The 61,776-nt window shown below is 40.8% G+C and overlaps 6 protein-coding genes across 7 annotated transcripts; 2 read left to right on the top strand and 4 right to left on the bottom strand.

Moving 5' to 3' along the window:
• Positions 1-1,915: 1,915 nt before the first annotated feature.
• maco1b (macoilin 1b) lies at positions 1,916-14,453 on the bottom strand. 2 transcript variants are annotated; one of them, XM_071471261.1, is made up of 11 exons: positions 14,169-14,453; positions 12,832-12,973; positions 10,729-10,855; positions 9,504-9,627; positions 8,574-8,752; positions 7,612-8,173; positions 6,061-6,219; positions 5,501-5,683; positions 5,249-5,369; positions 4,315-4,489; positions 1,916-4,194 (listed from the first exon to the last, which is right to left on the bottom strand). In XM_071471261.1, the coding sequence occupies exons 1-11, from the start codon at positions 14,246-14,248 to the stop codon at positions 3,992-3,994; spliced, it is 2,055 nt and encodes a 684-aa protein (XP_071327362.1). In that variant the 5' UTR covers positions 14,249-14,453; the 3' UTR covers positions 1,916-3,991. The 2 variants fall into 2 exon arrangements, with proteins under 2 accessions (XP_071327362.1, XP_071327363.1); XM_071471262.1 differs by having other exon boundaries at positions 7,612-8,170; positions 14,169-14,400.
• A 990-nt stretch (positions 14,454-15,443) lies between these two features.
• rhd (Rh blood group, D antigen) lies at positions 15,444-18,672 on the top strand. Its single transcript, XM_071471263.1, has 10 exons — positions 15,444-15,682; positions 16,033-16,213; positions 16,337-16,487; positions 16,617-16,764; positions 16,895-17,058; positions 17,211-17,348; positions 17,431-17,558; positions 17,641-17,720; positions 18,009-18,082; positions 18,235-18,672. The coding sequence occupies exons 1-10, from the start codon at positions 15,532-15,534 to the stop codon at positions 18,259-18,261; spliced, it is 1,242 nt and encodes a 413-aa protein (XP_071327364.1). The 5' UTR covers positions 15,444-15,531; the 3' UTR covers positions 18,262-18,672.
• Positions 18,441-21,845, bottom strand: tmem50a (transmembrane protein 50A). The gene is made up of 7 exons (XM_071471270.1): positions 21,711-21,845; positions 21,086-21,189; positions 20,704-20,816; positions 19,986-20,053; positions 19,612-19,704; positions 19,310-19,370; positions 18,441-19,222 (listed from the first exon to the last, which is right to left on the bottom strand). The coding sequence occupies exons 2-7, from the start codon at positions 21,185-21,187 to the stop codon at positions 19,177-19,179; spliced, it is 483 nt and encodes a 160-aa protein (XP_071327371.1). The 5' UTR covers positions 21,188-21,189; positions 21,711-21,845; the 3' UTR covers positions 18,441-19,176.
• A 754-nt stretch (positions 21,846-22,599) lies between these two features.
• mgst3b (microsomal glutathione S-transferase 3b) lies at positions 22,600-24,447 on the bottom strand. The gene is made up of 4 exons (XM_071471268.1): positions 24,212-24,447; positions 23,870-23,992; positions 23,505-23,577; positions 22,600-22,925 (listed from the first exon to the last, which is right to left on the bottom strand). The coding sequence occupies exons 1-4, from the start codon at positions 24,335-24,337 to the stop codon at positions 22,825-22,827; spliced, it is 423 nt and encodes a 140-aa protein (XP_071327369.1). The 5' UTR covers positions 24,338-24,447; the 3' UTR covers positions 22,600-22,824.
• A 1,033-nt stretch (positions 24,448-25,480) lies between these two features.
• On the top strand, positions 25,481-28,922 carry rsrp1 (arginine/serine-rich protein 1). Its single transcript, XM_071471266.1, has 5 exons — positions 25,481-25,620; positions 26,129-26,727; positions 26,858-27,036; positions 28,346-28,429; positions 28,562-28,922. The coding sequence occupies exons 2-5, from the start codon at positions 26,151-26,153 to the stop codon at positions 28,718-28,720; spliced, it is 999 nt and encodes a 332-aa protein (XP_071327367.1). The 5' UTR covers positions 25,481-25,620; positions 26,129-26,150; the 3' UTR covers positions 28,721-28,922.
• A 2,653-nt stretch (positions 28,923-31,575) lies between these two features.
• syf2 (SYF2 pre-mRNA-splicing factor) lies at positions 31,576-38,200 on the bottom strand. The gene is made up of 7 exons (XM_071471267.1): positions 38,069-38,200; positions 37,638-37,736; positions 37,273-37,398; positions 36,937-37,054; positions 33,962-34,052; positions 33,297-33,395; positions 31,576-32,007 (listed from the first exon to the last, which is right to left on the bottom strand). The coding sequence occupies exons 1-7, from the start codon at positions 38,084-38,086 to the stop codon at positions 31,842-31,844; spliced, it is 717 nt and encodes a 238-aa protein (XP_071327368.1). The 5' UTR covers positions 38,087-38,200; the 3' UTR covers positions 31,576-31,841.
• Between the last annotated feature and the right edge of the window lie 23,576 nt (positions 38,201-61,776).

The following is a 61,776-nucleotide window of genomic DNA, read 5'->3' as shown; positions in this document are numbered from 1 at the left end:
TATTGAAGCATGCAAGACATATCTAGACGTTAAGAGCAGCTGCATGGGAAATAGTTAGAGGTGGTGTGTTGGGGAAGAAAAATCAATGAGTTTCTGCAGGTGGAGAGAGAAAAGGAGTCCAACTAAATGGGGCCACGTGAGAGGGTTTCCCAACATTCAACAAGAGTGATCCTTCACTCTGAAGGTGAAAATACTAATGATTCATTCATATATGATGACAAACACAAGTAATCAGCCATGGGAGTACATCTACACACGCTGTGCTGCAAATTCACTATATCGTTAGTCATCATCTTAGAAAACCAATTCAGTTTTAATCTGTTTTCACTGAGTTCTTCTTTCAGAGGGACAGAGGCAGAGGCGGGGGAGGGAAAGTGTTTTTCCACCAAGAAAATTGCTTTTGGACTTTGTGTTAATTGAGCAGGTCAAGAGAAACAGGAGGGCTATACCTGGAATTTCTAATTTATGGCTTGTTCTCTTCAAACAGCTGGATTTACTGCAGATTTGTGAGGCCTAATGGCATTGCCAGTACAGCTGGGCTAAATGTCAACTGCTAGAAAAGACCTATTATAATCTGTTAATTCCACATGCTTGACTCTGCCAAATACTGCTGTGCCATACTGGAACTGTGAGAGCAATAAAATACTGAGGGTTGACTGTAAAACAAATTTATGCCTAACCTAGGCACCACCTAATGTGGAGAAAACGAGTGAGGAGCTTTACCCACATTTTTCTCGCTGCACAGGTTAATCAAGTGTATTTGGGGAAGCCTGGCATGTGACAGAGTGCTGAGCAGAGGGCTTCTTTCATGCTTTGAAATTCTGTGTCCTTGGCAGAGGAATCCTTTATCTCCCTCCAAAATTTCCCAAGTGCATTAACAGAATTATCACCAAAATCAAAATGTGTGACAGCCCATAATATGCTCCCTTTTATGGGGCCCATCACTGAAATCTCAGGCCCAGAGGTCAGCAGTGCACAGAAACCCCCTGATGGGTGATTATGTCTGAATTTGAACTGCAGACAAAGAGAAAGTGTAGAAAAATGTACTTAAATACTCCAGCATTTCCCTTCTGGTGTTATTCAAATGGTGCACACTTCCAGCTTCATTTACCTACCAACCCAGTGCTGCTAGATAGCATTGTGAAAGCACCACTGGTTACCGTGTTTTGACTAGCTGGCTGAAATGAACAAATTATTCTTACATTCCTTTTGTCCGAGCTGAATGGGATTTAATGGTCTTGAAAAGAGGGAATTAGTGGTTCTTGGCAGTTAATAACCACAGTCTCTGTGGACGGAGATTATCTTTTAGCCTGCGCCATGCAGATGGACACTGCCTCCCAGTGGCAATGGGATGGCAATACCAGAGTCGGGCAAAATGAACTGTTTTTAAGATTTTTTTTGGCTTAATGACAGATTATGTTATAATATAATCCATATTTAAGATGTTGTTTTACTTTAATTATACTAAATTTAGCAAAAGTCTTTCATTAGCACTAACTAACTCAATATAAAGGAACTCAGACAACATTAGAATAAAATGAAACTAATGGGCTGACATGAATTATGGTTCAAGGGTTCTCCAGCATTTTAGTATTGCACTTCCATAAAGTTCAGGGACTCACAAGAGGCAGTTTAAAAAATAAAAAAGAAACAATGCTCAAAATTGAAACAGAGGCCGAGATATCCTGACTTTAAGTCTTTAGTTAGGGGTTAAGCTACATTTCCCATGATGTCGATAGCATATTTTATTAGATCCCCTGGGTGCAAAGTTTACAAAGCCAGTAAACTTTACTTGATGTGTAAAAAAATCTGTGGAGTGCACCTTTAACAAAACAAACCCATAGCCAGAGCTGACAAGTTGTATTGAAATATCCAGACATGGTCTGAGTCACAGCAACAAGCAGAGACAAGTCAATTTGCAAGAAAAAAAAAAAGTTTATTCCTTGCAAACCTCACAGAGCGAGAGCGCAGCCAAGGTCAGACCTGGGGAGAAACAAAGCAGTGACTGTGGGCATAGAAAACAAAAAAACAAAACAAAAACACTTCTCTAGACTTTCAACAATCAGTTGACCAAACAACTGACTAAACTGTAATTTTCACAACTTTTTTTTTTCTCTCCAGGAACCAATGTCAGCAATCTGAGCAAAAAAAGCTTCTCCATATACAGTAGGTGAAAACCACACGCACAACAACGATCATTTCAGATGATGGTGAAACCACATCAGACTCAAGCGATTTTCTCCCTGCAGGAAAATAACAAGACCAGAAACAGGAATAAGGAAAACAGCCACTTGCCGAACAGTTGCAAATACTGTAACATTCACAAAAAGAAAACTGACTCTCTAGTCCCTTACTTTTAACTACAGTCTACTACAAGCAGGTGACCACTTTCTCTACCTGCTTAACAGAAACTTCCATTAAGCAATATTGGATTCATTAACAAATACGTCAGCCAATGTATTTGCAGTACATTCTTGAACACATTACTAGAGAAACAAGCATTCCAGTCTTGGCACATGAACTGAAGTTGAAGATTAATTAAATAAAATAATGTAACTGCTATATTCAAGTTGGCATTTCCAAAGCTTCATGTACATTGCACAGTCCATCTTACAGTTTTCCCTTTCAAACAGCACGTTTTCCACAGTGCAACTTTCAACTGGGACTCAAAGGAAGAAGGGGGGGGGGGGGGGGGGCAATAGATAAACCAAGGGATTTGGGGTTTGGGTTTAGTCAATGACTTTTAGTGTACGGATGTGACGAGCCAGAGACCTGTGTGCAGGAGACTCTGCAGTGGCTAAAATCATGTCAACATACCGACAGTAGGCAAATAGAAGTACAATTAAGTATTGGATAAATGTGATTTGTCTAATAAGGGACAAAGCTGCCCTTGACTGCACAGTGTGGAAGTCAGCCAGGAGCCCGAAAACCAAATCATGGTGCAACTATGTCCCACTGGAATGGGTGAAGTCAAACTCTTATCCATTCCAGCTTAGCCAGGTGATTTACAACTAATTCAGGGGGCCTGGGCCATTTCTCATTATCACACTCACTCTGTGTCCTCAACTCAAGGCACTGTGATCATGACAACTGACGAGAGACTGTGCAGAGTTATGAGAAGCTGTTCAGTCTTCTCTCATCGCACTTTCTTCACTTTCAGACAACAGAGCGAGGGAAACCAAACTGCTGTTTTCACTTGATGCTGAACATTTGGAGCTGCTTGGGTTTATTTTTTTCTGTTTACAACACAACATCTTTTACAACTTGTTGAAATTAATACTTTAATCCTAAAAGAGTGAACAAACAGAACCATACAATACGCTTAAAAACTATTTACCACCAAAACCCAAAGCAGCTGAGGGGACGGTTAATTCGGTGTCTGATTGTGGATTAAAAGAATAAATTAAATGTAACAGGGGCGAGTCTGTGCCAACTTTGCACTACATTCCTCCGATTGTACAGATGTTCCCAGACTACCTCGGGAGAAAAACAATCTGCCAAAAGAAATTGGGATACAAGTCAGGCTGTGTGATGAAGGAGAACTCTGTTTTCCAAATTTAGGAGGGAAAAATCAACTTAAAAAAAAAATAAATAAAGCAGCTAGTCCCCAGGACCAAAGAGCAGGTAATTGGTTGCAGGTGGTTGCAGTGGCGGTGGGAAAGGGAGAGCAACACCCTTGAGATGAAGATACATACCCGATTCTGTGAGGTTTCACTAGACACTTAAGAGAAAAAAAAACTGAGACTCCCTAGTTGACACGTGATGTCCGTTTTAAGTTTTTTTTGTCTTTTGTTTTAACTACAACAAATACAGTCACACAATACAACATCCTTCTGACCTGGCAAGGAGAGAACAAAAAAAAAAAAAACCCAAGAAAAAACAATGTTCTCAGCCGCAGACATGCCGAGCAGAGTGGGAGGTGGTGGGCCTGCAGGAAAAATAAAAATGATGGGAGTATGGATGGAGGAGAGGGAGGGGCGGGACGAAGCGTTCACTTTTTGAGTGGCTGGTAAACGGAGGCATTGGGGTCTAGGCCGGAGGGATTGGTGTCCATGAACTTGGAGGAGTAGTGGGGGGCCACGGGGGTCATGCTGCTGGTGTCGGCTGTGTAGGAGATGCTGGGCATGACGGCCATCACTTCGGCTATCTTCTGCTTCAGGTCTTTGATCTCCTGGTCCTTCTGCAGGATTTGACCTGAAAGCAGACATCAACAAGTCAGACCAACAACAGGAACTTTGAGAATGTGATTCAAACCCAGAAATTATTTGTATGCTTTCTCACACTCCAAATTTTCTGGTTGTCAATCAGACTGACCTTGTGCAATCTCCAGTTGTCTCTTGGCATCTCCCAGCGCAGAGAAGAGGTCCAGTTTGATCCTGGTCTCTGCACTCAGGCTGTTCTCCAGGTGCTGGGTCTTGTCTTGCATGGCTGACAGCGCTGACATCAGCACCTCTGTGTCTTTTTCATTCTCCTTATATTTATGAAGCTCCTGAAAGATGGAGGAGAACAGATACAACCAGGGTCAAAGTCAGGAAGTTAGTCTGCGACTGGCTGCTTTAGCGCACTGGTGTGTGAATGTTCTTTATTTGGCTGGGTAAGCAGACATGTAGGTAGCACTGTGGAAATGCTGTCTGACATAAATGAAGGCTGATAATAACTGTCTGGTTCCTCCTAGAAAAAGTACAGGTATATACAGTGCAAAAGCCTGTAGCTGACAGCTTGTTAGACTTCTGCTGTACTGCCTTATGTATGAGCACTGTTGTGGTGTGAGAGAAAAAGTAGGATAGGTAAAGAAATTATAAACATTCTGGGTGTTGCCACAAAAAAATTGAGTCTTCACCATTTTTCACACTGTATTCACTTGACTTGCACACCCAGGCTCTAGCTAGCTCTGGGACACTGACTAGATGATAGACTTGCTGTATTCTGCTATGTTACTTCTGTCTTTTGTAAAGTCAAGTTAAACTGTGGTCAACATTATTGTAAAAAGCAATTTGCATGTAAAACTGGCTACATAGGCAGCACTGCAAGAGATCCACATTTCAGGAATACAAACTTTCCTAAATCAACAATCAGCTTCTTAATAAATGGCAAGTTTCAAAGTCAACACTAAAAAGTACATGTAACTCACCAAAGACACCACTCAAAAGGCATCACACACAACCAAAACATACAAATGAAATTTTTTTTTTGAAAATCAGATTTTGATAAGAATTGTTATTAATACTTTTATTAAAAATAGGCTCACCTGTACTTTCAATTCAAGCTCTCGGATCTGGTCCTCCTTTAGCTTGATATCCATTGTTAGTTTCTTACACTCTGTTTCTAATTCAGTGATCCGCCGCCGCAATGTGTCTGTGCACTCCCCTCTGAAAAAAAAGTATGAAAAATGTAGAGAATTATATCGAACCTGATAACAAATCATACCTTGAGAGAAACAATTAACAAGTCAGGAGTAAATGGTTGAAACCTACATTTATAGCATCAGATGTGCACCTACCTAGATGCTGCTGCTAGTGCTACTGCTCTGGCTGCTGTGGCCTCCTCTAACTTCTTTCTCTTTTTTTCGTCTGCAAGCTGTTTCTCAGCGGTGGCTCGAGCCTCCTGCTCTGCTTTGAGCCTCTTCTCCAGTTGGCCCACTGCCTGTTTGTCCTTTTGCTTTGCCTGCACAGCATTATGGAGCCTACAAGTGCACAGACACACACATCACAGAACAGCACATTAACAAGTGGGAAATGAGGGGAGGCAGAATCAGTATTTCTTATCTGAGCTGTGTGTATTCGTCATTGTTTAACATGTTATAGCATTGGTTTCACCAAGCCAACCTAAATGACTGGTAATTTCATCCTTTTGAAAATGTTAAGTGCAGACAGAAAAGTCTGCACCGATCTAGAAGACATTTCCATGAAACTAGGTGGTGAATGTAAAGTGAATGTAAATGATTTCCCTGCTGATAACTGGGGTATTCAGGATGTTCATTATCATGCATTAGTATAAAACACTACAGGAGAACAGCTTTCGACAGTAACAATCCTTCAGTTGGATAGTAGCACTACTCACTTGTTCTGCAGCAGCTCGTTCTCCTGGCGCAGTTGGCCCAGCTCGGTGCGTATGGAGCGCTCAGCACTGCCCAGCGAGCCAATCTGGCTGCGCAGGTCCTGCTCCACCTGCCGGCTGGCCTGCAGGTCCGCCTTCAACTTTTTAACATCCTGCTCCAATCTGTCCAAGGTGGGAGAGCGAACAGAGGAGACGCATTGACATGCTGTTTACATGAAATGAAACATAATTTGTAGAAAATGCACAATGCCATTGCTCTAAGCACAGATGAAGTTGCATTCCAAGTAATGTTACACCTTAATATCAGTCACAGTAGAAAACAGCTGCCACAGCAAGCCATCGCCTAAGTTATTGCGGCTGCCAAGGCCAGTTCATATTTAATCAATACAGACTTAGAGATAAAGAAAAGACTAGCCTAATTCAGTGTAACCAAGAAAACTCCACATTAATGCTTCGGTGCGTTGATGTCACTCATTCACACATGACCTGAAAGTGGGTGAAGAAAGCTTCATAACCATTTTTATGTCTGACTCTGAGGAAAGAATGTCATCAGTCCTAGTCAAACGTTCAGCAGGAGAGTCTAAGATTTATGATAAAGACAAGGTGAGACCTTAAAGTGGAATCTAATGCTACAGATATTGTTATGAATTTGTGTTATTCTATCTGCTGTCACCTCAGTCACCGAGTAAAATCTACAACAAACATCCACATTGCAGAAAGTAAAGCACTGACAAAATGAAATAGAAAACACACAGGGAGGCACTAAAACGTCACTATCAAACCAACACAAAGCCTACTTTACATCTGAGATATAACATTACAAGTTTTTAAATCTACTATGTTGCACACTAAAGATTGCAAACAATAAGAGTGAGATTTCATTTTTCAACACCTTCAGACCAGGAATAGGTGGTCTTTATGACCATCTGTTTGCTTTGCGTAGTTTGTCATATCATCAATGGCCTCAGCTTGGGAGGTCAGCTGAATATGTGTGAATTTTGAGTCTTTTAAAATTGATTTTTTTTTTTTTTGCTGTATACAGCCCGATCAATTTCTGTTCCTTTGTTTGCTCGCTCCAGGTACACCAGCTGTCAAAATGTAATTGGTGTACTCCATAAAAACACTGGAGCTACTTTTGGGTGGAGCATTAAATAAACAAACCAGCATCAAGCCATTAGATAGTATAGCCAGGCTTTACTTTCCTACTGCAGAGTTATTCAGCTGTCCAACCTTTAGGTTACTGATGTAGTATATATGCATTAGGCTTTGTGTGTAGAGTGCAGCTGTACTATATGGTTGAATAAGAAATGATACCTTTAACAGGACCATGAAAAAATGTCAGCTGGACGTCCCGAGCCTCAACACATACTTTACAGCGGAAGACGTGCTTAAGTTTGATAATATTTGGTGTCACAAAGCTCAAGTTCTGGTCATCACAGTATACCATAGTTTTGTACAATATGTTCTTAATGAGCATGTGTAGGTTGTGGGTATAAAGCCTGCCACTGGGTACCTATTGGGAGACTAGTCAATGTCTGACCATGAGCTTCTTACCTAACAAGTGCTTCTGGCTTGCTCAGCTGGTTGTTGGGGATACAGTTGTCTGTGGGATCCCTGTGGGAGCCACCTGATGTCCCCTTCCCCACTGCTAACTTGTGCTTCTTCTCATTCTTCCCTGTGGAAGAGGATGATGGTGCAGAGGAGGGCACGCTGCCATTGGTAGCACTATGGCCGCGGGGTGAGGAGTTGAGGGTTGCCGCATTGCTGCTAGCATTTTTGTAGTTTTTAGAAGATGAGGAGGAGGAGGAGGAGCAGGAGGAATTGTTGTCCTCTTTGAGCAAGAGATTCTCTGTACTGCCCAGCTCTGTGGTCAGTCTCTTGTTGTTCATATGGTTCTCCATATACTCCATCTCCTGGAGTTTAGAGTCCACTGATGATGGCAGGATGCTGTTGCTGTTGTGCTGCTTTTTAGCCTCCCCGCCGCCCCTTCCCTCTTTCCCTTTTTCCCTATACTCTAGTTCTGGCAGAGGTGCCGATGTCTTTTTATTGGCTAGGGCGCCATTCTGTGACACTGGAGGTGTGTCCACTTCGGATATTCCTTTAGCTGCTGCTGCTGCTGTATGAAAAAAGAATCAAGTAAAGGGGACACTCATGAAATATATACATGGCAACTGTCATGAGACTTCATCTCAAAGAGAGCCTGGTACGTACCTGCGATATCCATCAAAAGTCTTGACTGACTGACTGATAGAAGACTGACTGGCAGATCTTTGAACTACCCATGGATGTGTCATCACTGACTCAAAGTACCAAGCTAGCTAACCAGACAAGTGACAAGATAACACTATATGTCTACTTGAAGAAATCAATTGTTATATGTCTAATCAATTAAATAATGTTATTTTATTGTTCAGATCTAGTAGACAGTGTAAGTGAACCTCAGATTTTCTGAATCTGCTGCCTCATGTGTGCTTACAGTATTTACAGTATTTTATGTGTGTAAATTTGAACCATACCTTCTTCTGCTTCTCGCTCTTGCCTCTGAAGCATCTGTTGCTCTGGAGGCAGAGCCTGCTGCAGGAGCTGCATGTAAAACTCATTCTCCTTTTGCACCTCCTTTTGCTTCCGGAGGCGCATCTTATAGCTCACGTAGCTCTTGAAGCCGAAGCCCAGCGTGACCACTGGGTAGCCAATGCTGAAGAGAGATAAAAAGTACACTCACAAGTCTGCTCTTTGGTTATAGATCAAAAATCACAAACTACTGATTCAGTCAAGGGAACACTACTGCAAAAATGGACTTAATTCTTCATTATACTATGTAAACAGCCCAACTTCAAGGCATAACACAGGTTAATACAGTGAAATCCAACTTAAAAGGTCTTAAGGACTCCTTAGATTAAAATTGCACAACCCTCTTAGCCTTACACAGTACATGAATGTACACTGTAGAGGTGCTCTTTTAAACCTATTTCAGAATTCATCATCAATGTGCAGACTGCCTGCTTATAATGTCTCTCCATAGTAGAAGACCAATAGGTGCCAATAGGCAGTTTTCTGATGGGCTAATGCTAACATGACATAATGTCAGTGGTGGATTGACACTGTCTTTGAACATAAAAAGGCTTAATTAAGTGCATTTATTGTTTTAAGTCTTTAGGGGAAACCAGCCTTAAACAAATTTATCATGAAAATGAACAAAGAAGGAAAAAAGAGGCATGTGACCCACAAAGTTAATGATGATGATGTGACATTATTAACTTTATGTAGTGTGAAGTAGTGAATGAAGCTGTTTGAAAATTTGGATTAGTTCATATAATCCTGTCCTTACTTCACATCATTCCTCTGCACCATGGTAATACATTTGCAGTCAGCGCTAAACCCAGACATGCCCTTCAATCAAAACATGCCTATCAAGGACAGTGGTTAAAACACCACTGGTGGCTCACCAGTGTGCAGCAAAGGGACGACACAAGTCCACATGGAAGTTCTTCAGGTCTTTGAATCTGATGGCTGCCTCTATGTACACAAAAAGTATCCATAGAGACACTGTGGGCAGACACACCCCTCTCTCTGAAAAAAAACCCAAAACATTCATAAGATATTGCCTAAATCATAACTTTATCTTCTTCTTCTCCTCCTCAGGCAAAAGTTCTTATGTCTTTCAGTGTTGAAACAAGGCATCTGAACTGTTCTCAATGACAGAAAAACAGTTTGGTGCAAAATGTGTATTCTTTTATCTATCCATACTAAAACTCAGGTATGGTACTGGTTTGGTAAAATTCAGTGTTCCCAGACTCGCTTTTAGACCAACACTCCTGAGTTAGGCCTAGTGCACAGTAGATGGTGTGGCAGGCACCACTCTGACTAACACAAATGATTTTTTTAGAATATGGACAATGGCAGGGTCATTAGACTGAATTAACATAGCTCTGCCTTTCTTCCTCTCTATTATGGGGCGTGCACGACCAGAACAGGTTTAACAACCTGGTCAACTTCTGCAGTGATGTCAGTGGTCAGGACACAGACATGACCCACTGTCACTTTGGCTAACGCCTTTACCACCAGGCTGTGGAGTGCTAAGAGATATTAATACGTGTGTGACATCCTATGGTTGTGAATGTCACTGGTGAGTTCAGTTGGACGGCTCAGAAAGCATCTGGGGACCACTCTGTGTTTTTCCCTCCCCCAACTGGCACTTGGATTTCAATCTGACACCTGGCCTTTGGTCAACACAGGGGGATACCACTAAATCAGAGTGACAACTAATCCGCAGAGTGCAGCTCACTTACACACACCGTGCAAAATTCTAAGAAGCAAGCCAGCTATTTGCAAATATGATAACACAATGTGCATGGGTATTGCACAACACTTTTTACACCTGTGTTTCCCAGAAGCAGTGGTCGTTCTAAGAATTAGTGTGACCTATGATTTAAAAGGATGATTTATCTTAATCATCAACTTAGTAAATAAACAGAAAGCTGTTTCCTTCCTTTCTTTTTTGTTTGCACTGTTAAACAGAACTTCTGTAGACACAAAGGTAATAGCCACAAGGCAGCTATTGTTCCTGATCTGTGTATGAGCCACTCGCAAACCATTAGTCAAATTCATAGTTCCCTTATGCAGTATTTAAACTAACAAATATCAAGACATCCAAACAGAGGAGGGCCGTACCTGTGTGCCAAACATACTGCACCCACACATATGTACTGGCAGCGAAGAATAGCCATTGCACCGGGATGAAGAGGAGGCAAATGATGTCCGAGGTAAACGCCACACACACAAAGAATACTGAGAAGGCCTGTTGATGAGAGGAGAGGTGGTTATAATAAATAAGCAACATGTGCAGTAAAGAGAAATGTAGGTTGTTTGTCTCTGTTAGTATTTCACACTCTGACAAATGAAAGTGGCAAAGCTTAAACCAGTGCCTTAAAAACGAAAATTGTTTCCACGCCTAAGCTGTTGGACGCCAGTTCATGGAAGGCTTGTTGCCATATCTTAATCATTTGTAATTAGAGTCACCTCGTGATGATCGGATGATTTAACTCCATATTTCATTGATGAAGAATTCTACCATGAATGGTTATACAAGTATTGCATTTTTGGCTCTCTCTTTCTACATCTCTGTGAGACTGAGACACACAAACACACCCCCCACACAATGCATTCAATAAGAACAAGGTGTCCAGCATCAATACTGAACTCAAGGCCAAATAAAATTAGCATAAAAAATTTAGATAACACACAGACTGAAGGCCTGCAAGCCTGATCAGACCTGTACTTTTTGTGTCATGTCAGGTGAGAGGTCTGATCCAAAGCAGCCGCAAACAAGGCAAAGGTGAAAACAACTTCTTGTTTTTGAGAGTGTAGCAGAACTCAGCTGAACTGATAGCAAACTGAAAGCAGATTTTTTTAGGGTAGCGCAACGTTCATAATCTGACATGTACACTTAGCTGCTTCCCAGATTCTCTCTCTCTTTGTTTGAGTTTCATTGTCAATGTTCTATGGGGTATTCTAGGATCCCGAACGGGCACTTGACTCTTTACTCCGCTCTACCACTTTTCTTTTGTAATTTCAGTGATGTCTGATTATGTTTACATGCACACTAAAAATGCGATTATTCAGAGAACCCAGGTAAGACATGAAATCACTTCTTTGAGTCAAAGCTCACAAACCTAAAACTTATGACTAATAAAATAATGTTGCAGCAATAAGTTGTTTGTTTTTTTCAGGTTTTGTGGTCTGAGAGACACTTTTATCTTACTGTGTGCTTGTGTCAGTATTTTAGATTTAGTCTGAGTTTGGATTTATTTACTGTGGATGCAAAGATTCGCCAATATGTGTTCTTATCATTTATTTCATTGCAGGCAATACCTTCCCTGTTCTGGTTCTATTTTTTTTTTACATCTCCTGTAGAAGCTCAGTTAAGCATAGACATACATATAAATACCTTCTTATTTATATGACATCAAAAAAATCAAATTACTGCAGAATGCAAACAGCAACCTGTTGTGCCGAGGTCTTTTGAAACTAATCATCTAAATGGGAAAATCAGACCAGGGAAATAATCCAAGTCTATAATTATAGCACGTCTCTGTACTTGCTCATGAAGCAGAAGTTTGAGCTTGTACATTCAATGTGTACAAGTTGAGTGTTGAACAGAGAAAAAAGATGGTCACGTCTCAAGCTCCCTGAGCTGCACATATGCAAATGTGCACAGGATTTGCTTATACATGTGCTATTTCTTTTATACTTTTTCATATATTTTATAACTTTTGTCTGCATCTCAGTTTCAAACCTGCCTCCCAACAGGAGCAGAATCCACCAATCATCTTGCTTGAGACCAGAGCGGTCACAATATCAGATTTTCACTCTATGATTATTGTGGCCAAAGAAATTCACAACGATATTATTGCAAATTAATGTTTAATTTAAGATTACACTACACACTTAATGGATACTGAAAAGCCAACCAGATGAGCTGATAAACAAAAGATATACAAGGACTAATCTGCCATCAAGATATGTGTGTGTAATATTAACACTATTTCAACATTTAATTTTATACACAGGTATACCGGCGTATTGTAACACCCCTACTTGACACACAGGTCCACAGAACACGTAGTTGAGATTTGAAAGGTGTGTGCACCATCTACTCTGTGGCCTTCAGTTAGCCATAAACAGCCTTCTTTGTATTGCTTTTTGTAAAGACAATACAGGTTTCTTTGGAAAAGCACAATACCCGCCAAATACAGTTAGGTAATAGCTACTCACCAGCCCCTGGTATCTAAAGGAGTCGTACACACTCCGGATGAAGAGCCAGAACGGCCAAAGGTACTCGAACCTGAACTCCAGTACAAAGTCTGCCAGTAGCACCAGTGCCCACACCACCAGGAACTTCAGGTACAGGAAGGTACTAATAATAAATAAATAAAAGAAAAACCAGAAGACACAAAATGAATGAAAATACACTACAACCTTCAAGAGTCTGTTTTTTTCCATATTGACATTGTGATTTATGTTAATAAGAATGGTGCTTATCTTCCCTCAAAAGTAAATACATGGCAAGTCATCATTAAGTAAATATACCTGAGATTCAGCTTGATTGTGAGTGTGTGTAAGGGGATGAATCAAGTGTAAGATGTATGTCTGGAGCTGCTGTTTGATAGATTATGTGCCTGTGTGCACTGCACTTGGTCTAAGCAGCTTATGTTATAAGATGCAACTGGGTGTATATATAGTACAAGTATATAGGAACTGATCTCAGTTGACATTTTTGTTGTTAGACGGCTGGTGGGGGTTTTCTTTGATCTCCAAAGCATGGCTGTTGTGTGATGGGGGCATGTGTTCAATAATTCAGGGACTGCCCCACAGCTCTAGGTCTAGATGCAACGTGCCACTAGGTCTAGTGCCCTTTAACGTTTGGTTTATCAGGTCACACAGAAGTAAGACCTGTCAGGTGTTGCTGGAGGGACAACCAAGCAACTTTAAGTCGTCCAAACTACATAGTGCAACGCAAGGTCTTCAGTAGTCGGGCAAACTGACTGTAGTCTTACCAGCTCATGTTTACAGTTAATGTTAACATGAGCATTTTATGGTATTACTGGATAAGTGAGGTGTATGTGGTGAAGTTGGCAATGAGCATACAAAGCTGCTGTGGTGCTAGCTAACAGAAGTTACATTAGCTAACAGAGAAGCGGCTAATTTTGACGTGGCTAGCAGATGACAACAGTCGTTGTGAGACTACAGATAGTAGGGGTTGTTTAATCAGTGTCCAGAAGCCACTACAACTTATTTCACACAGTAATGTTGCTATGAAAGAGACCTTGTGACATGGTTCAAAACAGGCTGTGTTGCGGCCTAGCGCTACAACTAGCTTAAAGGCTAATGTTACCTTACCCTGCAACGAAAACATACCGCTAGCATACACTACGTTATCACAGGCAGCTAGCTAGGTTCTTAAGAGTGCTAGCGGGGGCAGTTCACCAACACATCAGTGGCAATGTTAGTAAGTTTCACGTTATGCAGCTATCAAGCAGCAAGCATCTCCATTCAGTGGCCCACATTACTGTCGTGAGGAAGACCCCGTCGTCAGGCTCCACATAAGTTACCTGCCGTATATACCCTCGGTGATTCGGTTCCGTTTCAACGGCCGTCGGAGTTTGCTGCAGTCCGCATTGCGCCGCTTCATCCTCCTCCGCTTGGCTTTGGCCTTCGAGTAACCACTGTAATCTTATCCAGTTTTCTTGTGTATGCGGACAAAAATAATAAATGAAGTGCCTGTGGTATATGTCGCTGTTACTATTTTTCTCCACTGGAAACAAAGAAATAAATAAAGCACTCTATTCGGGAACCTCCTCCTTTTCTGTTAGCGCAGGCTCAATAAGCCCGAACCGCGCTGTGTTTTACGTACGAGCAGTTGTCAGACGGCTGGTACATCCAATCAATTGATCCGCCGAGGCCTCTCTATTTGACGGATACAGACATGAGCCACTTAGGTCGCACCATTGCAGCTCACTCTCGTCTCCGCAGCCAAAGGCAACAGGACAGAGCTCGGAGGCGAGGGCCGCTGTGTGTGCGAAGCGTCTCGCCGTTGAACCAATCAGATCATTGTGGACAAATCGGGCAGCGCTGATTGACCAATCATCTGATCACGGAGGCGGGGTTTATGGCACAGGCTTGTTCTTTTGGTTTATTATGGGCAGCAAATATGCAGTCCTTGGGACAAAATTCCCTTTGTGTCAGACATAGAAACATCCACTCCAACACACGGGGGTTATTTATATCAGTGGCTTTGTGTGTGTTTCATTGACTTGCCCCATGGCCTTGTATGCCATTTATTTTTTGTTCCCAGGTTAAAATGTGTGCATTGTTTATGAGCATGTGCGTGTGTTTGACTAAAAACTCTGTATTCCTGTTATCGTTGCTTATAATTATGATTTAATTTACCATGGCTAATAGTTTATATACCATTGTCTGTAGGCCCATAGGAAAGTGGCAAGATTAAAATAAAAGTAGGCGAAAGGAGAAATAGGTATTTTACAGAGGTCACGCCAAAACTGAAAAAGTGACCTCCAGCCTTTTTTAAAAAAAAAAAAAAATACACAAATAATTTATAATTGCTTTACAATCTGTCAGAATGTCCTGCGAATATTGGTGCATTTTGTTTCAGCCCTCCTTTGGGAAACAAGTCATAGAGACCTCACTTAAATATACTGTTAAACTTATGCTTTACCTAACCATACCTATATTTTTCGTGGAGGATTGGTGCGCTTTGTGGAAGTAAAAGGCGTCTTTCAATGCATATTAAAATCAAACTTCACTCATGTGGGACGAGTCAAGACAGACAGTTTCGTTCTGCTTGCCCAGCAGCTGATAAAAACGTAAATGTTGTGCTTGGGGTTGCGCCCATTTTAAGAGCGCCAGGGCCACACATGCGTCAGTTGGAGGAGAAGTGCGCGGTGAACATCTCCAATGGCTCCTCGGTACGCACCAAGTCTGCGCTACCGTCTGGCACCCTTGCTGCTTCTCCTGCAGCTAGGGTTCATTATTATATTTGCTTTTTTCGCTGAGATCCAAAGCAAAGCAGACGTAGATGGAGAACCCGTCAGCAACATTTACCCAGGTGAGTGGCGAATTGGAAAGGAGGGAGGGTGTGAGGTAGACTTTTCATATTTCATTTGAATAACCCATTAAGAAAAACATATTTGAATAGGTATATAAGTATCTTAAAGAGCTAAACAAAATGACATGTAATAATTCAGGAGTGTAGGGAGGGGCTGCAGTTAGTACTGTTGGGCATTGATAAGCTCCTACAGTTGCTGATTCTTTTGGAGCGAATGAATTGGGTTGTCCTCTAAAAACTGAGCTATCAACTGAAATACACCAGAAGTGACTGTGGCCTATTGTCTAGGACTGTATTGTGATTCAGATATGTGACAGTTTTTACAGTCTCCTACTTCCCCTCTCTTGCAGAGTTCCAGGATGTGAATGCGATGGCGATCCTAGGTTTTGGCTTCTTATGCACTTTCCTGGTGCGGTATAGCTTCAGTGCCTCTGCGTTCAACCTCCTTGTGGCAGTCATAGCCACTCAATTGGCACTCATACTCAATGGTATAGAGTACCATCGTGGAAAGATCATGCTAGATTTGAGAAGGTAGGATATCACAATTTAGAGTTACTTCCATGAGTGATGTCATTTAATTCTGTTGGTCCATCAAGCTGTAGGATATTTTACGGTCCAAGTTTAGAAGTCGCTGCTTGTAATGTTTTTATACAGCTTGGTAGAAGCTGAAATGTGCACAGCCTCTGTCCTCATTTCCATTGGAGCTGTGCTGGGGAAGACCAACCCTGTTCAACTCATCCTCATCTCCCTGCTAGAGGTGTCAGGGTTTATCTTGAATAAATGGGTCCTTCAGATTCTGCTGAAGGTAAGCAACATTTGAGAAGATCTTCAGGCCAAGCATGTTCACATCATACAGTATACAGTGCCTACTGGGTACATAGGGTTTTCCTGATTTTGTTGGTAATGTGCTGATGATAACGTTTCCTGACTGTAGGGCCATCTGATGGACAGAATCATGGCCCTTCACATCTTTGGAGCTTTCTTTGGATTCATGCTGACCTGGATCCTGTATCGGAAAGGTTCGGAGCAGCGATTTGAAAAGGAGAAATTTGACAAGAAAACGGGATTATTCTCCATGTTGGGTGAGTAACATTCTGTTTTTTGTAGAATGGTGCAGCGAGTGGGATGGTTATCCTTCAATTGGAGATTTAGATTAAAATCCTGTATAAGCAAGTACAATTAAAATCCTGTTCAATGTTCTCTGTTCTCCAGGGACTATGTTTCTCTGGATGTTTTGGCCCAGTTTTAACTCAGTCCTTGTGGACGATGGGAGGAAGCTAGGGGCCATGTACAGCACCTACCTGGCCCTGGCTGTCAGTGCTGTAACAGCAGCTGCTGTGTCTGTGCTTTCCAGTCCCAAGGGAAAACTCAACCTGGTATGATCTGACACTTGATACCTTAACACAGAATTACGCTACTTCACGCATCACTGTAAGATGGACTGAAAGGGCTGGTGACTGTCTGGGGACCATGAGATCCACCCCAAAAATCACATCAATTAGTCATTATGTCTTCACTCCTCTAACAGATCCATATGCAGTCATGCATCCTTGCTGGCGGTGTTGCTGTTGGGGTCTCCACGTCAGTGATTCATCAGCCATGGGAAGCCATGACAATTGGATTTGCAGCAGCTGTTGTATCAACCATTGGGCACCGTTACCTTAAGGTTTTGATCACCACATGGGACGTTTTTGCCTTTGATTTAATAATGTATACATCAGAATCCCTGATAACCTCATATTTTCCAGATGCACATGCTGCTTGCATTTCAGTGCCATGACACCTGTGCTGTTCTCAGTACACATGGACTCCCTGGTCTACTGGGGTGGCTAGCACATCTCCTCCTGCAGATTAAAGACTGTGATGATCACACAATGTAAGAATGTAACAGTCATATGATGGGCATTGCAGCACACGAACACACAAAAGGTGTGACACCTTGTGTCCTTCATTTGCAGGGCAATCCAGTTTGCTGTATTTCACATTTGTAGTCTCCTCATCACCATCACTTTAAGTCTGTCTATGGGAACCATTACAGGTACGTTTTCACATTCAACAGCCTTGCACAATCATATGAGGACTGGAAAAACAACATGAAGAGGTTCATTATGCGCTGTCCTGTAGAAAACGAATGTAACAAAAAGTGCTGCCGCTACATAAATACATTTTTCAATATATTCTCAGTATTTTAGTGAAATTCACTTGAAGTTGCCTCCTGTACAGCATCCAACAACACACAGGGTGACTCCACAGGTGGCCTGTATATCAGTACTGTTTATATTTACCATCTGTTTTTCTAATGAGTTTTACATGTCATTGTTAAAAGGACTTCTACTCAAGGTGAACTTGTGGAGACCAACCCAAGACAAGAAATGTTTTGATGATCAGGCTTTCTGGGAGGTATGCAATCTACATTATAATCCTCTTTCTACACTAAAAAGTGGTTACAGTGACACTGAACAGTATTGCACTTGGCCTTATTTTGTGTTATGCTACACCTTACACAGGCAAAATCATGACTGCCCTCAATACAATGTTTTCATATTTTGCAGTTTCCCCATCTTGCAGCGCTCAAGTAAGACAATGGAGAAAACAGCAGAGGAAGTCTGGACTCTTGGAGGTCCAAACAATTTTCAGCATAAATTCATGTCAGTGTAAATAATTTGATACAATTATCCTTATTTTTAATGCATAGTAGTTATTAGAATTTTTTATGTGTGCTAGGATGGGACAAAAAATAAGTTTAAGTGGAGAAGCATGAATGGAAGTTTCATTTATTGTTCAGTATGATTATGTTTCATGCTGCCAAGGTTGTCAGAAAATGACCTCATGGTTCTGATATTACACAAGCAAAATGGATAAGTGTAGCAGTCAAATACAAATCTCCAGTACACAAACAGCATATTACAGTTGTGAAACCTTTGTTGACTTCACATCAGCAGTGTGAGCTCATTAACCCTCAACAATAAATCTGGATGATGGCAAAGTTACAGAGCTGACAGAGTGTAATTTCAGGAGAAATACAAACAACCCCATATGGTTACATTCAGTACATGTGTATGTGTGCAGTATTTTTCAACTTTCTTAATATATTTTGTACCATAATAATATACGTAATTTCCAGTCAAACAGTTTAAATTTATTGATGTCACAGAAGTCAGTATACCCAAAGAAACGTGGACAGTTCAGGGAAGTACATCTCCTAAAATACACATTTTGTTATACACAATTTGTAAACCATTCCAAGTCCATGGCTACACAGTCTGTCTGAGTGCAAACCGACACATTTGAAGATGTGCCTCATTTGAAAATAGTCAAACTTTCAAGAACTCTATTAAAATTTGTGCTTAGTTATGATTTAGCCATTATAAAGCAAATGACATAAATTAAACATGTTAAATTTAATGCTAAAAAAAAGTTGATATACATAAAGCGAATAACCAGAAAAGTATAAAGCAAGCTGTATAACAGTGGACATCAAGACACACAGTCCATTACTGCCACAGATCCTCTGTACGTCCAAACTTGAAGACCAAACCTCTGCAACAAAATACAGGAAGACAGTATGAGGATGTGAAGGGTAAACATGGGTTGAAAGAAAGATACAGCTGAGGAATACTGACTTACCCAAAGAAAATGAATGCGTTTTGGAAGAAAATGGCAATACCGGGGTACACAAAAGGCCTCTCTGCAAAAGAGACAACAGGTTTACAGAGGATATACTATGAGGCAGCGTGTATCGTTTTTGCAGATGTATGTATATTCAGTTACTGCATCATACTGCCTTCTATATAATCTTTTCTCCCTCTTTTCAAAACCCACTTCTGAATTGCTTAATACTGTAAAATGAGTCTCAATGTCACACCCCAAACTCATTACAAAGTAGTCAGTGCAAGTTGTGATGTGCTAAGTAGACAAACAGGACTTACGAGGCACTACGAATCCTCCAAACAGAATCCACATGGAGGCAATGAGAGAACCAAAAGCCAGCATGAAGCCAATGAAGAGCCACACTCGTGCGCCTGCAAACAGAGATAAGACAGGGTGGAATACTGGGTGGCTCAACCTTGCGCGTTTTTTTGGGTTTGTGTTTTCCTGCATGTATGCTGTAACAGTAATACAAGGGAACAGTCTGAAATTAGAGCATAAATACTATAGAAACCACATGTGACAGCATCAAAAATATTTCGCTGGCTAGAGAAGAAACCATCATCACAAATGGGAAATGGATCAAATTGAATGTGCATGGGGAAATGTGCTCATAATACAGAGTACTTCATCATGTATTTTCTGTCATACACACCTGTCTGTCCCATGCAGCCTTCACTGTAGCTGTCTCCTCTCACTTGGCCATTAGAAACTGCATTTATCCTAAAATGATTAAATCAGAGAAAAAACAATTACAGACATATCAGAAGCTACTTAATAAGTTATTTTTTACCAGATTGCTTATGTTGAATGACAGCCGTTAGATTGAAAGAATTTCTGGCGATAAGAAGGTCTCAGCTCCAAAACTAAAGAATCTATTAAGTTGAAAGAAATATAATCTTGTTAAAGAGTCTACTTTCTTTGTGTGTCTGAAGCTTTCAGCCACATCTAATGGCCTTCCTTGGTAGATGTAGTTGTTCTATTGTCATGGAGATGGTTTTGTGGCTCTCATGTGACCTAAGTATGGAATTTCAGTCACGTGATAGCAGCTGCATGTGGAAACAGATCAAAAACATTTGCAGCACTGACTGGAAAAGGGCTAAAGCCAGCAACCAGGAGTCAGTGGATGGAAACTGAAAAACTTACTGTGGTCACTCCCATCTAACAGCAGAGACCATTTTTGAACAGGGACAAGCGTAACAATCTCCCCCCATATACAACCATCTCAGCGACAACTGAGCAAATCCATCTGCTGTGGGGAGGCATAAAGAAGGGGATACAAACTCCAGGAACACAAAGTGGGTGGGCCATTCTACCAACCTGAAGGAGCCAACACTTCCTGTGACAAAAACAGTCTGCAAAGCCTGTCTTACATGAGAAAGGCCACTGTAGCGATGACTCCACATGTGTGATAGGCATGATGAAACTGGTCTTGATCAGGATATTTCACAGCTGCATCGATGATGATCCACCAACCTGTGAAGAACTGCAACGACAACATCCATAGTTGGCCTGAGGAGTTCATTAACTTTTGTTCATTTATTTGCTGACATGTGAACCTTTAATGAGAATGTGTAATAAATGTTTTTGCTGACCATTTACAAACAGGGATCCACAATTCTGCAAAGTGTGCATACACTAATCATTAAAAGCTAGAGGCAAATACAGATCAGTAACACGAATCTCAAAATAGCCCAGATTACCCCTCTGGAGCTAAAGTCTGTATGCCCTAACTGAGAAGATCAGTGAGAATACCAGCACTCCAGCAGCTACAGATGCGATGGTGTTTCTCCTCTCTCCCCAGTCCACATTGCACTCGCAGTCTCCGCACCGGATTCCGTCCAGAAAGCCTGACATGACTGTGGGAGAGGGCGTTAGGTGTAAACATCAAAAACTCTAGAGAAATACTTCGTCAGCTCGACAACAAAAGTGCTCATGGTATGCAATAGCTAGTACATAACAGCTAGTCAACTTCCACACAGAGTGATATCTGAAACATAAAAAAATAATTTTTGTGCGCAATAGCTGTGCAGTACGGATGATGCTTCACCCCACAGCAAGCACCAACAAATCTGTAACTCCACGATCACACACTGAAGCAGGCGCTTTCTCACACCTACTCGACAACAAGGCGGTCGACGTATCAAACTTAAAAGCTGCAAAAAACGGACGGTGTCTTCATACGGTAGATAAAAACACGTCTGTTTCGATTCTTTTGTTCACCGCTTTGGCACTAGCAAACATTTCCTTGAAGTGTTCTTGTTGCTACAAAGGCGTTTAAAATGATATCACAACTGAAACGACAACGGTTGTACCAAGCAAAAATACACAAACAGACGACATTATTTGGCGGTAGTGACATTTTCAAAGGAATTCTTACCTTTTATTTTCGGTTTTTGATGTTAGCCTCTTGGATAAAGCCGACTTTGCTTCCGAAAGAGCTCGGTCACGCACATGCGCAGTTCATCCACACCCATTTGATGAGGGAACCTCTGAGACGTTGCTGATAATGGTGCCTTCAGGTGTTGTTGGAAAAACCGTGATTATTTTTGTAGGAAGTTATTCATTATTAATCGACTTAAATATGACAAATGTATGACGTATGCTATAAAAAACTATTTCAACTAAGTACTTCCACCTCGCAAAAAGTTCAAAATAAAATTGATTAACTATAAAACATGTTGTATCCGCATTTTTTGGAGTTTGTTATGATATTACTGTTTAATATATATGCTTATCACACACACAATATTGATGCTAAACATACCAAACTATACAGAGCAGACATTGATACGTGCTGCCTTAAAGATCATACTGACATTTACATACATTGCAAAAAACGAATGGGAGTGAAAAGAAATGTTATACAAGAGATCTATGTGTATTTTTGTCTCTTGCATGTAGGCCTATTTGCATTTGAATGTTTAATCTGTGGTTCAGCGATGTGGGTGCAGAGCAGCTAAATACATGTTTAAAAACATGTTTATTGAAACAAATGGAGATTTCACAATTTGGTTTCTTTAGAGGAAATAACTTTCTAGGCACAGTCAATATAACATTTTCTTACATCTATTATTGTCTGTTACGATGACCTGCAGACCGCCTTGGAGCCATTTATTGTATGCTTCATCTAATGGGAGATTTGTGCTAAATTAGCGTATTATGTGTGAGTCACATGGGTTCCTTATGCCTTCTGCTAAACCTTTTATTATTCACATACAACAATGCTTTCAACTGTGGACTAACAAGATGACATTTGAGGCAGTAGCATCAGTTAGCATGTTCTTTATTGTTAATGATTACATGGAGTAAACATTCACAACAAATACTGGAATAAAAAAATATCAAGTGTATAGTTAGTGGTCCATAAAAATATGATTTGCATCACAACTTGAAATAAGCATTTAAAGAATTGTACAGGTACTTTATTGATACATTTGAAAATGTCATGCGAACTTGTAAGTCAGATGGGCAACTCGAAGATGGCAATTGTCTTAAAAGACACCAAGCAATTGCAAGGCTACAGCTATGGACAGAATGATGACTCCAAAGTATCCAATGTAGCCATAGGCACCATTCAACCTCTTAGCTGGATCTGGAATAAAACATAAATCGGGACAATGCAGATTTTCATCAAATCAGAATTACCCGAAACAAATAACTACTATTTAGTAGTGGAATGATTACTAAATTTGTTGGTAGGGTTGGTAGGTAGCTTCATAACCTTTTGCTCATATTCTATCCTCTGTCAATGATTAATTAAACTAGGCGAGGAACAATCCCTGTACTGTGACCTGTCAGACACCTGGACAGCAGCCTCTACACTTTTAATGCTACAATTTTATAAACGTTATTTGTAGGAAATTCAAATGAATTGCTGCAGTGATAAGAAATTTGATTAATTATGTCCTTATCATTGCAAAGCATAGAAACCAAAACCAAATATTCTTTGCATTTTAATCACTAAGGGCCCCCAAACTCATATAGCCTTTGACCCATGTACGATTAAAGTCAACACTAACAGATAAATAATATTAGGGAACTATATTTTAATTTCACCATGTCAACCTGTAAAATTTATTTGATACATAAAAAGAATGGCTGGATTGACTTTAGGTGCCTTTTACCCTCCATTACACCCTTCCACATTACATTAGGATAATGTCGGTCTTACCTCCTGTGTAGTACCCCCAGGCATAGGAAAATCTGCTGGTCACCCAAATAGCCCCCAGCACCGATGCTGTTAACTGAGATTACAAACAGAGAATCAATACAATGGGAAGATACAAGGGCTTTTTAGTTTGAGGGAAATGTGCTTAATCACTGTGACTTGACTGCTGGGCTTGACTTGTTATCTGGAGAATTCATGCCAAAGATCATTTGATTTCGCTCCTGTCATGCATGCGACATAACGTGTGCTGCAAGTTTTTGTATCAAGGTCAATGCTCAGACAGTGCAAGTTGTGAAATGTTTTACACTTAAAATCACACGTATAATTGTTACTAGACAGGATTATAGTAAAGTAAAAATTATACAAACCGGATAGACAAGAGCTGCAATGGTCTGGAAAACAAGCCACTGAGGGTACACCTCCAGGGTGTTCTGGTGTGCTCTCTGGATACAGTTGAACACTTGCTCCTTGTCGCTGTACATAGTGGGATACTGCGGAGATCAGACATGCGACAAATCAGCAAGAGACAATCGGAAAACGTTTACAAATACTCCACACATTTTGGTCCCGTTTCAAAAATGTATGTATTCAACGAAAATACATACAATTTAAAAGAAGGAGACGACGAATTAATTCAAAACAGAAAAAAGTCCACACAACAGCACAGATCCATCGTCAAGGTAACCATCTTTTAGTCAAACCTCACTTACCTTAACATCGTACTTCTTCCTGGCACCCCCAACCTTGACCGCTAAATACCCCAGCATAATCCAACTGTAGAGATAAGTAAATATGACATATCCAAAGCTGGACGGTAGCACGGTGAGAATATCCATCTCTTCTGGGTGTTTAAGCAGTTTTTCAGGAGTCAAGCCACAGGAACACGACGGCGCGCCAACCAACCGATGGACAACTTCACAGCCAAGTGAGCGGTTGAAAGCGACCGAGTAAACAGGGCCAAGGTAACAGAAAATATCGCGAGATTTCATGCCAATGTAATTTTTAAAGAACAATACCACCATTTTTTTTTTTACATTAACGTTTAGGTTGCATGATCAATTTTATTGATAATAATAACAGTAAACATAACAATAATAATAAAACATTGAACACATTTTATTGTTTTATCATACAGGCAACAGAGTTATATGGAAATGCCAGAAATACCATGAAATCATATCTATACACGTTTTTTTTTTTTTTTTTTTTACTTTTATTGGTTTTCATTGCATTTTTAAAACCCAGACTAAGACTATGTTGGTTAACAAAGCCTGCTGAATGCTGTGTTTATGACCCTTACGAAAGTCGGAAATTACAAGCTCCTACTCGTAAAAAAAATATTTTAACACATGAACATGTCAATTTTTTTGCTCGGAAAGTCGAGCCAACCATGCCCGAGTACTGCCATTTGCCTCTTGGATTTTGAATCTTGCGCGTTTATAATATATATATGTAATATGTGTCATTTATTGACTTACTTTAAACCGTCACCCTCAAAAAAAAATGCCGTATACATGTTCTTGTTACGTGCAAACACTCAAACCCTACAGGATTTGTGTTCAAATACGTGTATTTTTACCTGCTGATCTGTCAGCTGTAATAAAAGATTTGATTGTTTTGAACAATTTCGAGTCTAAACAGGCTTCTACTAATCCCCAATTCATGCACACAATACATTGTTATAAAGGCACATGTGACAATTTGACTTTCGGAGAATACATATTGTGAACGTTTATAAGTATGAACTTTCGCCCAGAAGGAATGGACAACTTATATTTGTATATTTGTACCAAAGTGAGCCATGAAAACAGTGAACCGTTGAAAAGAGTCCGATCGCTCAGAGCAGCAGAGGAACACATGACTGGAATTTTCCACCGGCTGCTTAAAGCCCGTCGCTCCGCCCGCCCCGTCTCCATTTGAGCGACGACCACCGAGGCTCCGACTTCGACGAAGAGACAACTCCCGCGTCTTCGGAAATATTTGGCTACAAACCAACAATTTTGAGCACTGTTTAGCTGTTTTCATTTCACCACCATTCCGCGATTTTTGAAGGCAACTATCCTGACATACCTCGTTTGTTTCGACATTATCAGAACAAAGGCTCGCGACAGTCGACCTGGTAAGCAATGCAAAGCTAACGTTAGCATAACTTTCTTTTGTAAAATCTAGAGTTAGATGTAAACTGTTGAAATCGACCGTCGTGATTATAAACGTGTTGTTCGTCTAATTGCAAGAATGATTTCAGAATATATTCTAAACATAGGTTAAGGAAACAGATATATTAAGTACTTTGTAATAACAGACGTTAGCTCAAGCTAGTCATGCTAGCCTTAGCTTGCGTCATACTGGAAATTTCCAGTACTCTCTGGTCAGCCGTTGCACTCACACAGCGTTAGTTTGCTCGCTAGGGGCGGCACTGAGATAACCACGGTTATGCAACAACAACCATAGGCTTACACAATCCCTGTGGCTGCTATCGTGAAGGCAGTCATCTAAAACAAAGTGACGCACGTTAATTTCTATTTTGACTACAAGGTCAAATGTGTTGCCTCATTCAAGCATTACTGATTGTTGTAAAAAGCTAATCTTGGTAAATAGTGATGCAGATGTTTTTTGTCTCATTTCAGCCCGTGGCAGAAAACAAAAATAATGGCCAAGGGAGAACACTCTCACTCTGAAATGGCCCACGCTCGTCAGAGTGATGGCATCAACGTAGTCTTTGACCAGAGCAGCCCTGCCTCATCTCGCTCCTGCTCCCGCTCCCGAAGCAGCTGCAGAAGCAGGCGCTCTTCTGACTCCAGCTGCTACAGGGGGCGCAATAGCCACAGGGGGCGTTACAGGTCTTCATCATCATCATCTTCTTCATCAACATCATCTACATCTAGCAGCAGGTCTTCTTCTCGCCCCAGGTCTCGTTCTCACCCTCGCTGCCACAGGCGTTCCTCCCGTTGTGGCTGTGACAATCATCATCGCAGATATGGCCATGGCCGCCTCCGCCGATCCCCACCACGCCGTTACAGGGCCCACTCTCGTTCCTACAGCCGCTCGCCCTTGCCAGACAGGTACTCAGGTCGTACACGCTACAGGTCCCGCTCCAGATCTTCCAGTCGTTGGAACAGGCACAGGAGGGCTGGGGGCCACTTGAGAGACAGGTTTTCCAAATCCCCAGCCAGAGGACACAGGAGCCGCTCAAGGTCCAGATCTTCAGGCCATTTGAGTTTGGATGGTAAGTTGATTAAAAAATGGTGAAATCATTATTCAGTGTATTTGTATTTGTTGCCCAGAGAGGGAGACTTTAAAGATGGAAAATGATACATTTGCAACTGATTAAATCTTCTTCCTAATCTCCTCCACAGATAAAAGAGAACTCCTTGAAGCTGCAAAGGCTAATGCTATGAAGATCCTAGGAGTGGAGAAGCTTGAACTTCCTCAGAGTGTGAAACCAATCCTGTCAGATCAGTCAGAGGAGTCCACACACATGTCACCAGAACCAGAGACACGGGTGAGACAAGATCCTGAAAAGACTCTGTCACAGGTGGGTGTCTGAAAGTGAATGTAAGCTCATACTGAACACATCACACACAAAAGATGAGGCTTTGTCACAGATTTCAACTGAAGGCCTAGAGGTATTTTTTTCCCCTCTTAGACAAGATGTAAATACAAGGTAAGGGGTGTTGAACCTTAGGGACAACTAATAGTTTTTCATACCACTTGTGCATAACTGCACTGACCATCAATTAACTTTTTACCTATTGGGCAATGGACTCATAGGTGTTTGGCTGTTCCTTAAGATTTAAAAAAAAAAATAAAAGCTGCTATTAGCTGTCACATCTTTTTAATATCAAAGTGGCAAAAAACACGCAGTATATCAAGCACAGTGTAACGTTGACACACATCTGTTGATAAGATCGAGGTCTGTGTTGTGTTGAATTTCCTGTCTTGTGTTAACCTTTGGACCCCTGAGGGAACACACATACTCTCTGTATTTATTCCTGTCTTCATAGATAACATGACAGTGGTCTCCTTCATTCTTCGGCACCTGGGATTAAAAGGCTGTCATGTGACTTGGGTGACGACAATATGTGTTTGCGTGAAAGGTTGACTGATAATCCTTGTGATAATGTTATGTCTTGTATAGACACAAGATCGCAATTAAACTAACACATATGTAGATTAGCTCTCATTTAGACCTGATATACACAGTCCATTCAAATGCTAATCACGCACATAGATAACTGGACCATTCACAAGCCATTCACATATTGTATTACACTGACAATACTTCATATAGCAAGGAAGTAGAATTTTGACATACAAATGTATTTATGCTTGCAGTTGAAATGGGTCATTGTTATTTAGCAGAATCCTCCACTCGCTGATGGAGCGCAGGCGTGTGGACTGCGTTATAGTGACTATTCCTGTCAAGAGAACTTTAAACAGACGAAGAACTCCTCTCCGTATGCCAAAGATAAGTTGGTACACGAGGCGTTGCTGAGGGGCTGGGAAACCAACATCTCCATCATTCTGCCACTCTAGACAGAGAAGACATCCTTTTTACTTTATATTTTGTTTGCATTATTTTTTTATCTTTACTTTTAGTTTCAAGGTCTTTCCTTGAAGCATTCATTTAGTGGTTGAACCTAGTCTTTGAAAGCAGGGGGGTGGGGGTGGTGGGTGTGCATGAGAGCTGCAGTTTGTTGAAGCTAATACTTAAATAATTATTAATGCAACAGAAGTGCTTTACAATATTAGTAATAAAACTTCACAAACTGTAAAAGCTCACGCTACCACTAGTTTTACACTCACATCTAACTAGATCCATCTTTCTTGTCTTTTTGAAACAGAGCAGTGAGACAGAGATGGAGCCTGATGACATGTCCAACCTAAAGATGTCCCCAAAAAGGAAAATTATCTCTTTCAGCATTAATGTAAGTGGCTTATATTGTGTTCTGCCTGTTTTTCTTAAACAGTTTTTTTTTAAGCCAGACTAAAAACTGTACCCTGAATGTGTTATGATGTGTTCTGATGGCTTTCTGTCTCTTGTTATCTTGTCCCTTTAGAATTCTGTGGCCAAACCAACAGTGGCAGCTCCATCCTGCGCTAAGGTAACTCCTAGAGTGGACAGCTATGAAAGCAGGAAGCCCTACGGCCACTGGGTCCCAGTCAAATCACGGCAATCCTCCAGAGCACGCAAACACACGCTCACCAAGTCACACTAGTGTGGCTGAGTACATGGACACTGTAAATACTGTAAATATTTTGTACATACGTTCATTTCATGGTTGGCGTTTTCTTGCAGATGTTAAAGAATTAAGTGGGGAGACGTGAAGAATTCGTTTCAGGTGGGATTATTTTTTTCCCTTCGTTGTGTACTTGTGCTGTTTATAGATGGAATAAAGATGTTTATTTGATTTTAAAAAAGTACCGCTTGTTTGTCAATTTTTGTAACCAGCCATAAATCACACATCTGCATATAATGACTCCATTTCAAGCCTGCAAAAAGTTTTGTGTTGAGGGAAAGATTTTAGTTTGAAGTGGCTCATCCGGAAAGGGGTATTCAGAATTTCCAGACTGTCAATGATACTTTAATTTGGTGATCAATAATGTGAAGCTTTATTGTTTATATGGGACTAGACAGTAAAAAGTATCAAGTAATGGATTCAGATATTCCAGTAGGATATACATGCATTGTTAACTAAGGGTTCATGTGTACACAATGATGTGCAACTGAATCTATGTAAGACAAGGGTATCTCCACACTTGGACTAGTACCAGAGTAAAGTAATGTATTGCTTAATAAGCCAAAATGCCTGAAAATAACTAGGCACAATAGTGTGTGTAAAAAAAAAAAAAAAAAAAGGGCAACTAGGAAGCACATATGCCTTATTACAAAAAGATGAAGGGTGTGCCCTGTTTTCAAAGCGTTTGTGTGAGGATGGAAACATGGAAAATAGATACAAGTGAGTTGCATTTTCTATAATGACCACATGGTGTCAGTATTATACTTTTTTTTTCATCTGTGCATCACATGGTTATTAGGTGTATAATTTTCATTGAGAGACTTTCAGAAGTCTGAATGAAGTCATTGAATCAGTCTGTTCTCCAGTTTGTTAGGGGATTATAATCTGAATGAAGTAAAACTGTGCCCAAAAGCACATAATACCAATGTATCAACATCTGTGTCAATACAGAGGTGTTCTCAAAACATTTATAATGCCTTTGAATCATTCCTTATGATTGGCAAAAAAAACCAGGCCTTTTTTACAGAGACGCAGCTTAGGTGTAAATGACGACATTAATGATGTGTGACTTTCATGGAGCCGTATCAGTTTCATGCTGCATGTCGGTTCACTATCACACTGTCAAGTGACGGTTGAATAGAACAGTCATTGTTTATGTTATAAACACCTAGTAACACCTGTGCTTTTCCTACGATGACAAGTCAAAATGTCTCGTGAAAAAGACCTGTAATAATTTATCAATCACTGCTCAGGAGTCACAGCCACAATCAGAACTCTTTTTTTTCTGCCGATGGGATGATCACCAACCATCTATCACCATCAACTGTCTGCTAATGCAGCATTTGAACATGTTGCTTCTAGGGCAGCTTGATATAATCTGCTGTTGTGGCTGCTGTGCTACTTACCCTAAAGCTTGTGTATTTACCTTGACAAGTTCTTGGCATATGTTAAAATAAAGGTGAATTATTTAGAGGGTTATTTGTCTATTGGAGAATATTACTGTCTATTCAGTAAGTGATACATTTTAATCCTTCCAAGATTTTTCACACTGATATTAGGATACAAAATGTGTTGTAATAAAAGGGTAAAGTCAAACTGTTTTGAATTTGTGTTACTGCCAGACTGTGTGTCTCCTGCTGTAAACTGGCCTGTTCACTCTGATTAATTGCTTTAATATGTGATAAGCAGGCAAAACATAACACAGTGAGTCTTAGTGGAATTGGAGCAGAAGGTACGAGAACAAAAGTACTGTTTATCTAATATACTTCAATGGTATAGTCTCTCTCTCTCTCTCTCTCTCTCACACACACACACACACATACACACACACACACACACAGGTGACCCTTAGTTTTACCAGGCAAAGCAGACAAGACAGGCTTGTCTTGTTATTACTGTATGACTCATAGTTTCATTGTGAATATGTATGCTTCATTTTTTTTCTTACAGATTCTTTTAAAGTAAGAACTGATGCCACTTAGTCACTTGCAGGCTTTTGTGTCTATGGAAAAACTCATACTGTTGTTTATTCAGTAATTTTCTTATGTTTACGTGGAACACTTAAACTGGCAGTTGGCCTTAAGAGAGTCAAAGTTGTCATATTATTTGTGAGACACAACATTGGATTTATGCACTTCTGTTTCTTACAAAATTCCCAGCCAACATCCTCAGGTGAATCAGATAAGATGACAAAATACCACAATCATAAACCTGAACACTTATTCCACTCCCCAAGTGATATCAGACTTAAATATCAAAGGCATCATCTGGAGACCTCTCCTACCTTTCATCGGCTAAACACAAACAATGTCATGGCATCTTTGCACACCAACCTTTAGGGGGAATCCCATAAATTTACTCTGTCGAGTTCATGAAGAGAGGTGACTGATGCAGGTAATATATAACTGATTCAACTGATTTGTTTGTGTATGGAAAGTCATAGCGACACTCACTGTTTGCCCTGTAGAGGGTGCAATGCACCACATTCAGACAGAGGACTTGAGAAATGGGACACTTGCATGGGAACCTGTTTTCATGTCTTTTATCTCCTCTCCAGTCACAAGGCTTTCCTGCTCATGCCACAGCTCGGGGCAAGTTGGTTAAACTAAGATCCGGATGATAATGAATAAATTCAATTGCTCAATTGTTGGTCCTTATCTCTACGTGCACCTACACTAAACCATTCTTTTTGGCTGGCATCTTCTGCAGCTCAACGTGCCCTGAGGTTTGATGGTAGTTAATGGTAGTTCATTCTCACGCTCACAACATCTCTGTCATGAGACCACACACAGTAAAACCCACAGAAAAACCAATAAGTGTGCAAGATAACAGGATAATTGGAAGTGGTTTATTTAAAAATAAGGATAAGAACACTCTGTTTTAACTTCTAATACTGTACAAAGAAACACCACGCATTATTACAGAAAACTGAATTACCTTTCAACTCAAAATAAAGGAACTGCCTTATAATACACAGTCTGTTATAGCATTTTAAGGAACATGTCATCTTTGTATGTAGCAAGTACAGAGAAGAAAAAGTTGCACCAAAGACTCTGGAAAACTGAAGCAGTCAACATGTCCACTGAGGTGACTGGACCCACTAGACAGCCGTGCCTCTCTCCAAGTTTTGTTTGATCTCTGCTGTGTATTTGCCGTAGAAACGCTCCGCCTTCTTGTTGAACTTGGCATTCCTCTCGTTGATGTAGTCGATGTCTGCGTCGTCGTTGTAGGCCCTGCGTCGGCTGTACTTGGCCCGCTTCTCAATCCTGACAATTTGCAAATAAAAGCAGCTGAGGGAGGATTTCATAAACCAGTACGGCCACTATCCATGGCATATCCATTAACGGTAATTGGCTACAGGCAATAATTTGGCAGTGTGCATTTAAATTTGGCAAGGAGAGTGGCAATGGAAAACCTAACACACACACACACACATACATACATACTCAGAGGAAAATACTGTCAATTTGTGAGCTCCTAGTCTTGATTCACTGTGTCTTCAAAGCATTGTTGTGCGTCATACCCTGGCAACTGGATCCTTGTCTAATGCCCCACAGTCACATCTCTAACACAAGCCTTAGACTGTCTCAAATATAGAACAGCTCAGGGAAAGACCAGGGTAATCTAACGTGAAAGGAACTTCTGTAGCAAAGACAAAAACAAGGAACCAGTGGAAGAACAAAACTGTCTGAGGTAGCAGTCAGTTAAATGTGAGGGACACCAAAGGTACTGTTTGATCTGTGTGTTGTGATTCTTATGTGGTTTTCATAAAGGTTTGAGAACCATCTACCCACATCCACTTCCCAAAATACTTAGCATGGTTACTTGTGGTAACCATGGGGCCATTTGTTTGACATAAGGTTACATACATAATCTGCTATGGTCTGACCCAGAGCCTGAGATACACTCTGTTTAAAATGGTTCAGATAATAATGAACTGCCTCTATCAGCTGCTTGCATCAGGATTTCCACTCTGGGGCTGATTTATGTGGTCCAGATAGGCCCTGGTTCACACAAAACAACCCCCTCATCCAAATTGGCAAAGGCACTGCAAACTCACTCTTTCCACACATAATTTATCACAACTGAGATAATATCATATTTCCAGACCTATCTCCACACTACGTTTGTGGTGTTCCAGTGCCAGAAATAAAAGGTCTGACTGAACCCACTGTCATTCTGAGATGCATGAAAAAAAAAAAAACATCTTGGTTTGTTTTAAATGCTTGAGCCAATCATAATAAGCAAGGTTGGCGTAAACATTGCTGAGCTCACAAAGCGTTTCTTAAATAAAGTCATGGAAGGATGCAATTCTATTGAGGAGGATTTTACAAATGACTAATGACATGTCATATGTACACATTATTTTGTCAAAGTTTCCCATCATTAGCGTTTAGCTTGTTAGTCTGATACAGTGCCTCACGGGTAACGTCCACAGACAACAGAAATTAAAAAAAAAAAAAACGGTGAGCATATAGGTTTATCTTATTGGTCTGCCCAGTGAGTCAGGCCAATGCTTAACACACAGACTGAGACAAAGATAAAAGTGACCTACTGTTTCTCAACATCTTCCACCATGCGGTCAATTCCCTCCTTTGTGGGGACATGCGTCCCGTGGATCAGGCTGTTGGATGTGGGGTAAAAGTCCTCACCACTGTGGAGCACCAATAAATGGAATTAGATTTACATAACCACAGATAATCAACATTTTAACATACTTAAACGGACTTTTCTATTCCATCATTGTGATTATCAGAGAAGATGCTGTGACTTCAGGGTAAAATGTGCTGGTGCATCATTCACGGATCTACATGTGGCAGTCTTTGAGGGTGAAAAACCTGCAGGCATTGAACTAATCGTTTATGCCTTTCGTGATCACTTTCACTTCATTAAATTATTTCGGGAGTGTGCAGATAAGTCAACACTAACCCCAGGGCAGATAAGGGGGTACAGTAGTTAACATATAGAAAATGCTTTGTGCACATGGGATGCATGAATGCTAAGATGATTATGCCATACAAATTTCACAGTTATGGTTGTAATAGCAGAGATGCCCTAAAGATTTATTTTATGGCCCTGTTAGAAGCACAGTACAAATTCTTTTAATGCCAGAGAACAATTCTTCCCATGTTGACTTCTGTGTCTTTCTGGGTAAAGTATTAAAAGACACAAATACAATATCATCACAGCAGAGGAAGAAGGGACAGAGACTCAACTCACCATTCCTCACGTTGTCTCTCATAACTTTCGAAGTCTGGTCTGATCTGTTTGGTGAGCCTCTGGTACTGTCGTAATTGGGCTTCAGCATAACCTGCAGTCCATTTTGTTGGACAGAGAGGAAAAAAACTGACTGAGTTATAATTACCAGAACAAACAGCGAGCAGGCATGAGGCTCAGCAACACAACCTGCGGCTGGTTAAGGAGGGATGAAGAGGGAATTCTCTTCCTCCCTTCCTCCCTTGAAGACCCTCTGGTGATAATTTTCTCCCCAGAGGTTTTAATTCAGAGGAGGTTTTGATGCAACAGATGGCAGCCATATTTAGGAGAGACAGTCTTTTTCAGTAGATTAAATTGGGAGCAATTTGAGAAGATTAATATCCCAAGGGGTCCTTACATGCGACTGGAATTGTGCCATGCACTACTGCTGTGTAGGACTTTGATTTTAATTAAATCCTTAATTTAAACAGGTAGTCTCATTGAGATTGGGGGTTCTTTCTCAAGAGAGACATGTGCATAAAAATAAACATGTACAGTTCACACACAGACACATAGATTATATAGACAATCATAATAAGCTAAGAAGTGTGATTGTTAATATAGTACAACCTTTCAAAATTTTTCAGTGAAATAAGAGAATATAGCTTCATTCATTTGCAGCATAGTTTTGAACCAAGATTTCCAAGTTCGGTGTGAACAAGAGATACAGCTCATGTTGAAACGTCCCGTGACCTGACATTGTATTGTATTTAAATTTAACCAGAGAGCAGAGGTAACCTGGCAGTTTTTTTTTTTTTTTTTTTTTTTTTTTTTACAGCTGAGCTTTATAAACAACACATAAGGCTGGTCTCTTCTAGTCTCTACAATGCATCTTTATAATTCACCTAAACACTCTTGCACTCTCACCCTTGTGCATTGGTCTAAATAAGATACCTGTTATTTATCTACTTCTTATTTCTATTGTATACTGCTTCTAATTTCTGTGTATATTTGTCATTTGTCTTTGTATTTTACTGTATTTCTATGAAGTTGCTATGACATTTTAATTTCCCTCCAGGGATTGATTGATTGATTAATTCATTAATAAATCCTTCCATAAATCAATTCATCCACCCATCCACTTAAAGAGGACCATCCCACCTTTTTGTATAAGATGTAATGGTGAGTAAGAAAAGTGTCACCTGTGATTAGGTGCAGTGCACAGATAGCACCATCTTTAGTAGCAACATGTCTCTGTGTTATAAAGCAGTGGAAAACTTCTCAAACCATCACATGCTACAGAACAGTAAAACAAAACAGAGGACTAGAATCACGGTGCACCACTTTCCTCAACGGTAAATTGTATTAAATTACTATTTACTAAATGAATAGACTGAGGTTCTATGGCGTGACATGAGGGTTACCCATGCCTTAAATAAAGCAGTCTGATCTAATCACAAGTTGCCTCAATGTTACTGTTATGTGTGACTATAAATGCTTGCAAAGGGATTCCAAGGTCAATATAGTCATTAAGCGACAACCACTGCAGTTACTGCAAGTCATATTAGGTGTGAAAGGGATACAAACATATTTTCCTCTGATCAATACAGAACTGTGTAATCTGTTAAGATTTCTTTTAAGATTGAAAGCGGAGTAAGACTCCAATCCTTAGTCTGTACTTTAATCTTAACTGATTCACAAGTTTATTAAGTGAATTAAGTAAACATGAGGCTGGTGACAGTGTGTGCTGGGTAATCTAAAGATGGCAGAAGTTGGTTGAAATGTCTGTGTGCGTCCTGATCTGTGAGACTAAAAGTGCAGGAGACTGTGTAATTGTGCTCCAAGACCTTTTTGGATCATGTATTGACTAATGCAACTTGAAATTTTTTATAATTTCATTGAATTAAGACATTTCAGTTAAGCACCATCTGTCCTCTCAAGATGACAAAGAAAATCTCTGACATTCATCATACCAATTTGACAGATCAACAATTTATATTATTATTATTATTATTATTATTTTGAAAAATAGGACCACAGCCAAAACAAATCTGTCTGTCAGATTGGCTACATACAACAACACATAGCCTCTGAGTTTATTTGCATGTAAAGCAGGGAGGTAAAATATGATCACAAGTGGTCACTGGAGACACATCTGGGGCCTCGTTTAAATACCAGATGTGAACTGATGCGCTTAGGGCTGTCCACTTGTGATTTGAAGTGGACACTCATCTGAGCACAATACACTGGTGATTTCCTATTTTAAAGAAAAATGGAGGGGGACAGGCTGACTAACTCTGAGTCACTGTTCTTACTAATGAATTTGTTTCCACTTCAAGACATGTTTCAGTGTAAACCAAGAGTAACAAAGGAACACACTGCAAACAAAGACCTGGCATTAACATCCATCTTGGGTGATCTGATCACAAGTGGACAGCTCTAAGTACAGTTGTGAATGCATCAAGGTGCATTGAGGACACATTCGAGATCTGATCACTCAGACCACACTTGTTGGTGGTCTGGGCCACATGTGGCCACATTCTTTTAGCAGTGTGAATGCAAATGTGTCCTGGGCGCTTTGAAGGACCACCCTCTTGACTGATGTCCTCTGCCACAATCTAATTTGTCCTGCCACAGTTTCATAAAGAACCAAATGAATAAAACCGTCTTTCACTGTAGAGCTGTGCACAGTGCATTGATTTGCTCAACCCCTCCGTGTCCTCTTCACTCTTACTCACACACACAAGAACATTGACAACAGACCCTTCCACTGGATTGGCTAAAAACAACAATGCATACCTGTATATTTGCCTATAAAGTGGGGAAGTGAGATCTGATTAAAAATAGTTACTCCAGACACACGTGGAGACACACTTTAAAGTCAGGAGTGAACTGACGTTCTTAGAGCTGTCCACTGGTGATCAGATCACTGAAATGCATGTTTATGCCAAATTTGAACAGAGCCTATGTCTCCGTTCACTGGAGATCCTGCCACCAACCTGCAAATCCTGTGTCTGGGTTCTTCTTCTTTTTCTTCCTCTCCCACCGTTCTGCATCATCAGCAGTGATCTCCAGTAGTTTCACTCTGTCATAGTCCTCCCCTCTGGCAGCACATTCCTGACAGTCAAATGGTTTACAACACAAAACAAACACAGATCAGGACTAAATGTATATGAATTGCAAAAGCATGCTATCCGGAAGGGTGAAAATGATTTAAAAAACTTCTAAATATAAGGACATTTGAGGAATATATGACAAGGCAAGTTTAAGTCTATAACCCTGCTAGCCGTTTACATTGTTATTCTGACTGGTCAACAACATTTAGACATAAATACCTTTTTCTTTTCATCCACAGCAAGCTCCCACTCCAGTCGAGCTTTCTTAGCTTCCCAGTTAGCAGGAAGTTTCAGTCTCTTGTCCTCCTCCACAACCTCTTGGTGATTGAGCTTACGTGCTTCATTCTGGAGTGGAAAATAATACATGATGACCGGCTGCACAAGCCGCAGTGTGCGGGTGGGCCTATCAGAAGCACACACCCAAACAGCTGGATTGTGCGACTATATGTGTGTCAAACAATTATTTCTTCACACTAAAATATCATCAATACTCCTTGTTGTTCACAGTTGTATCAGTCCACAGCTTAAGTTTTTTTTCTCTACAACGTAAATGTGCTTTAACCTGCTAAAGGTAAACAACTCACCCGTTTGAAATGTAACTCTCTGAATTTTCGCAGTCTCTCTTCTCTCTTTTGGGACACAGGAGTTTCAGCGGATTCCTCTTCAGTGACTGTAGCAGATTCCTAAAAAAAAGATAACGACAGCTGCCATTATCTGTAGAAAATATGTTCTAAAATGAGACGTTTTAATGGCCACGTATAACCTACTACGGACAAGACAACCGAAAACATCAAACAGAATTACCGATTAGCTAACATTAGCTAACCACTACGTGCTAAACTCGGTTAGCTTAGCACAACAACAAGCGATTGTAAACGGCAAGTGTGGAACAGAAACACACTCTCCGCGGGAGAAATACAACATACAACAACTAAATTATATTATATTAATCGACTATAATCTACCATAACATTAAAATAAAGGATCCATGCGAAATAAAAAAGAAACTACTAACCTCACTGCAGGACGCCATTGTTGTGTTATACGACGGAAGAAAACCGGAAATGTGACGTTGATACCGGATATTGAAACGACAGTAAACGTTAACGGTTATGTATATCTAAATATTTTTTGACAAAAGAATAATAATAAATGTAGCCTACTAATTTAATTTAGTAGAAGGCTCCCTTCTCTTCCTTCAAACACGACGGAATTGATTCATTTGAAGCAATTCTCTGCAAAGTGCATTGAAAAAAAAAAAAAATAGACGCAAGACTGGACATAAATAAATGTTTTGTCATTGTGTCATGACAAAACATTCATGAAAAAACATTTATTTATGTCCAATCTTGAGTCTAATTTTTTTTTTTTTTCCTTTTTCAAAATTTTTTTCCCCTTTAATCTAAGAATACATCACTCTTCATTATTCTGTCAGTGGAAAAAAAAAATTACAAATAACATTTGAATTATGTGAACTGTGTTTCTTTCATGTGAAATTAATCTTTTCTTTTCACCCAATTAAGACAAAACCCATGCATTCTGCTGTTGTAATATTTGCTTTGTTTCCAATCACAAATCAAAATATTTATATTTAATCTCCAAATTATTTACTTTTATGAATTATAAATACCATCTGGTATTTAATGTTTTACTCTAAGTAAGAAAGTACAGGAGCAGACAGGTGTAATGCCCTGCCATGTAGTGCCCCCGCCCCTAACCCCCCCAATTATTGAAAAACAACACTGTATTTATATTTCAGTGAAACACTTCATCCTCTACCAGCCTCCCCTATCATAAATATAAATATACATTGCTGAATATTGTATAACGTAAAGGGAATCTCTTTTGTATCTAATTTGTAAAAGAGCTGAAGGCTTTTTCTTGTTGAAATGCTGTTTGAAATTTGCACCATCTCTTGTTCTTTATCTTTGTCACAGACTGGCTCAAAGTCAGACTAGCGTTACCGCCTTAAGGTTGTTGCCTCCACCAACCAGTCATGTTGCTAGAAATATGGTCACAATCGCCCCTTTTGTTCCTGAGTTAAAGACTTGAATAATGGCCAGAAGTGTTTTTGCAGAACATTACGATGTCACAGTGCAGCTGACCTTTGACCGTTTAGATATAAAATGTCATCACTTCATAATTTCATCCTATTAAACATTTGTATAAACTGTGTCATAATTAGTGTGTCAATTCTTGTGTTATGCCCAAAATAATGTTTTGTGAGGTCACAGTGACTTTGACCTTTGACCACTAATTATAATCAGTTTATCTTTGAGTCCAAGTGAATGTCTGTGCAAAATCTTAAGATATTCTCTTAAGGCGTGAGTGAGTGAGAGATCGTGTTCACTAGAATGGGATAGACAGACAACCTAAAAACAAAATTCCTCCGGCCACAGCTGTCGCCAGCAAGGAGGCAGAAAGAGAGAATCACACATGAATAAAGGTTAAACAAAAAATAAATGTATTGTAAACTCATGATAAAATAAACACAATTATGTTAATTTGGTATTCCAGTAATGACTGCAGAATAATGAAGAGTGGATTGTGTGGTGGGTGCAAACAAAACACAAAACCTCAACCAAACTGTTTGATGGGTGGCTGGGAGGAGAGTGAGAGATTAGAGAGGACACCACTCAAATTGGCTAAGGTCCCTACTCTGGCCATGGGCTCCTGAGCCAAGAAGCTAGACCAACCATACAAGCAGCAGGCAGAGGGGAAGGGAGTTACTGTACAGAGGTGAGCCCCCCTGGGACCAATACAAATGCATAAATAAAGTAAATGAACTACCTACATCTCTTATCTGAGAGCAGATTTAAGAGAAGGATAAGAAAAGCAAACATGTGAGAGAGCATCAGTGAGTCCATGTCTTTACCATTAAGAGTTTATATGTATCAGTAAGATGGTAAGAATAACATCCCTCATAAACATCTGGGATTTTGCAAATGAGAACAATGAAACTTATTCTCTTTTGAGAACATAACTACATATGTGCCATATATATACAATTTGACGCCAAACCATGTTCAATAATAGCCCAGATCTTTGCATCTGCTGCTCTTTCAAAAATAGTACAAAATGTATCATGGAGAGCGGACATGGATGACTGATAAACATCAATAATCTGGATGAGCAATAAGCAAATAAGAATTAATAGAACTAGAAACCATTTAGAAAACATTTTTGAGGACAAGACTAGAAATACAAATTCCCCAAGTAGCAGACAGGGAGGGAGGGATGTCACAATTTCAGAGGAGCTGACAATGAACAGGAACGGGTGTTTTCACAATCTTGTCTAAAGTTATTTTGTCTGACAACCTTCTGTCAAGTTATTAGATATAAAACAATGACAAAGCAGCATCACCACAGAGGACATGTAATTATTTACTGTAATGTTGCATCAGTTGTGCGAATGTTTTTATCATAGCACCGTGGCACAAGTAATTGCCAGGCATTTTGTATTTTACAGTAGTGTCTTTGTGTATAATTTTAAACCAGGCCATCGTGCTTTCTTTTGAAGTTTAAATCATTCGAAAAACACTGCTAGACTAATGGAAACTGGCATGACGCACAGAGAGAGCAATTATGAATATGACTGGAGGTTATACAGTGAGAGGCATGAAAGGTCAAGCATAAAGTCATTAGTTTGCCACACAGAGAGTCTGTTTAGACTCCCCTAAACTCAATTGTTATGGTGATTTTCGCTGTAGAGAAATGGAATCTCATATGTATTACCAATGCCTCTTATTTTTCACCCACAAAAAACAAGTATCAATCAGGGCTTTGGAACATAACCTAGGACCTTCAAATATGATGCTATGATCTGATCAGAAGTTGAAAGTAAACACTTTCAAGAGCCATTTGAGCATGTTTGACTTGCAAAAATGGATGTCCTCCCTGTTTGATTGCATTATACTAATAGAGCTCTTTTGGAGGATGTAATTAAGTGGAGTTTATAGTCTTAGATTAAAGCATCCTCTAGATCACAGGCAATGTTAATGGAGTGATGCATTTTCACTGGAAACCAGATGGGAGCACATCACAACAGAACAAAACATCACTGGCTGCAGTAATGGGCAGGGCTCCACTATTACCATGCAAAAGAGAAAACATCTTCATAATAAACGACTCTCAAATGAGTAAGAGAGAGAAACAGTAAAGCAACAGGGGGAAAAAAGCATTTCCTCTGCATTTAATCTAAATTTAAAATGGCAGTTGCAAAAAAGAAACAGACTTTCAGGGGGGTGTGTATAACTTCTAAATTTGCAGGACTCAATACAAAATTCGCTTATGGGTGTGTTCGTTTTCATCAATAACTGTTAGTCATCTCTTTGTTAATGTTGCTTACACGTCTTTTATAGTTCTCTCATAATCTCATATGTTAACCCAACTCCCCTCTGGGTGTATTCACTCACTGCTGTGGTGGCTCTGACATATTTTGTTTGGGAATGAATAGAAATGCTGGTTAGCCAGAACTTATGTGGTGATAACTGTGACTTCATATTTAGTGTTCATGCCATTGAAAGAAACAGTATTTTAGCTTAAGTTTTTAGCAACAGATTGAAGCAATTTAACAGTGTATTTAAACAGAACCTACATTATACCTGAAATCAGTTGAGCGAATGCAACAGTTGCACAATAGGAACATGAGTTTTACAGTATGTGTGACTATTGCACGCTTACTGTGGGTACATACTGTAACAGTACCCTGGCAACAATTTGGTGAAGGCGAAGGAAAAGAAATCTTTCTGTTCATTCCTGTGCCAGTGCTTGTCGTGGGCCTGACAACAGCTTCATAAGTTTCAGCAGAGATCGGTTTGATCTAAATTTGAAATACAAATTGGCTTTGTGACAGGTAATGTGATCTCAGTAACGCTGTCATTGCCATTTAAAGGATACTGAACTTTAGCGCAGTATGACGTGTATCTCACATGTGTTGGGGCCACCCAAAAATGCTGAACAGCCACTCCTCAATATTAACTTTTCCAGTCAGGCAAATCAGGCTTGAAATAGAGTAACATTATATCTGCAAATAAATTGCACTTTAGGGGCACATTTATAAATACAGACCAGACCTCATGGTATTTCATAACTGTCTCCCATTAATCAAAGCGGACATGATATTAGTTCAGTTTGTTACATGCTGTGAATGAGATACTATATGTTTTTGTACATACAGAAATACATTTGAACAGGGCTGTTATCTTGCTCTTAATAAGAGTTCCTCAAGATAGCACATGGGGGGGCAGGGCCTCTTGCTGTGCAGGCAGCTGCTTCACATCTGGAACTTAATATAAACATCATGGCCAATAAAATCATTCCATTTCCTTAATTACTATTCCTGTCATTTCCGCACTAAATGAAAAGTTATTAATTCAGGGCCAACACAAACATGCTTCTCCAATACAAGGAGCTGCTCCTGAAGCGTCGCCACCCTGACTACAGGCCGCTGTCACTGGACTGGAACCACAAGCTCCTGCCTCGCTCTGCCAGTGTGTGTTTTGTGTGAATTGGGATATGTGAGTGTGTATGTATGTATGAAGAACAGAGGCCAAGGCGCTGCAGACATGAATGGAACACAAGATGGCGTCTTGTTTTCCATCTCATCCAAATGTTCCCACTGGTGCCAGTATAATCATGACAGGCCTACCCGTCCTGTTTCATCTCTCTCTGTATCCTTTCCTTCCTCCTCCCCTCCACACTCCTCCTCTCGTTCTTTTGCTGTTTCTCAGTGTGTTCAACACATGCTCTGCCACCCTTTCCCCACCCCATTTATACTACTCTCTGATTCAGGTTTCTCTTACAAGCCTCCCATGTTGGATAGCAGGTTTGTTAACATGATATATAGGGTGATGATAGGACTTTGGAGATGTTCAGAGAAGATCTGTCTGTAATGTTGCCAAAATGAGAACAAATATTCACTGCAGCTACACATGTTCTAAGGGAGAAATCACAATCTTGCACAGGGTCATATGTCATCAAGCAAATTTTCAGCTGAAACGTTCCTCACAGCGCACCATTATCAGCCATGCCTAGCAGTCAAAATGCTTCCCATTGATTTCAAAGCTGCTGCTGCTGCTGCTGTTGTTAGATATATCCAAAGGGCATGCATGAATGGAGTGAAAATAGAGCTACTTGGATGGGACTCTTTGTAAAATACCCCATACCAAATGCATCTTTGTGTCAGCACAAATGCCTGTGTATGTGTGCCCTTATTGAGCTTGACTCACCAATTACCATCTTCCCCTGTAGGCAAAATAATGCTAATATCATATAGATCATGACGTATGTGATTTGATACGGTACTAGTTGATCTGATTCCAGCTCCACAGACCGAGAAAGGAAGAGGATTTGTTGTGCGACACATATACTTACACAAAAGATGCATGTATGCACTCAGATACCACCAGTTTTGTAGTCAATGCTTTTGCTCCACCACACACAATTAAAGTCCCAATTAAAGGCCATTATGGGTTTTCCACTAGCAGCGACCACAGGGAGAGCAGCTCCACGGCTCATACATTGCGGGCACACAGATGTCTCCTGTGTTGTCATCCAAAGGAACTCAGACTCATCCACAAACTTTATGATCATAATTACTGATCAAAATTAAAGTGCAACAACAATATAAAGTCAGGGGATGGCAATAAAAAAGTTTGAGTGGTTCCGGTAAGTGGGGCCAAGTGGGACTATCAGAGGGAAGTGTTTGTGAAATGTTCATCCTGAGGAGAAAAGTGTGATGACAATGAGTGACTGAAAGCATTTGATCCTAAAGCCTATTCAACCCCCATCCACCACAAGAGGGAGGCATTTCCCTGATATTTTACCAGAAATTACAGTTCTATTAAATCTGATTGAGGATGTTTAATAAAAAGGCCACATTTTCATGCTTATGCAATTGTGTCTATGTTTCCCACACCCACAAGCACCAATAGATTTGAGTTCTCACCACAGATGAAAGCACTAGGCCTCATATCTGCTGTGAAGCATCCATTCACCACCATACCCACACACAAGTTCAACACCAGGGTCTCCCCTTGAGCGGGGCCCAAAATTGTCATGGGTTTCCGCTTCTGAGTTCCCATCCTCTTACCCAGTGACCTTAATGAGAGAGTGAAGTTCTCACTTGGCTAAACAATACGCTGTTGTAGAGGGCTGTGATAAGAAGTGGCCAGTCAACAGCCTCTGGACATGCAGCTGTGCAGGCGAACAGTCTTCCCTATCTGTCCCCGGCGTGACACGCAAAATCAGTTGCCAGATCAAATAACTTCACACACACATGCACACGTGTCAAAATGCATGTGGCTGCGCACAATCACCCACACACACACACACACACAAAAGTGAACCCCATTCCCACCTAATATTGTGCTCTGAGAACTAACAATCTGTTTAGTACAAACGCTGCAGTGGCTCCTTTCATCTCAAGTTCAAGGCACAGATGATCTAATTCCAAATCTGATGATGAACAAACCAGTGCCAAGTATCTAAAACAAGTGTCAACAACAACACCACCACTGTGAACTGCTGAGTGATAAATGAGCTCTTTCTTTGTGGTCAGTATAATTTATTCTCTTAACTATTTAGGGCCTAAAAAGATCTTTTATATTCATGAACAAACTTATTTAGTGAGGCAGAAAATGTTAATTTACTCATTTTCAAGGTGGAGAGTATTTTCCCCTGGGAATGTTAAAAGTAGAATTTGTGGTGTGAGAAGATTTAATAATGGTGATGCTGGTGTGTTTTATAGGGTTTTTTTTTTCATTCATTCATTAAGTTCATTCTTGACCATGGAAAAAGCAGAAAACCATCACAAACTGCAGAACATCCCCTAAATAGAACATTTTGATACATGCACTTTAACACTGGTTCACAGATGTGTTACCTATAATCTGATTCAGAAAACAAACCATGTGTTTTAAAAACAGCTGTCATTTGGTCAAACCATTGCTTTTCAAACCGCAACAAAAAAATCTGAACAGGTCAATAAAACCATAGGACCAAGGTCTCAGTCACATCAGCAACCAAAATCATTAATTTTAATGGAATCACCACCATCAATGGATTAGCACGTAGAGACAAATTACATTTGTGCAGTATATATAGCTCAAAGTTGGTGACCATTACATACTACAAAATGATACATAGGTATTATCATCCACCAGCATGTTCTCACCTTTATTTATCCTGAGGCAGGTCTCTCCTACCACTGGGCGTATCCAAAAAAGGCATTTGCATTGGCATTTACTTCCACATTAAGGGTGCTACATGTAAGCATTTTAGTTTAAAACTTTCAAAGATTAACTAAAATTATCATCAGAAAGTGAACAAACAACAGTTTTGACATTATGTCAAAGACATCTTTGTATTGTGCTACAGAGATATCTACTGAAGTTAGCCAGCTAACCAGCAAGCCCTACCATTGTGTAATACTAATTTGTACCTCAAGAGGCATTAGTGAGTCCAACATGAGAGGATGAAGGAGTACTGCTACCATGAGGCCGTTTCTTCTCAGCTTTTGTCAATCATGCTGAAGGTGCTGAACAGTAAATGCAACAATGGCTGAAGAACTGCTGTAGACAGCTGTTAGCAAGTAAATGAATGAAGTTGATGAACTCGCAACGTGACTTTTAGAATGGTAAGTAAACAGCTGTTAATACTAATATTGGCTATGTAGCGATAGCAAATATTTGCATATAGCACCTTTAATGACTCATTATCCAGCAGCGAAGAGACAGACAAAGCCTGATTTTGCTAACTGGTTGTAATAATGGTGAATATTGCCTCTTTCAAATCTCTGATTTTTCTCTGAAGTTTGGTCTTATTTTTAAAATGTGTATAAAATGAATTAAATGATCTACTAATCTTACTCTGGAACTGTGCCATTCCACTTTCTTGTATCTATGAATTTGAAGTCTTCTTTACGTTTACTGGTTTGTCTTATATGTGTATTAGCTACTATTATGTGCCAATATTTGTTCTGTTATCTGTTCCTCATGATTGACTGCAAGGTGCAGTCTGGTGTTGCATTATGGGCTTCATGTGTTAAAAATTGAAACTTTGGTGAACACTGATTAGTAAAGTAATGCTGATGAGCAACTGTAGACTGTTTTGACAGCACTGACCTTTGTCCTCCATCTCTGAGGACCGTATCATATCAGCTGTTTCACACAATTTACAGACTTTTAGTCAGAATGCAAATCAGTTTCACCGTGCTACTCTTTAGTTTGGCCAAGCTCTATGGCAGACAGCATACAAACAGACAGGTACAGGGAGGCAGTATGGAACAAGGGATACAACACTGAGGTAACACAGACATCCTGGCAGTTACTGACTGAAAGTTTCCCTATAAAAACATTTTGAAGCTGTATTGATAAGGTACAGTTAGATGGGCAAGAGAGTGAGCTTTGGGTGGAAACTCAATAGTGACGACTGGTGGGCAGGTGAGGGATGGCAGGTCTGAGGTGACGGGAGTGGTCACTTATATTTCCACACAAATGTGATAAATCAGACCTAGAGACACAAGAGGAAGATGGGCCCATGGCATGCAACTAAACCATGACATCCAAATACAATTAATGAGAGAAGCAATTGCTGGTGTTAGAACTAACTGAAAAAAATGGCTTTTTAAAGTGTAAAAATTTCCAGTGTGGTATTGGCACTATTTGGTCCGTCAAGTTATAATGGGTCTGTGGGTGACTTGTAGTCATTAAAACCAGACGCACACATGGGAGCGCTGAACAGGACAGGGAAAACAATGACGGATATTCCACAGTCAATGAACTGTCTCAGTCAGACAATCTGCAGCGATGTAGGGTTATGTGTGTGAATGAATGAGGTGTTTCCCCTAATGTGGGCTATAATCTGACCCTCTTGGGAGGAGCAGGCAGAGGGCTGTGGAAAATATTCAGCTCAAATTCAGACTGGAGGTCCATTTTTAAATCTTGTACATGCAGGGGAAAAGAGAATTGCTATCGACCAGGAAGAAACAAAAAACACAGGAATGTAGAGAAAGAGGAAAAAGGAATATTTGCAGAAACGGAGGGATAAAAAAGGAAAGAAAAGGAGAGCATTAAGCAGTACAAGCTTGAGCCACGTGTAAATAGAGCATATAGAAACCAGATAGGGGCCAATCTTAAAGGTAATATACAGAGAGAATGTGTTTAGCAGAGTCCATTAAAGCCAAAAGCCTCTGAGGGAACGTTTCTAGCCAGACATGGGACTCTGATGGAGGTAGCCAAGACACTCTAACTCCAGGTTAGCCTCTCACTCTGAGTAATGGACCAGGGTGTTTTCAGACTCCCATGGCCCCTTGCGAGCCCCTCCGAGCCCCTATGATGAAGTTAGAGAGGCAGCAGGAGCGTCACGGCAGAGAGAATGAGCTGTACCCGTCTCCTGTTGCTGTTGAATGTAATTTCGGATCGTATTGCAGCGGAAGCACAACTGACAGAGGAGGAATATATCGAATTCAGCTCAGACATCACAATAATATTGAGTCTTGTTTATAAACACACTTTCAGGATGCTGCGGGAGTATCATTCGTTTGAAAGCGTCAGCATCCTGACAGCACAGCTTGAAGGAGGTGTGATATTATGCCATTTGATGAGGCTGCTGAGAATTTGTTCTAGGGTAACAAACTATAACTCAGCTATAATCATTTGGACAGACATTTCTTTTTCAGCATCTCACAACAACTTTTGCAGTCAGTTAAGTCGTTATTACACTGCTAAAATATTTCATATACACTTGAGGGAAGAGCTTTTCTCTGCTATTAATGGATAATACACAATTTTTGTTCTACTACATGTGATGACTTTGTATATGTGAACAACAGCAGAGTCCACAGTCATGTTAGTGGTGTTGTGAGAATGTATTTAGACACAGTGGTGCTTTGAGCTCAATGCTAATGTCAGATTGCTAACATGGGTATGCCGACAATGCTAATTTTGTATATTGTTTATGTGTATACCTTTGTTTTAGACTGCTAGTATGCTAACATTTGCTAATTAGCACTAGACATAATTCAGTTTAAGCTAATGGGAATGTCAGTGTTTTATGATTAATTACCTGAGAGATCACCAGAGTTATTAAAATTCACCCTGAGAGGAAATGTCTGCACCTAATTTGTTGGCAATCCATCCACTAGATGTCAAGACATTTCACACCCCAAACCATAATTAACAATTATTAATCTCATGGTGGCATTAGAGGATCAGCAAATTCATTAGGATTCATCCCCTGGGTGTCATGGATATTGATACCAATTTCCATGGCAACTCATGTATTAATTGTTGAGATATTTCAGTCTGGACCAAAGTGATGTACTGACTGACTGACCATTTCCCTCGATGTTTAGCAAGGCTAAAAACAAGATCAATTAACCTTCACCTGACAAACACGATAAATCCTCCCTCTCCTTTCTTGTCATTCACTGAGCCCCCATGTCTTTTCCTCAGTGGTTAACCAATTCTTGGCTCGTTCCTCCAGCACGACGCCATCGCTATTATAATGCCATCATCCCTGCCTGCCAAGCCATAGAAAATGATGTCACTTCCACCCTTGGTCATGGTGGTTTGGGTTTGGCCACTGGTGCATGTGACAATTTGTGCCCTACTAGGAAGCCCTGAAGCTTCCAACTTGGCAACAAGCCAGGATATCCACACCCTCTTCCAGTCTCACAGCAAGACACTCACTGATGCAGCTGAATGTCTTAATTCACCATGCAGCTTTTGACTATGCCCTTATTTGCTTACGTTCTTTTTAATACTTCCATGTTAAATATCCACCCCCCTCTCTTCTTTCCCCGTCATGCTGTGCATCGACTCTACTCCTGTCATTTAGCCCATGGCTTTGTAGTCATGTTGCGAGGCGGAAAGGAGCGGGGCAGGGCGAGGCGCAGGCCCAGCGGTGGCTGATCTATGGCTTCTGGAGAGGAAACACAGCACAGGCGATGAGAGAATGTGGAAATGTACGCATGGCACGATGCCTGCTGGGCCCGGCCCACTCTGCACTGTGTTTAGAGGCAGCCTTTCTTCTCGTGCCAGGTGGGTGGGGGATGAAAGAGGGCACTGGGGGGGGGGGGGGGGGGGGGGGGGGGGGGGGGGGGGGGGGCGGTAGTGGGTGGACACAGGCCTGAGATCAAACACCAGAGAGGCAGTGGAGGGTGGTGATGGTTGTCGGGGGCTGGTGGTTGTGTGATGAGTGTGGGGAGTGGTCATTTGTCTGGGTGGCTTTAATTCATATGTGATTAATTGTTGCACAAATCGCCAATGAATTTTCTTTGGCTTTTTTTTCTCCCCTCTGTCAGTGTTTATGAGGCGTCCCCATCTCTGGTTTTGGAATATCTGAGGCCATTAATGCCCCATTCATTAAAATGTTACATACTGTGTTTCATTTCCTTTTCCGATACCACGCAAAACGACACACAGCATTCAAGTGAAAATTCATCCTGTACTATAAAAGGCTCCACAAAAAGATTGGAATAAACAGTTGTTAATGTGAGGTATTTATAGTTTCAGTCATGTTTTAAATTGCTACTTCATGTGCACTAGTAAGCATATTCAATGAACGATACCACTTTTTCACTATGACCATGTCTGTAATTTGCCACTCAGCAGCATCACTGTCCAAACTCTGATTCTGCATACTGTATTTGAGGTTGGGAATTTCACATACATACTTGTGATGTGACTAAGAGCAGGGGCAGATGCCTTTGTTGTCCCCATAGTGTCTCATTATCCTGGTCCTTCCAACACAGGCATGTGGGTTCTCAGTGGGGAACCCCAGCCCAGAGTGTGGTGGTGAGGATGGAACAAACCAACCACCACTCGCAGGCTCCGGCCGGATGGTGAGGGAGGAAGACGACACTCATCATTTGGAGGTTTTGGTCTGATTGCTTCCCCTTGTGAGGGACTTAAGTGTCCCCACTGGGAATGCGGTCCCTCTTACACCCACGCGTCAGACACAGAGAGGAAGAAAGAGGTGTAAGAAAACAAAAATAAGAAATACAGCCATGAAGAATGACGCTGACAGAGCAAAACAAGCTCACTGAGGCAAGTCTCTAAAAACACATGAATAATATCTGCATGGACTCAGTCTATAAAAAGAGTTGTATATTATATTGTGGGAATATGTCATGAGAATGACTGAATACTCATTATGGTGAGGGAGGAATTTAGCTTTTTCAACCAATTTTCTACTAATCAAAATAACTTGCTCAACTAAGTATGTTCGGTTTGTTGTACAGGTGATGTTCTTCTGCCGCACCTCCACCGATGCACAAATATTTTTTTAATTATAGTTGATGTAAAGGTGAAGTTGTCGCACAGTAAATATTAAAGTAGCTATAATCAATATTTTTATACTAACAATGGATCACATGACTATATGCATGTGAAAGTGGTTGCTCATTGTGATGAACCCAGGGAGAAATATCACCCAACTCTTTAGTTTCTCTCAACTACTTGGGTCTTTTAGCATCTTTCAGCTCACCGGTTTGCAAGTTTACAGTTCTGGTTCACCCTCCCTGCTGTCATGTTTTTGGCTGTGGCAGGCAGCTGTTAGCATCCTAAAAAGACTGATATTTGAGTTAGTGGAGATGGAAAACAGAGCTGAAAGTAGAGTGAATATTGGACTTGGCTCTTCCAGGTGGCCGGAAACATGACTCCAAATGAATCCTGATGTTGCTCCATGACTGATGAATGTGAAAAAAGGCAACTGTTTGTTAAAAGTGTATAAACTTAAAAAGTAATAATACATCAGTGTTGTGTTCACAGCTTGTTTCCACTGCCCCAAGTGACTAAAAATTTGTTAGGGTTTAACATGTGCACATACCAGAAACACTCGCTGATGTCAACGTGGTGATTTGGTGGAAGTTACATTCTTGCATGACAAAAATGTCAGTGTCTGTCAGTGATGGAAACCAGACATTGTTTGGGGGATTTCTGACTGTACCTCTGAAATTCAACCATGTTTGAAAGCTGACCATATTTCATAGAGAAATCCATGGGTTGGAATACATAATCAATGTCGTTGTCAGTCGTTCCTGTTCTGAAGCGGTGGGGCCTTGCCAGTCGTCGTGGTTACTATAAAAACTAATCATTTCAATTTCCTTGTATCTTATTTCATTCATTTACTTTAATCACAGTCTGTGGGAGGCGCCAACGTTTCCCCATGAGTGGCGTCTGCTAAAGAGAGCAGAAATTTAGAGCGGGTTTTTTTTCAGCTGGCACTGGGGCAGAGACATCCATACTACTGTACTTAATGACTGTGCTGGAGTCAAGCGATTAGAGCTCATCTTGGACAAGCTGCATGTCCTTTTGATCTTTGAATCCTGCAAATGAAGTCAAGGGGAGAGACAGAGACGAATCACCTGCGGTTTTGGAAATCATTTAGAATGGACTGGCCTCCCAAACTGATAGGGGGTGAAAAAGGCTTGATCTTTGTTGGATCTACTGTTTCAGATTCCCTATCTCTCCGTCTCTCTCTTTCAGCAAGTGTGTGTGGGGTAAAAAAGAAAGAGAGAGAGGGGGGGGGGCTTGGGTTTCCCCGAAGACTAATAGACATGAATTCTTTCAAATAAAAAAAAATACACTGCACTAAAACAATGTAAGCATGAGGCCAGCAGCATGTGGATGATTGTGATCGCTGAACTGCCTGGCACTGTGGCAGTCTCGGGCCAGTGAAGAATTATGGCCTTCGTCTGCTCCATTAATTAACAGCCATTCAGACAGGAAACCAGAGCCAGCACTACAGTTTGCTTTCATGTCTCATCCCATTTGCCTGCAGAAACCTCATTTTTCATTATTTACTGTATCACTTCCAGACTGATGATCATCAATATTGCGTAAATGAAGGTGGGAGGGGGGGCAAAATCCTTTCGAAAAAGGTTTGAAGTGCGTAATAGTTTGCTGCTGAAATATTGGCCTGGGGTACGTGTTGTTAGTGAAACCCTCAGTGGGCTGTCACAGCGCGACATGAAAAAAGCAGCCTTGTACAGCCACACGTCCAGGCGTAACAATAATGAACCTCTGGGACTTTGAGATCAGGAGTAAAGTGGACGCAAGTGTTTTATGATCTGGCAGTGCCGCGGACAAAGCAAATAATCGCCAGACACAGAGGAGCAGGTAGTTTCACTTAACCTCTGCTCAGGGCTGAGCGCCAACTTAACTGGAAGCACATGGCTGCAGAGCACATTAGATAGAGGGGAAGAGACAGAGAGAGACTGATTATTCCTCTTAACTGACCTCCCAATTAAGTATCCATCACATTGCAGGTGTAAGAGAGCAACCGACCTAATGACTCTGTTATCACACAGTAGCTGGCCCTTTGTCCGTATATACAAGCCTACTGTAGACAGTTACTCAAATTACTCAGGTCACACCGGCAAGTGGTAACACACAGGAGATTTGAGGAAGTCACAACTCTGGTGTGTGCCTCGGTGTACCTGCATGGCCAAATGGAAGAGAGAGCATACATCTGTGGACTGTGGTCTGCTGTTTACTGGATGTCTGTGGCCTGTGGCTTTGTCTCCCTCCCATTAGTGTGTTTGGTGTTGTTCGCATGCCGACTGGCCCTGCAGTAAATGCTCCTTATCGGTCGGCCACTCCTGAGGGCACCACAGCCGCAGAAACCCCTGAGAGGGTGTAGGATGGATGAGGTGTGTACATGAGGGCAAATGAGAGAAAGTGTGTGTCCAGGCATGCCTGTGAGCGTGTATATATATCAGCATGCAAGTAAGATGACATTATATGATGATGTTGTGTATGTTTTAGTGTGATGTTGAGGGTCAGAGCCAGAGAGAGTGACCATCCATCTTACAGGCCTGGAGCTGCCTGTCGTGCTGCCTAGGTTAACTTCTCCTCTGGCCAAGCGCTGCTATCAGGTTCCCCCATGTGGTTCCACTTAGACCGCCAGGGGCTCCAGCTACAGTCTGCAGACAGCCTCTCAGGCCACAGGGCAGGAGTGGTGCAGGGAAAGGCCCCACTGAACTGGCTCAATAACCCACATCATGGCACACACCTCATTGCTAGTAACCTCTTTGCTGCCTGACTGCCCCAAGTGAATGTGTTAGTGCCCACTGATCATTACTGGGCTTCTTTGCTTTACTTGGGATGAAAAAATAGGTCAGGTCAGAGGTGACACTGCAAAGAAAGAGATTCTGCTTATTTTAAGATTAATGTATCAATAAATTCACACATGATTTGGATGAAATGCTTATTTAACTTTAGTCAGACACAGCAGCAAAATAAAATTCAGAGGAGAAATTTTACTGGAGTTATGATTTATGGGACCATTGCACAGTTTGGTGGTGAAATTACAGCTTTCTTATGACACACCCTACTGTATATGTTCCCAGCTCTTTCTGCCTCAGCCCGTCCCTCTGTCTCTCATCCCTCCTTGTCCCCCCTCCACCACTTACAGTCAATCACTGTATATTTTTATTGATGAGGCCTGACAGCGCCCCAATTCCAATATAGCTGGGGACATTTGATATGCACACCCCACCCTTAAAAATAAAAAAAAGAAAAGAAAAATGTACTTCAGCCTCCCTCTCTCAGTCCAGAGTCTCCACTCCATAACAGCAGGCCCTAATTTCTCTTTCCAGTCATGGAATATGATAATTTTCTTATTTGCAAGAAATATCAATTGCTCAAGGCGGACACATAATCATTGGGGAGGAAAGGAGAAGCTACCTGTGTAATGTGCTTAACAGGCTAACCCATTTAGCCGCAGGCGCTGTTTGAAAATGAGAAAGTGCTGATGGTCAAAATCAATTTTCTCTGTGTCCAAATTACTCCCTGCCCGGCTTAGAATTTCACCTAAATGGCCAAACCTTAAAACACTGATACTAATTCTATCATATTAGAGCCTGGTCATATAGTTGAAGTTATTGCTAATGCTATTTTGCTGTATTTATTGATGTAGCTAGATGACTCGAAGGCCAGGGAGCAGAGAGTTCTGTTACTGCCTTTGTGTTTGTGTGTGTAGATGCATATCAGTACAGCTCGGTGCATGCACTGTACATGTAGCCATCAGGTTTTAACAAGGATGCTTGACACTCATGGGTTCATAAATCTCATATATCATGAGAGGAAAAACTGTATAAAAGGTTGTAATTTCCATATTATACAACCCTGAAAGCTTCTGAGAGAGCACTGCCTAAAGCTGTCCCTGAACAACAGAAAAAAGAGTTCTGTTTATAGTTTATTTTTATATAGTAATATCTTCAGAAATTTCCTGGCATTATATTCTAATTACAGCGAGCATGAACAAAAGGTACAGCAGGCACATTCTGATACTATGAAAGAGCCATAAGGAAAAAATAGCAGTTACACAGAAAATTAAAGAGGTAGGTTAAGAAAAGGTTATGAGAATATATTACTGTATTTCTAAAATAATTTGTCCGGAAATTATTTTGGAAACCACAAAAGAATTACTTTGAAAATGTTCAGTATGAGGCCACTTTCAGGTCTGAGTTTACAAGCTCAGCCTATGTGCCTAACTGTTTAGTCTCTGCTAAAGAAACTCTGTTGAGGTCAGTGTACATACAGGTCAGTCTGTCTGTGGTTAAACAAGTTAGTCTTCCTATGTGGCTATAAGCAGTACAGTTCACCACTAATTTAAACTATGTTTTGAAATTTCTTTGTAAATTAATATTTAACCCAAACTCTTATAATTAACAGTTTGATATTTTGGGAGGTATGCTAGTTTGCTTTCTTGCTGAGAGTTAAGATCGATACAACTCCCGTGTCTGTATGGTATGAAGTTACAGCCAGCAGCCAGTAGTTTATAACTTAGCATTAAGACTGGCAGCAGGGAAACAGTTAGGCTGGCTCTGTCCAAAGGTAAAAAAAAAGTCTTCCAGCACTTCCAGAGCTCACTAATGAACAGCTTTTACCTAATTTTTGTAATCTGCTTGCTTCCAGTCTTTGTGCTAAGCTAAGCTAATTGTCTCCTGACTCTGGCTTTGTATTTAGAGCACATGTATGAGAGCACTATCAATCTTCTTATCCAACTCTCAGCAAACAGGAGTGAATGAGCATATTTGGCAAAATGTTAAACTATTCAAGACTTTATTGTACAGAAAAGATGCTGAACTAGTCCTTTAATCAACACTTTGCTGTGAGGGTGTCAAAGCTTTTCCCATTGTACAGCAGTTTGGTTCTGGATTTAACAGTTTCAGAAGACCTGTTTGCACAGAGTGGCCGTGTCATTCATGTTTTTGTGTCTGAAAAACTGTCTGTTATTTGCCTTGTTTATATTAATGACATGATGCTCACACTAGAAATGTGCTACAACATTTAAATAAACTTACTCAGTGGATTTCTGCCTCAAGTTTTCCAGAATCCTGACAGAATCCTGACAGTTCTTTCCAAGAAAATATTTTTAGACATTAACAGCTTCTTATGAACTCAATCAAACTGACCTCTTTTATTTTTATGTAACTACTATATAATTACTGGACTTTTTCTTAGAAAGTTAAATAAACTGGGAGGCCTTTACTGACAGTGCCCCAGCGCACTTTTGGCCCATTTTGAATATAATAAATATGAAATAGTGGTTCCAGGAAACTTCTTAGTAAATTACTGGTTACATATAAACTCCTTTCTTAAAATTATTAGGAAACAGAAGATTTGTGTAAATTTGTAATATTCACTCTGGGTTTAAATGAAGACTTGAAGTCACCACAATCAGCTCACGCACACAACATCACTGTCAAAGATGGTGTTTGAGAGACTTGATCTCAACTGGTGACACTATTTAAAAGAGCTTTAAAACCAGTGTTGTTTTCAATTTGCCTTGGACTTGTTTGTACTTTTCTTGGGACTTGCTTGGGACAGACCTGACTTGTCTTCCCCCTGGACTTAAAAACAGCTCTGGTCAGGACTATAGATCTGTGGATTCGGGGTTAGGTTGGCTTGTGGCCATGGCCCGTCCACCTGGGCTTGCCGCATCATAAACAACAGCTGTGTGTCAGGTCTGCTACTGTATCAACATCACCACACTGGCCACTGGCTGGAGCCGCACATAGGTATTATATCCATGAGACTTCCTGCTGGAGGACAGCCCTCTAAACACCAAGGCCACTGTCCAGGAAGTCTGATACCCCATCTGACACCAAGACATCTCTCAGTCATTCTTTCCTCTGCAGTAATGACTGAGAGACGTGTCTCGATGTGTGTTTGACTTATTCTACATTTTTAAGTTGGCTTCCTCAACATGCCCCTGCCCCCTCACGCTTTCTCTCTCTGTGCAAATTCCCAGGGCTTGAGATAACATATCTGTTGCAGCTCTGATTTATCTTTTTGGCCCTCTCTGCTGCTCGGAGTGTAGGTCAGTCTAATAACCTTTGTCAGCTCTTTAGGCGTGAAGAAGGTATATTGTAACCATTTGGGCAGAAACGGGCCGGCTTTCCCGATATTGACTCAAACACACAGAGGGGAGAAGGAGGGGAGGCGCAGAATAAAGTGACACTAATGGAACATTGATGACAAAACAAGGCGCGCACAGGGACCACTTTCTAACGTTTTTAATTCTTAATGTCGTCGCCTCAGGTTTCAACATGTCTTGGGCCGAGGCAGCTGCTTGTGCCCGGACGGATCTGGCACGAGGATTAGGATTTCTTCGCGAGGAAATGGTCACGTGATTTACTGTTGCTGGAGAGGCGCTACAGGTGCCAGCGCGTGAGGAGGGAGGGATAAGATGACCGAAAACCCATCTCTTTGGAACCACACTACGCTCTTCTCCCTGCTCCGGAATCAGCTCTATCGTGACTGGGCTGAGAGATCGGAGCGTCACCCTATACTTTGAAAACACACTTTGATGGCAATTAAATATTAATATGGGGAATCATAGCCTGAGAGCTGTATCCACATTACATGGAGCATGCAAATCGCTCCAATCAGTGAGCCAACCGAAATAGCATCTGGAGAGCTGTATAAATAAGACTATGGTTATCTTTAATATCATTAATATGGACTAAACCAACTGCGGAGGGAAAAAATAACATAAAACTGGGAAGCAGTTACTGTAATTATTATTATTTTGTTTTAATTTGCATATGAATATGTAGCGCATAGTTGCTTTGACCTTGTGTGAGTGTGTCACCGGCCACTATTGACCGCCTTTGTTTTCTTCATTAGACTCAAATGTCAAATTAAAAGCCTTTCAGATATGTGGACTGCAAAGAGGAAGGGTGTGGAAATCAGAAAAAATCTCCTCTCTCTCCTCTTCATCTCTGTTCCACATAAACACACATTCAAACGCAGTCATCTGCCTTTTCTCTTGGTTTCTCTCTCAACTCCATAATCAGGCCTGGTTTCCTCCCAATAGGAAAACATCCCTCTTTCCTCTTTGCCTGCGTCTGTCAGCGATTCTGTGTGGGCCTGGACTCAACTCAGGCTGTGACCAAAAATATCCCCCCATGGCTCCTCTGAATGCGACCGGCCACATAGACCACAGGCACACAGCCCTAAAAATACAGCAGCTCAGCCGCAGCTCCCCTCGTTCATTCATTAGCAGTGAGCAGACTCAGGAGCTAACAGAGGGGAAGCAGAACGACGGCTGTGCCCACGAGGTGATGCATTGTTGAAAGAACTCTAGCAGTAGGTGTGGAAAAACAATGTCTGTCTACTATGAGACAATTTCAGATCTCATCCACGCCCAAGAGAGAGTACTCAGACTCTTTCACCAAACGAGCACGATGTCAGATCAGTGCCAGATACATGCCTTCAGATTTTAGCCCAGAGACAAAAACTTCTTCTGGCGGGGATTGAATATCTAGTGTCAGTGGTGGCGTGGGAGAAATTCATTAAAAGTCATAAAGCTGTCTCACCAAAATGATTGGATACCCTCAGGCTGGCTCTCACAGCTAATTCTCGTCTCGTCACTTAGTGCCACCCATTATCTGCCAGATCTGATGATAGAGAGTGAGAGAAGGTGAAAGGTGTGTTTGACTGCAGCGTTATCGTTTAATAAAGGCAGGTTATTTGTCTGCATTCCTCTCCTTCTGTTCAGTTGCTTCACTTCACCCGCTGCCAACTCGAGTGTTGGGCGGCTGCTCGATGTGTGGGCACCGTTACTTACACATTCCGTTCCTCTAACTCGCCAACAGACGGGACAGGCCCGGGCCAGATCACATGATGTGTGTGTTTGCGGACAGCATGAGTGGAAGAGTCTATTTGTGAGATTATATTTGCAAAAATATGAATATGTTTTCATGGAGGCTGAGTTTATATAGGTGTGTTCTGTGTTGCAGTGTTTGTCTGTGCGTGTAGCAGAGAAAGCCTGCTGCATATTTGTGTTGTTCAAGTATGTGTAAAAGTGTGCGTGTGTGTGTGTCTGAGTGTGTGTGCGCATGTGTAAACAGCTGGCAAGCCTGCCTGTGGTGCTGTATACACAGGAGTGAAGGTATTCTGGCTGAGGTTACGATGTGGGTGGGGGGGTATGCAGGGGCTGAATGAGGCATTTAGTGCTGACAGTTAAAAATACACCTAGCAGGACTAGCAGTGCTTTTTGAGCCGAACCAATGCCGCTCGCACCCCACACACACACACACACACACACACACACACTCTTCACATAAACCACCTATTTCAGGCCTGATCTGGGTTGTGGCCTAGCATGCCAAACCTGATGTAAGATAATGGTTAACCAGAGGTATGATGGAGGCCAGGGAGCACTCCCACACATGAAGATGTTTGATATTCAAAACTAAACAAGGTCTTGTCGTGTAGTGTGACACTGCAGTGAAGTTGTGCATCTCTACACTCAGCATTATTAAAGGTCGGGGACAGATTTATTGTTGTGTACGTATGATATGTGTAGGTCACATATGGCTGTAGGGCCTTGGAAGGTTATTAGACAAGTTATAAAAATTGAATACATAAATAAATAATGCTGGTAGTGTGTAAAAAGAAACATAAGGATTTATACTTTTCTTTAACCCTTAAACCTGTCGATAGAAAGAAAACAGTTTCTTATTTTCAATTGATGAATAAATTAAACCACAATATATTTTATTCTTCTTTTTGCGACTCATTTTAGTTAATCTCCCTATTTTGGGGGGTGGGTTCTTGTTCCACATTTCCTCCCCCCCCCCCCCCCAATGTATGCTTTTATGATAATGAGATAGGCGTGTCCACTTATGGCCAGGGCAGGAACTGATCCAGGGTGTGTGTATGAGTGGAAAATGCTTTGTAGGTATTTTTATACTCCATTAAAAAAATATTTGTTGATGTACAGTCTTCATTATATTTTTGACATGTTCGACAAGCTTTTACTATGATTACTATTTTGTCAGTTTTGGGGCTCCACGCTGTACAGTTACCTGGAGTTAGAGGAATTTACTGTAAGTTTCCACTGGCTCAGGCTCGGCTGCTTATACATTGGAACTGAAACAACAACTTAATTTCACTGATTCAATCTGGCCATTAAATCATTTTAGTCAGAGGCAAATGGAGAGCTGTTTGCTGTTTATCAGGCTGAAAGGCTTTCTCTCGCTCATTTAATGATAGCATTACAGTAATATAGGTGTTTACGATAGGTGTGGGGCTTATTTAGAGTTATTAAAACATTCTCTTTCCTATGTAATGAAGGATGCTATTTGACATAAGTGCTTTTTGTTTGTTCTGTTTGGTCTCAAGTGTGAGAAGAGGACCATTAACTTGAGACAAACATTTTTACCAGTGGTTTGTGAAAGCCTTCTCTGAAATTTACCGGAGGAAAGGCAATGATGCATAGTTTCTCGCCTGTCTTTGCTCAACTCCAAGCAGCAGAGTAGTGGGTGTAAGTGAAATTCTTAAAGTTAAATGGATCTTTTTGAAAGATTAAGTGACATAAACATAAAAATAATGCACACAGTAGCTTTTGCAAGCAGAAGGAAAAACAGTTAAGATTAGGCCTTTGCAGGGACCTTTGATAACAAGCATGAAGATGCTGGAATACAGGAGGTGGAGCTCTTGTAAAAAAAAAAAAAAAAGGCACAGTGTCTTTTAGGTTTGGTTGAGGGGATATGGTTGACAAAATATAAAACAGAATGTGTGTTTTTGTGTTAAATTTGATAATGTTTCCCTCGGGTTTCCAGGAGCCCACGGATTGGGCTGAGTGCAGAGAGCACGACAGAGCTTCAAAAAGCAGCTATTTAAAAGTCTCAGTTAACAGGACCCTCCAAACAGCCAAACCGCTTCAAACGTCAGCCAAACAAGATCCACATTGTTCAATGGCATGCCCAAAGTGGCCATAACCCAAGCACGGGCCCATAAACAACTCCTAATTGGTTTAATTATCATATAATTTTAAAAATATGTTTTAATATAGGGTCTATCCTTTTATTTACCCAGAGCGAAGTGGAAATAAGACTTGGACCCAGTAACAAATTCAATATGTTCATTATGTAAACACCTTAAAGAGCTCGGAGAGAGAGGCAAAGAGAGTGAACTAGTCAAAATGTAGAGATTAAATTTTCACTTAAGTGCTGCACATATGCAAAAAGACTCGAAACCAAATGTTTGTTGCTTTGCAAGATAACCAAAAGACACTGATGGACAGATAGAACAATGTCCGAGCACACTTCTTTTCTTAGTTGCTGTTTTTCCGAGAGAGCTGACAGATGATGTACAGAGGAAACCGGCCAAGTGTTTCACTACAACTGCTTCCTTCCTGGATGGAGGTATGAGCAGTGGAGAGGAGAAAGGGTCAAAGTCGACAAAGAGGCTTTTCAGAAAAATTTGTCAGCGCCTCTCCTCAAATTGCGAGCTGCAGAGGAGAGTAAATAAACCACATGCAGACTGCTGACCCATAATCAATACTCTCTCTGGACCCTAACTGTTGAGTATTGACACACGGGGGCAACACGTGCCTCAAACAGTGGCCCAGATATGTGTTAGAACACACTGTACCACAATCACAACACACAGGAATGTTCAGCATGTTTGTTTTAAATGCTCCCTTATTGGCAGTCTGATGTGCATTGCCACAAATTCCTGCTTGGCACAGCAACAATGAAAACATGCAAATGAGATGGCAAAACCCAAGTGTGGCCATGTCTGCTCATGTCTAATGAGGTGGGAGCTGTGGTTACAATCAGAACACCTATTACAGAAATACTACACGACATTAACTAAAGTGTGCGGCATGTTTTGTAATGAAGAGCTGGAGGGAAATAAATTTCACCGTAGGAATGACATGTTTTTAAATGAACTGAGAATTTGTGTGATTGTTTCTGCGCTGATCATTTTACACGTCCATGAATTATAAAACCTAATGAACACCCACGGGTTATTTTCAGAAATCATTAGTGGCTTTCGCTTGTGCTTTACTTAAGAGCTGAGATTTATATAACACACACACAGTAATCTTACATTTTTACAGGATCACATCAATAAGGTGCAGAACAAATGATTTCCTCTTTGATTTGGCTACAGAAGTTTCAAAAGTTAATGAAGCTTGATGCATAATGGACAACAGAGGCAAAGAAATCATAATTAATTAAATGACCCCTGTGGAGTGACCACTAGTGGTGCCATGGAACAATCATAGACCGTCGTAGCGTGCCAAGAAAAGCAGCAATGTGCTAACAAAATGCATGTAATTCACTTTATAACTTTTGTCGAACAGCAGCTACTTTGGACAGAGGTAGCTTAAAAAAAAAAAAAGTAGTGTGACAATCAGTTCCCGAGGAACAGCACTCAAAATGCCCAAAAAGCATTTGTTTCCCCAGAC

This window comes from Trachinotus anak, unplaced genomic scaffold (assembly GCF_046630095.1).
Source record: "Trachinotus anak isolate AG129_WGS33_773 ecotype Australia unplaced genomic scaffold, CSIRO_AGI_Tana_v1 ptg000033l, whole genome shotgun sequence".
In the NCBI taxonomy this organism is placed as follows: Eukaryota; Metazoa; Chordata; class Actinopteri; order Carangiformes; family Carangidae; genus Trachinotus; species Trachinotus anak.
Note: the sequence above shows the minus strand (reverse complement) of the source record. Positions and strands in the feature narration are given on the sequence as shown.

Coding starts and splice junctions, on each gene's coding strand:
- maco1b (XM_071471261.1), bottom strand. CDS start 14,248: ATGAAGCGGCGCAATGCGGACTGCAGCAAACTCCGACGGCCGTTGAAA. Junction 8,753..9,503: donor CGTCCCTTTGCTGCACACTG/GTGAGCCACCAG, acceptor ATCTCTCTTCAG/CATTGGCTACCCAGTGGTCA. Junction 5,370..5,500: donor GCACTAGCAGCAGCATCTAG/GTAGGTGCACAT, acceptor CTTTTTTTTCAG/AGGGGAGTGCACAGACACAT.
- rhd (XM_071471263.1), top strand. CDS start 15,532: ATGGCTCCTCGGTACGCACCAAGTCTGCGCTACCGTCTGGCACCCTTG. Junction 16,214..16,336: donor ATCATGCTAGATTTGAGAAG/GTAGGATATCAC, acceptor GTTTTTATACAG/CTTGGTAGAAGCTGAAATGT. Junction 17,059..17,210: donor CCAAGGGAAAACTCAACCTG/GTATGATCTGAC, acceptor CTCCTCTAACAG/ATCCATATGCAGTCATGCAT.
- tmem50a (XM_071471270.1), bottom strand. CDS start 21,187: ATGTCAGGCTTTCTGGACGGAATCCGGTGCGGAGACTGCGAGTGCAAT. Junction 19,371..19,611: donor TGGAGGATTCGTAGTGCCTC/GTAAGTCCTGTT, acceptor TCTCTTTTGCAG/AGAGGCCTTTTGTGTACCCC. Junction 19,223..19,309: donor AACGCATTCATTTTCTTTGG/GTAAGTCAGTAT, acceptor ATTTTGTTGCAG/AGGTTTGGTCTTCAAGTTTG.
- mgst3b (XM_071471268.1), bottom strand. CDS start 24,337: ATGGATATTCTCACCGTGCTACCGTCCAGCTTTGGATATGTCATATTT. Junction 23,578..23,869: donor TTGCAGCTCTTGTCTATCCG/GTTTGTATAATT, acceptor TTGTAATCTCAG/TTAACAGCATCGGTGCTGGG. Junction 22,926..23,504: donor CTGGGGGTACTACACAGGAG/GTAAGACCGACA, acceptor GTTTTATTCCAG/ATCCAGCTAAGAGGTTGAAT.
- rsrp1 (XM_071471266.1), top strand. CDS start 26,151: ATGGCCAAGGGAGAACACTCTCACTCTGAAATGGCCCACGCTCGTCAG. Junction 26,728..26,857: donor AGGCCATTTGAGTTTGGATG/GTAAGTTGATTA, acceptor TCTCCTCCACAG/ATAAAAGAGAACTCCTTGAA. Junction 27,037..28,345: donor CTGAAAAGACTCTGTCACAG/GTGGGTGTCTGA, acceptor TTTTTGAAACAG/AGCAGTGAGACAGAGATGGA.
- syf2 (XM_071471267.1), bottom strand. Junction 37,399..37,637: donor GAGAGTTACATTTCAAACGG/GTGAGTTGTTTA, acceptor TTTCCACTCCAG/AATGAAGCACGTAAGCTCAA. Junction 37,055..37,272: donor CTGTGGATGAAAAGAAAAAG/GTATTTATGTCT, acceptor TTTGACTGTCAG/GAATGTGCTGCCAGAGGGGA.